The sequence below is a fragment of the Humulus lupulus genome, chromosome 8 (assembly GCF_963169125.1).
Source record: "Humulus lupulus chromosome 8, drHumLupu1.1, whole genome shotgun sequence".
NCBI lineage: Eukaryota > Viridiplantae > Streptophyta > Magnoliopsida > Rosales > Cannabaceae > Humulus > Humulus lupulus.
In genome coordinates this window covers 139,859,074-139,931,162 of record NC_084800.1, presented here as the reverse complement: position 1 = coordinate 139,931,162, position 72,089 = coordinate 139,859,074, and the positions used below count along the sequence as shown (strand labels likewise).

The following is a 72,089-nucleotide window of genomic DNA, read 5'->3' as shown; positions in this document are numbered from 1 at the left end:
CCGGGCCCTTAGAGTTAAGTTCCCATGACTAAAAACCCATTTTGGCCATTTTTCCCCTTTTGAGTCGTGGCCCCAAACATTAGAGCTACAGCCCTACTCAATTTGGGCCCAAAAATCTTCTCTAACAGCATTAGAGTCGCAGCTCTCCCCAATGGAGCCGCAGCTCAAATAGCCCAGCAGCCCCAAACCATCAGCTTCTTCAAGCTTAAGCCGCAACGCCCAAGAATAGAGTCGCGGCTCAACCTCGAACCCAGCCAGAAAACCTCCATTTGTTCATTTAAAAACCTTCCAAAAACCTACCCAAACATATCCGAATCCCAAAATCAAAGTTCCTAAACATCCCCATGATCCAAAACCAACAAAACCCAAGCCTCAATCAAATCAAAAACTCATCAAAACACAAAATCCAATTCAAGCTTAAAAACTTAGAACTTAAAACTTGGATTAGCTCCGATTAAGTTGTTTCCCAACTAAATCCTCCGGCTAATAAGCTTCTAATCTTCCCTAGAATCGCTATGCCTCGATCCTTGCCTGAATCTGAGTCCTAAAACTCAATTTTCCTTCGAAAATGTGATCGAGTGTCGAAAATGGAACTTTGAGGGAGAGAGAACGTATTGAACGTTCTTTTTTTTTTTTTTGTTTCTGAAGGTTACTTCAGACTTAAGTAGCCTCAAGCAAATCCTAATGCTCAGGGTCCCGAAAACGTCACCGAGGGCAAAATAGTCAAAACCTCCAGAATTTCCCCTCTGATTTTACTAACTCACAATTTATCATCAAATACTTATTCCCATTACCCAATAACCCGGTAATGCTAAATACCCCTTGACTCACTCCGAGTCAAGAATAAATCCCATTGTGACTATTCCACTAGCTTACCTCCTAGGATCGTCTCGTGCTGAGTAACCCTAGCATAATCAAATAATAATAAAGCACCACACACATATCACATATAGGCCGAATATGCCCAAAATGGCCAAAATATGAAAATCACCCAATTAATCAGAAATGGGTTCACATGCATATTTAATACACCTAAACATGCATATAATCATTTAATAACATAATAAATCGATTATGGCCCTCCCAGCCTCCTAATCAAGGTCCTAAACCTTATTAGGGATTTTGGGGCATTACAACTATCCCCTCCTTATAGAAATTTCGTCCTCGAAATTTATCTGAACTGCCCGGAATAAGAATTCCGCACAACTGATTCCAGTTCCCAGGTCATTCCATTGACCTCACTGTTTTTGTAACATTACCTTAACTCAAGGTACACTTTGTTCCTCAGAACCTTATTCTTTTTGCCTCATATTTGGATTGGCTATTCCTTACAAGATAACTTAGCCTCAATCCCCAGATTCTTATAACTCAACTCATGAGATTCTTTTAACCCATGTCCTCAACATGGAAATACAAACTACACTGTCTACAACTGACAGTGCCAAAAATATGGCCAATCCATAGACAACCTGACCGATCCTATCCAGGATTCAAACGGTCAAAATATCTAGGGCTCAACTTGCCCTTAATTCCTCACCCCTTTCCACAGTGATACTTGAAGGAAGATACAATCTTCTACTTGGAATTCCATGTTCCTGCTTCTTAATTCAATATAACTTTTCCGTTTACTCTGAGAAGTGAGCATCCAAGCTCTAACCTCTAATAATCTCAATGGTCCTTTGAACTACCTCAGGATCCAAAATCAACACCTCACCCATCTCATTCCAATGAACGGGTGATAAACATTCTCAAACATACATCATCTCATAAGGTACCTTTCCAATACTGGATAATTCTCTCCCTCTCACCTCTCTTATTTACCATCAGTCTGAGGATAATGAACTGTACTGAATTCCATCTATATACTCATCGCCTTCTTTAATCCTTCCAAGACCTGGAAGTAATAATAGAGTCTTCATCTGATAAGATAGGCCTCAGATTCCATGAAGGCGCACTACCTCTTTCACAAAGAAGTCTGAAAATTGATCAGCTGCATTACTTGTCCTTACTGATAGAAATGAACTCACTTGGAATACTGGTCCATAATAACTCAATGCCAACTCATACTGACCCACTATCTTGGGTAGCCCCACCACGAAACCCATCGCGATGTTTCCTTATTTCCACTATAAAATACTCAAAGGCTGCAATAGCCTTACTGATTTCTGATACTCTGTCTTGGTCTGTTTATCAGGTTAGTAACTTTATCACGTATTCTATTACGTCCCTCTCCATCCCAGGCCATCATTATAAAGCTTCCATATCCTGTTACATTTCCATGATGCCTGGATGAAAAGAATAAGAGGATAATATGAGATTCATCTAGAATCTCCCATTTTAATCTATGCCCATCGGATTCCAAATCCGATCCTTATACCACAATAACTTACTACCTGACACTGCATAATCCTTAGCTAATCTAGCTAAGACATTGCCCTCAATTCAGGTATCTACGGTTCACTTAAACGTCTTCCCTTGATCACTTCTGAAATAACAATCTCAAGTATAAAGCTGGCCATCTGGCCCACCAGAAACTCTCCTCTAGTTCTGGTCAGATCCTTTAACTAACATGTTGCATAAGCAATCCTTTTCCCCATCACTGAGGTGTCATAACCACCCACTAACTGATTATGATCTGCAAGAAGACTCAGAACTCTTCCACAAAGTACATATAATATCCTGCCTACCGAGGTGTTCCTTGACCTTGGCAAATCTCCACAAGAAATACATCATAATACCATCATCCAAGACAATCACAAATCCCATTCAAATAATCCTTTGAATGCTCTGTCCATCTAATTCATCAAGACAACTCAACATTAATTACTCTCTCGAACATAACTCAGCAGTCCCAATGCTCTTATCTGATATAATAGTCTTCTGTTTAACCTTCTCCCTAATCTCCAGCTGATACTAACCAGATCAAAGATCCACCTTGGAGAATGCCATCTTACTCAATAACTGAGTCCTTTAATTCTTACAACTCTGCTGAGCCATTTAATACAGTGCCCTATATCTGGTTCCATTTCTGGCACCAATCCAATCACCATTTATCTTTTTATAAAAGTAATCCTGGAAATACATCCAGAAACTCACAGACTAATCCAGCCTGTCCTGATCCCACTGGCGCAATCTAAGTGGTATCCACCACACTAGCTAAGAGTTCTATGCATCCCCCTGCAATAAAACTCTAGCTCTCAATATAGATGTCATAAGCATACAAAATCCATGCACAGTTCCAACTGCCACAAGGCTTCCCACTTTTAAACCCAAGAGTTACTATCCTTTCCTTGCAACCTAGCATTGCCCCGCACTTACTTAACCAATCCCTATCCTGAATCATACCAAAGTAAGTCAGTCGTAACCAACTTATCAAAACCATTGATGAGTCATTTCCACAATAATTCACCTCATCTCTTACATCACCAATACAACATCGCATTCCCATCACAACATAACCATGTGAACTGCATAGCATCTCTATGCTTCTCTATATGCAACAAACAAAGAAACAACATGGCACCAAAACCAGTCAGCATAATACAGAATCAGAATTAGAAAGTTGACCTGCCATCCTTGAGGAACTGGTCTCAGTCTCTGACTGCATCGGAACGAACACTCGAGCTAGAGTCGAGTTGTCCATCCCCTTTTTCTCATCCTTTCTTAGCCTTGGGCAATCCTTCTTACGATGCCTAAACATTTTACATAAGAAACATGCCCTTGCTCGGCATTCTCCCAGATGACGCCTCTTGCACCGATTGCATATTGGATAAGTCTTCCAACTTCCATTCTTACTTGCTCCAAATAATGGTGGTGTCACTGCCTGAGCTCCGTGCTCTCTGGCACTCTTCTTCTCATTTCTTATGCTCTCAACATCAAGAGCCTTCCCTACCACCTGAGCGTAGGTGGAGGTTTCATGCACTGGGGCAACTATAATGCCCTGAGCTATTTTGGAATTCAACCCCTGAATAAATCTTTCCTTCCAAGCTACATCTGTGGGTACCATGTCAAAAGCGAACTTGGCCAACCCATCAAATCTGTTAACATACTCGGTTACGGTTGCATTTCCCTAAACGAGATTCAAAAACTCATTCATCTTAGCAGTCTTGGTTGCATCACAGTAATATTTTTCATTGAACGGCTGTCTAAACTCCTTCCAGTCCATCAGAGCTGTGTCTCGTGTCTGGGATACTACTTCCCACCATGTCTGGGCATCATCCCGCAATACATATGTAGCACAGATCACCCTATCGTGATCCACCAGCCCCATACTATCAAGAATGGAGCTGATCATGCCCATCCATTGCTTAGCTCTGAATGGATCTAAGCCTCCCTCGAAGACTGTAGGGTAAAACTCCTAGAATCTTCCACAGATAAATTCCCACATGCTCTCAACCCTAGGCTGAGCTAAAACTGGTGCCACTCCTGGAAAAACAAAGGAAGAGGTATTTCCCGACAGGTTCCGCTATTGCTTCAATCACCTAATCTCTTCCTCATGCCCCTGCAATCTTGATTGCAAATTTGTAAACATTTGCTGAAAATTCATAGGAGCAGATGAAGAACTAAAAACCTGAATGTAACTTCGAGCCTCAGCATAACCACCACCAAGCCTCATTATCTACCTTGGATACAAACCTGCTGATTGAATCTGCAGTCAATAACTTGACCCACTAATCATGATGAGAATATCAAGAGCTTTCCCCGCGGGAACAATCTTACCACACCACATTCACAAATCACTGCAGTGCTAAAATCATGCCCATGACATTCATACATCAATAATAATCCCTGCTCTTCCAACATTCACCTCATGCTTCCAACTCCAGCATGAAAACATCACATTTATATAATCACGAAGAAGGTAATCATATGAGCACACTCATATATATTCACGTAGCATGTAAACATATAATCAAGAGCCAAGCTCCATCAGAATCTCATGCACCCTAATACAATGTGCAGGTAAAGCATTACACTCTATTTAAGCAGTTAAGCACATAACTACAGAAATAGTTACCATTCCCTGAGTGAAACTATCTTCAGGGATGAGTGTACATGCCTAGCTTGTCTTCAGGAACCCGTAACCTTGGCTCGCTTTGATACCAAGTTGTAACGCCCTAAACTCCAGGGACCGTTACGGTGTGCATTTTAAACAGTGCTAAACTCGCTAATAGAGTCATTTGGCCATAATCGTGTAACTAAGTATGATTAGCGGTATAAGGTTAAAAATTTTGGTTAAGATATAGTGTCTAATGTATACATTGAGATCCCAAAAATATAATTTTAAAGGTTTATTACAAGAAAATATTTACAACCAGCCGATCTAAGCAGAAAAACAGGGTTTAACCCTAGTTCCTCTTTCAACCCTCGGTCGTGGCGGTCGAGCAGTCGCATATGTACACTTCGTCACCTAAGCTCTGACCCTCAAGGATGGTACAGCTTTCTTTTACCTTTACCTGCAACACATAGCACCCGTGAGCCAAAGCCCAGCAAGAAAACTCAATATGCTCATGATCAATAATATCATGTCATCAAATCATAAAGTGCATGCCTAGCAATAATAGCCTTAATCACGCATGCAAATAAGTTCAAATAATGATGGGGTATCCAGGATAAGAAATCCTGCCCTCCTGAGTGGATGACTATCAAGTCAATCCTAATCAGATAAGTGATTTAACACTGGTGGTTTCGATAACAATGTTGGGCTTATAGCCCTAAGTAGAAGATTGACAGTTGTAAAAGTCACTAAGGTGGGTTCCGTTCCCTTTACAAATAAGTGATCATGTCACTATCTTAAACAGAATAAGTGACTGATAAACAAGTCACTAACATGGGATCTGCCCCTTAGTCCTGTGAATTATAAGCAAGTCATTACCATGGGGTCTACACCCTCAGCCATGTGACTACACAGTCACATGGGCCTTCTGCCCTGGCTCTGAGTAACTAGTTATAGACTAAACAAGCACTTTTAGTTTTCATCAAACTTAGGGTCGGTCCGGCATTAATGCTCATAATGAGTCATTCAATGCAGATGTCGATTAGATCTAATCTTTTATCGGCTCTACGTTCATGACGTTTATGCCGCTCCTGACTCTTAGGCCAATAACACGACTAGTGCTCAGTACCGTTGTTGAACTTGACTGGTAAGTCACAACTTCACAGACGGATCTGACACCATTGCCGATTCTGACTAGTTAGTCAGTGCCACGTACAAGTAAGCAATGCTACCAGGCATTTATCATATGTCAAATATTCGAATATAGGGCATTCAGCATGATTACTTAACAATTGCTAGCATAATTAAGATCATGCACAAACACAGAGAGTCAAGCATTGATCAATCTCATATTTAACATTCATGGCATGCCCTAACCACATGTTTCTCGTGCATCACATGCATCACATTTAGACACTCAACATGCCTCAATAATAACCATGCATGTCATATATATATAGGGTGTAGTTTTCTTACCTTTGGTCCAAGCACAGGTTACCAATAAACGAGCCACAAGCACGATCCTGATTCCAAGCCCCTAGTGATAACCTAGTCACAACCATAATATAAAACCTCATCAAAATGCATAAATAAATACTTCCAAACCTAAACCTAGCCTCTGGGATGTCGAATCCTACTCAAATGGGTAGTAGAATCGATCCCGGGCCCTTAGAGTTAAGTTCCCATGACTAAAAACCCATTTTGGCCATTTTTCCCCTTTTGAGTCGTGGCCCCAAACATTAGAGCTACAGCCCTACTCAATTTGGGCCCAAAAATCTTCTCTAACAGCATTAGAGTCGCAGCTCTCCCCAATGGAGCCGCAGCTCAAATAGCCCAGCAGCCCCAAACCATCAGCTTCTTCAAGCTTAAGCCGCAACGCCCAAGAATAGAGTCGCGGCTCAACCTCGAACCCAGCCAGAAAACCTCCATTTGTTCATTTAAAAACCTTCCAAAAACCTACCCAAACATATCTGAATCCCAAAATCAAAGTTCCTAAACATCCCCATGATCCAAAACCAACAAAACCCAAGCCTCAATCAAATCAAAAACTCATCAAAACACAAAATCCAATTCAAGGATTCTGGACTTGATTATGAATTTGGCTAATGATTGGGGTGTGAATTTGGGCTTAGGCTCAAGGAAAAACGCAGAGATGGGGTTGATTTTCTGGGCTTAGGGGCTCGGGCCGTGACCCTGTTCTTCAAGCATCGCGGCCCATGTGCTCGAAGAAGCTGGAAAGCCTCTGTTTTAAATAGGTGTGCTACGGCGCAAGGTATAGCGTGCCACGACCTGTGTCCTTCAGCAGAGAGGCATTTTGCCTTTGACTTGAGCGCGTCGCGACCCTTAAGGGGTTTGGTCGCGGCTCAAATGCAAGTAATGGTTGTTGTTGCGAAATTTATAGCTATGCAAGTGCACACAGTCGCAAACTCGTAATAAAATGGTAAAACCAAGTATCGTCCTCAAGGACTGATTTATCAATTACCAGTCAATTAATTTCTTGTTCTATTTGATGAATTGAAATTCTTCATTATAAATACAGCAAAAGAAACTATAAATTGTAGAAACAATAATTGAAAATTGAATAGAATAACAACTAATGGAAAAAACTTTTAATTTAATCACTGAGAAACAATTAGGATATTCAATCTCATCAACTATCCTCCCTATTATTCCCTAATGCAAAGTGTGAATTCTTCTTCTTTTAACCTAATTCAATTAACAAGTTGAAAAAGCAGCCTATAATCATACTATGAATTATAAACTCAACCTAGATGACAATCTCCTATATTTCTATGGTAAATTGAACCACGCAGGTAGCATTAATCTCAATCAACTTAATAACAGTTACACGATTAATTCGGATACTTTCGTTCTAAATTAGAATTATGTCCAATATAACCACAGCATAATTAAATCTCACTTCTCAGATTTTGACTTAAAAACATATGTAAATGACTAAAGATGGCCAATCAATAATCAATTTAAAAGAACAGATTATATGGAATTGAACAAGAGTGAAGAAGAAGAATATTAAAATTGCATTAGTTCATAACAGGGGTTCAAGTGATTCAATTAAACATCCTAAACAGAAAATTAGTTCATAATCATAATGCTAATCACAACAAAAATTAAAGATAACATCAGGAAGAAGAAGAAAAACATGTAAAAATACTCTAGGTCTTCAGCCTTCAAAACCAGCATTATCCACAATCCGTACGTCCCTTCTTTCTTCTTTTTCGCCAAGTTAAAACCTAAGGTTTCAAATTTTAAAGAAGCGGGCCGTGGCTCTTCATACACTATGCTGCGGCCCGTGTCCAAATTCCTGGGCAAAAAGCCCTTTCCATGCCGCGGCCCTCTGAAGCCATGCCGCGGCCCGCATCAACGAGTTCTGGGCAAAATGCCCATCTATGCCGCGGCTCTCTATAGCTATGCTGCGGCCCGAAGATGTCCTCAAAAACAATGCTTCTGTTTCTCCCCCTAGCCGCGGCTCCACTTTGCTCATGCCGTGGCTCTTAAGGAATTTCTCAATTCTTCAAGTTTTCATCCCAAAATTTCACCAACACTTCCAAATTGTGTTGAGAACCATTCTTTATCAAAATATGATGAAAAACTTGATTATTTCTTCCATTTCTTTGGCATTTTCTTCCACATGCTCAATTCTTCCTGATATTCACGAAAACAAACAAACAAAGCATAAACCCGCACTAAATGAAAGAAAAACGAAATAAAAGACTACTAAAAACATCACCAAAACATAACAAAAACTAGACTCAACAGTTTTTTGTAGGTTTTTAGCTCGAGAACTCAAATGTTAAGGCTCGAGAAGGATTTTACTAACCGGTTTAGTGGAATTCGAGGTCCTGGAGACTAGTATTTGATTCCAAAGCTTTTAAATGGTTTGGGATCTTATTGGTTATCCACTATCGCATTGTGACTAGGTTATACCACAAGGGCTCCGAAGTAGGGATAATGCTTGGGGCTATCATACGCTTGCTGCTCGGGACCTGAGGTAAGAAAACTGCACCCAAGTTGTGAATGGGACTTAAACCCCTTATATAGATGTATTATGAATATGAACATATTTGGAACTGAGAATATTTGGATGGGCATGCTTGTATATGCTGCCATTGATTATGTGCCATGCAATATATATGTACTTGTGATTATATATGTTTACAGGCTGGCCTAAGGGTGCCAGGGGCCGATAGCAAGCATGCGGAACACAGCCCGCCCTAAAGGTGCCGGGGTCGGCTATAAGACCAGTGGACTCGGCCTAAGGGAGCCAGGGCTGATGATAAGCATATTGAACGCAACTCGGCCTAAGCAAACCGGGATCAGCTAAATATCTAGAGGGCTCGACCTAAGGGCGCCGACACCTAAATATTTGTATTAAAGATTGAGTTATGTGTTTGAAAGTATATGTTTACTGTTGCCAAGCTTAATGCTTATATCCTGTTGTCAGTTAAATCTGATGATTTATGTTTACCGCCTTATATTGTTGCCTAGTTGTGCATGTTGGTTTACGTTTCTTGCTGAGCCTTGGCTCACAGGTGCTACGTGGTGCGAGTAAGGGAAATGGATAGCTGGACCAGCCATGAGTTGGAGAGCTTCAGGGTTAGTGTGTACATATGCAGCCTGCTCGATTGCCACGGTCGGGATAGCTTGGGAGGAACTAGGACTAAACCTTATTTTGCCGCTTAGGACGGCCAAGCTGTATTTTTTTTTCTTTTATAAGTCTGTAAATTGATTTTGGGATCCCATGTAAAACTTAAGGTTTTAATGAAAAATAACCTTTTTGTTGACTAAATCTGTTAATACTTGACCATGACTTAGTTTTTAATTACACGTTTAAGTTCAAATGACTTGCTTAGCAAGTTAATCACTATTTTAAACACACAGTGTAACAGTCTTGGTTATCCAGGGCGTTACAGAGCGAGTTAGCAGGAAAGTCACAACGGGACCAATACTTGACTCGGGGTGAGTCAAGGGGTATTTTGGGTATTTAGTGCATTACCGGGATATTGGGTAATGGGAATAAATATTTGAGGATATATTTGGAGTTAGCGAGACCAGGAGGGAATTCTGGGGATTTTGACTATTTTACCCTTGGGGGCGTTTTTGGGACCCCAAGCTTGGGTTTTACTTAAGGTTACTTGAGTTTGAAGTAACCTAACATAAACATATATATGTTTAAACACTTCTCTCTCTCTCTCTCTCTCTCTCTCTCTCTCTCTCTCTCTCTCTCTCTCTCTCTCTCTCTCTCTCTCTTCTCTCTCTCTCTCTCTCTCGTTCTCCTTTTTACTGCTCATTGTATTTTTGACAGAAACTCGAGTTTTAGGGCTCGGATTCAAGCAAGGTTAGAGTCATAACAATTATAGGAAATATTGGAAGCTTGATAGCCAGAGGATTTAGTGGAAAAATGACATAATCAAAGGTAATTTCAGCTTTGAATTTCTGAGTTTTCATTTCCTTACGTTTCTTAAGTTTTGAATTGGATTTTACGTTTTGATGGTTTTGGGCTGCTGAGTTGATCAATAACATTTTTTTTTTAGATTTGGATAGATTTATGGAGGGATTTAATATGGGAAAATGGAGGAAAAAGGCTAAGTAGCAGGTCGAGCTGCAGCCCTGCTCTTAGGCGCCGCGGCTCAAGCTAGACAAAGAAGATGAAGGGGGTGTAACTAGGGCTGGGCATTTTTGATATTGGGCCAACCAACCCGGCCAACCCAACCCGAAAATGGGCCGACCTAACCCATCAATTGATGGCCGAATCTCACTCGGTTAATTATGCAATATCCCGATTTTAATTGGGTCGGCCACGACCCAATCCAATCGTAACCCATTCTACCCAACCCAGCCCGACCACCTACTGTAAACCCTACATATAATACATATAAAAGATAAAGACATTAGACATCCCTGCCTCCCTTGCCTTCTCTTCTCTTCGGCTGCACCACCACCAGCACAGCACTCCAGTTCAGACCAGAGTTCTCCGCCGCAGTCCATTTGGTGCCTTTGCCACCAGCAGGCGAAGCTCACGTCGCCGGTCCACTGGTTCTCCAGTCCAGCAGGAGAGCTCACATCGTCATCGATCGGCCCCAGCTCTCTCCAGGTATATATATATAATGTAATATATTATCTGAATATATATATGTATATTTTGTATATGTATATGTATATGTAATATAAGTATATATATAAACTAATGTATTATAAGTATATATATATAAACTAACTGTTAAATGTCATTATGTTACATTGCCGGTCCACTGGTTCTCCAGTCCAGCAGGAGAGCTCACGTCGTCGCCGTCGTCGGTGAAGGTGACTTGGTGAAGCTCCTCGGCGAAGCTCCAGCTCCAGGCGAAGCTCCTCGGCATCGGCGGCACAAAGCTCTAGCTCCAGCTCTCTCCAGGTATATATATATATATTATATATATATAATGTAATATATTATCTGAATATATATATGTATATTCTGTATATGTATATGTATTATATGTAATATAAGCATATATATAAACTAACTGTTATCTGTGTAATATATGTATATTATCTCTGTAATATATTTCATTCAAAGTCTGAGAGAGATCACCAGCCACTGCCGAGCTAAAGATATAAAACCCATATAGAAGATGAACCAAAGAGCTCACAAACACTTGCTGATCATTCATTTTTCTTATTTTTCTTTTTTCTCATTCAAAACAGAGAGGAGAAAGCCATATTAAGGCAAAAATGTTGGTTTGAGTTGGTGCCACGTGTCCTACTGAAAAATCCTCCCTAGAAATTGTATATTTGTGTTAGGGACCCTCATCCAATATATATATAAACTAACTCTTAAATGTGTGTGTGACTATCGTGTATAGTAATAGTATTGGTTTCTTTTTGCTTTGAATTATTGAGAAGGACATATATATTGACACATTTTTGCTTTTATCAAAAATGTATATTTTATTTTATATAAAGAATATTGGTTTCTGTTGGATGTGACCTTTATTAGTGACTAAAAATGTATATTTTATTTTATATAAAGACTAATATATATACATATATTATGACACATTAATCTCATGAGATCTCTTTAATTAAATTCTAAAGTTCCAATCATAATAAGTTAATTAAATTTCAAACTCATATAATTAAATAGAGATCATATATAGAGATTGGTTAAGTGCTGAAATAAGTGTTAAATATTATGATATTTGCTCAAAATCATACAATACAACTTATACAAGTGCTGAAATTTTTTATACTTGCTTAAATAAATTAGTGATGAAATAAGTAATTGTTTTTACTATGTGTAATGTAGGAGTGATGGACAAGTTTCTTAGCCCAACTTCCACCCAACTAGGTGAAGTGCATGATGCCGTAGACACTACCCCAAAACCCACTCCAAACACAACTCCAAACACTACTCCTATTGATCTTAAGTCACCCAAAAAAGAAGTCGATGGTGAACCACCCACAACTAGGAAAAAGCCTACTAGGAACTCTACAGTTTGGGATCACTTTACAAAAGTGAAGGATGGGAATCCAAACGATCCTAGATGCACTTGTAACTATTGTGGGAAAGACTATGCTTGTGATAGTAGGAGAGTTGGAACAAATAGTTTGTGGGTACATTTGAACAATCAATGTAAGAAGTATCCTTATAGGGTGGCTGATAAAAAACAAAAATTGCTTAGCTTTCAAAGTGGTAATGATGGTGGGGGAAATTTGTTGGCTGTGACATTTAATAAGGAGAGATGTCGGAAAGCCTTAGCTAAGTTTGTGATCAAGGATGAGCAAGCCTTTAGTGTTGTAGAGGGTGAAGGCTTTAAAGAGTTTGTTCAGGATTTGCAACCAAAATTTGTTATCCCTAGTAGAAGGACTGTGACTAGGGATATATATCAATTATTTTGTGATGAGAGGGTTAAATTAAAGGAAGAGTTAACTAGAGCTGGGCAAAGGGTATGCTTAACCACTGATTGTTGGACCTCTTCCACCCAAATGGCTTATATGTATCTCACTGCACATTATGTTGACAGTGATTGGAATTTGCAAAAAAGAATTATAAATTTTTGTCAAATTTCCAATCACAAAGGAGAGACAATCGGAAAGGTGATTGAGGCTTGTTTGCTGGGATGGGGAATAGAAAAGGTTTTTGTTGTAACTATTGATAATGCATCAACTAATGATGTGGCTGTTGGTTTCGTCAAGAGAAGGGTGAATTCATGGAATGGATCTGTTCTTGATGGTGAGTTCATGCATTTAAGGTGTGGTGCACACATAGTCAATCTAATTGTGAATGAGGGATTGAAAGACATGCATAATTCAATCGCTGCCATTCGCAATTGTGTAAGATACATTCGGTCATCTCCTGCAAGGTTGCTAAAATTCAAGGCTTGTGTGGATAGGGAAAGAATTGATTACAAGGGGGGATTGGTTTTAGATGTGCCTACAAGGTAGAACTCCACTTTCATGATGTTAGATGTGACACTTAAATTTGAAAAATCTTTTGCAAGATATGAGGAGGAAGATGACAAATTTGTGAGTTTCTTCATGGAAAGTGAACATGGGAAGAAGAGGGTTGGGCCGCCAACTTCTAGTGATTGGGAGAGTGCTACTATATTTGTCAAATTTCTCTCAACTTTTTATGAAGTTACTTTAAAGTTTAGTGGCACATTGCATGTAACATCCAACAATTTCTATCATGAGATTTGTGAGATTCATACACAATTGAGTGACTTGGCTAGTAGTAGTGATCCTTTGTTATCCACCATGGCTGCTAGTATGAAAAGGAAATATGACAAATATTGGGGCAGTGCAGAGAACATCAATCCCATGTTGTTTTTGGCTGTTGTGCTTGATCCAAGATACAAGTTGAAGTATTTGAAGTATTGTTTTGAGACTGTTTATGATGCTGAAACTGTTGCCAAGATTGTTGTCAAGGTGGAACAAATCCTTCAACGACTGTACAATTCTTATAATGTTGAGGGTGAGAGCGATGGTGACAAGGTTAGTTGCTGGTTTTTTATTTATTATGATTTGTTTATATATGTTATTGTATTCTAACCCTAACTTTGTGTTTCTTTTTGTTTATATATTTAGGTAAGTAAAAGTGACTCACCACCAAAGGGTGGTGTCAAAGAAACTATTAGGAGGAGATTATTGGAAAATTATTTGCAACAACAACAGATGTTTGTGACTGAGAAAATGAATGATGTTGAAAAGTACTTGGCTGAAGAAACTATCAATCCAATGACTTCCTCATTTGATATCCTACTTTGGTGGAAGGATAATTCTCAAAGGTTTAAGATTCTGTCTATGATTGTTAAAGATGTTCTTGCTATACCTGTGTCTACTGTGGCTTCTGAATCTGCCTTTAGTACTAGTGGACGTATTTTAGACTCATTTAGGAGTTCTTTGAGCCCAAAAATGGTAGAGGCACTAGTTTGCACTCTAAATTGGTTGAAGGGGAGTCATGAAGGGATTCAAACAAGGGAGTATTTGGATGATATACAAGCTTATGAGTTTCTTGAAGAAGGTACACAAAATGACTTCTTAGATAATAATGTTCTTACTTTATTGTTTTTTATTTTCAATAAGTGTTTAAATTTGATTTTTAAATTGTAGACAACAAACTTAAGGACAAAGCGACAACAAAGGAGAAGACCAATGCACCCATCGCCATTGATCATTGATGGATTCAAGCTTTTTTTTACTCTATTTAAATTTCTATGAACTATCTACTTACTTTTATGGATGATTGTAATGATTTTAAGACTAGTATTTCGAATTTGGATGACTGTAATATTTAAGTTGTTAAGTACTAACTAGTAGTAGAAACTACTAAGACATATTTTCTTCATTTAGATTTTAATTTGATCATCTTTTCTACATTATTGTTTGAATTTTGAATAGATTTTTTTAAATGGGTTATAACCCAACCCAACCCAACCCAACCCAACCCAACCCAAACCTTAATGTAATTAGTAGGGTTGGGTTACATATTAAAAATGTTTTAAATGGGTTAGAATTTTCTAGGCCGATGTAATTGGGTTGGCTCATTCAAACACCCCCAACCCGCCCAACCCAACCCATGCCCAGCCCTAGGTGTAACGACCCAAATTTGCTAATAAGGCTTGGAGCCTTGATTAGTGTGCCTGGAGGGCAATAATTGTTATACTGTATTAATTTATGTGAATTTAATGAATATGTGGTTAGAATGCATGTTTAGGTGAAATAAATATGCATGTGGGCCCCATTTGGTTGTAAGGGGCAAATTGGTAATTTTAGCCCATTGAGGGCATAAATGAAATACATGTGATGTTGTTGATATAATTGTGATTTATTTGTGAGGCACATTCCGAGACGATCCTAGAGAGCCATTTCGCTTAAAGTCACAACGGGATTTAATACCCGGCTCGGGAGGAGCCTAGGGGTATTTCGGGAATATTATAAATTTAGTTGGGGACTTTTAATTAATGGTTAATGGTATTCTAGTAGCTTGGGTAACCATAGGTAACCATTGAGGATAGTTACTCTAAGTGAGGAAATGGTATATTTGTAAGAAGTTAGGTGTTGATGCTCATAATCTCATCAAGAGAAAATGTAAGGCCGAGGCAAGGCCCTAAGGCCACCGTCGTCTCGGCAAGCCATCGCACCACCCCGTCTCGCGAGGCCATCACATGGGCGAGGCCAACCATGGGCGAAGCCACCCCATCTCGCGAGGCCACCATCTCGCGAGGCCATCACATGGGCGAGGCCATCCAGGGGCGAAGCCACCCCATCTCGCGAGGCCACCATCTCGCGAGGCCATCACATGGGCGAGGCCATCCAGGGGCGAAACCACCCCATCTCACGAGGCCACCATCTCACGAGGCCATCACATGGGCGAGGCCAACCACGGGCGAAGTCACCCCATCTCGCGAGGCCACCGTCTCGCGAGGCCGTCGCATGGGCGAAGCCACCCCGTCTCGCGAGGCCCTTGAGCCACTCCCACCATGCGAGGCCGAGGGAGGTTGCGAGGCCCTTGGGCCACTCCCACCATGCGAGGCCGAGGGAGGCTGCGAGGCCCTTGGGCCACTCCCACCATGCGAGGTCGAGGGAGGCTGCGAGGCCGTCAACGACGCCTCATGCGCGAGGCCGCGCAAGGTCCCACGCGCGCGCGCCCCGGGAGGTCCATCAGCCCGCCATCTTCTCAGGAGGCCGACACCTCCTCACTTGACACGTATGGGCCCAAACCACACCATTAGGGGCCATGTAGGGGAAGTCACACGAAGGGGAAGGCTTGCAGAGGAGGCATCTTGCCTTGCACACTAAGACGAAGAGCGAGGCCACGCGCTTATCACCCGCACCCGTGGGTGACCCTAGGGTGCTTCGGGCATCTCGTGCTAAGGGCCCAAGATTCTTACTCAACGCCACGGCCGGTGCGGGCACCAAGGGTCCCATTCCTTACACTTCGAGATCCCTATGCTTAGGAGATTCAGTACGAGTCGAATGAGACATATTTGTACGACCAAGTACTAAGTACGAATACCACTACCTCGTGCGCCACTACGCCTGCCACCACGCATCAGACATGGGTACAGACAAGTAGTGGAGACATCCACCTGACACCTGCTCCTGTACGAGATGTACAACCACAACCTCTGAAGCCACTCCCCTAATACAGTACGTATGTACCACCTGGTCCCCTGGACCACTATGTACCTAAGGCCATTAGAGCCTACTATAAAATAAACTCTAAGGCCACCTGAAAGGGGGTTGGAAATTTTACTGTAGCAGAGCCTAAAGTGTGAATGAAAGATTGATTTCTCCATTATTGTTACATCATTGTTCTTGAGTTATTGTTCAAGTTTTTACAGCTTTCCAATTAGCGATCTTGATTTGATAATTTTTCCAACTTAACTTCGTTGACGAGTTCTCACCGTCAACATTAGGAAAGGTCTAAGTTGTCCTTGAGGATTAGTTACAGCATGGGTTAGATGGAAGGGTAATTGGGTCATTTGGCAGCTGGTTGTGTTGGGATAAGGCTGAGGGAATTTTAGAACGGTTTAGAAAACAAAGGAAAGAAAGAAAAATAGAACTTCTCAGCTCTCTCTTCCTTCCATGCGATTTCTTCTTCATCTCTTTGGTGATTGGAGACTTGCTGAGTTTTGAGGATTTTGGGCTAGTGAATTGGAGGAATTTGGCTGTTGTGGCTAGGAAAGTTGGCTCAAAGGTGTGCTAAGGTCAAAGGTAAGGTGTTCATCTCTGTTTTGTTTGAGTTTCTAAGCTTTATTTTGAGAGATTGAGGATGGAAGCTGAAAGGTTTGTGTGGGAATTCAGTTTGGGAACAAGAGGAATTATCTTGGAGTTGGATTTGGAGGAGGCTTAAGGACAAATTCCTACTTGAGGTAAGGGTTTCATGCATCTCTGTTTGGTTAATTGCTGGTGTGGTTTAAGAATTCTTAGGGATGGTTTAAGTTTTACAAGTTCTGGTTCAAGTTTTGAAAGGCTTGGTTTAAGTTTCTGAAGTTTTAAACCAAATTGTGAATTATAGGTTGATTGTGTGTTTGAGCTTATTATTGATGCATTTGAGTTGTTAGATGGTCTATGTGGGGTTTTGAGTTGAATTTGGGACCTAGGTAGGTTTTGGTAGTGGTTTGGGAGTGTTTTGGCTCCGGGAAAATGCAGAAGAAAATCCATAATTCTGGGTTCGCGAAGGGGCGTCGCAGCCCTGTTCTTCTGCGCCGTGGCGCTAGGCTGCTTCAGGGGAAGGGAGCCCTTCTGGGCACCACGGCCCTCTTTGGGTGGCGCCGCGGCGCTAGGCCATTTCTGGGCAGGGGAAAATAGTGGTTTTAGGCTTTTGCCCAAGGGGCTCGGGGGATGCTTCCGCCACTTTGTGTGGGGTTCCGAGAGGTCCTGAGAGCTCGGGTTTTGTTCCGGGAGACGCTTTTGAATTGGTTAGTAATGGGGATGCTATTTGTGTGTTGTGACTAGGTTCTCGGAGAGGCTCGGATTAGAGGACCGTGCTCGAGGGTTCAGTGCTTAAGAAGCTCGGGACACAGGTAAGAAAACCACTGTCTTCCATAGAGCTTGTATGCAGGGTTGAGCCCTATATGACTGTGTTGCAGGGCATAGCCCCTTTGATTGATTTGTTCATGATTAGTATTTGCTTTATTATGCTATGTATGCATATGTGTAAATGTTCGGCAAGAGCCGGGAACGGCGCAGGCCGAGGTCGGCAAGGCCGGGAACGGTAAGGGGCCGGAAACGGCATTAAGCACGTGGAGTGCAAGGCCGAGAGCGGCAAGGGGCCGGGAGCAGCATTGAGCACGTGGAGTGCGAGTTGCCAGGGTGAGACCCTAAAGGATACCTGGGATATCCTCACGGTGTGGACCGCGAACCCAGGGCCTGGTAAAGCGCCTGGGATGGCATGGTCGTATGTGTTTAGCCTATTGGTGGCCTGATTATATGCTAAGTGTTTGTTATGCATATGTTATCTGCTTGTGAGGGTTTTCTTGCTGAGCTTCGACTCACGGGTGCTCTGTGGTGCAGGTAAGGGCAAGGGGAAAGTTAACCAACCATGAGTATGGAGAGCGTGAAGCAACGTGTACATGTTTGGCCTGCCTGGCTGCCACAGCCAGTGGTTTGTGGGAGATGGTTGTATTAAAACCTAGATTTTGTTGTCTAGTCGACTTGATTTGTAATTATATGTTGTAAATATTTCTAAACAGTATCTTGGGATCCCAAGTGTCAAACACTTAATGATTTATAGTAAATGGAATTATTTTCAAAGTTTATTTGACTGCTTATGATTTAATTACACTTTTGACCTAAAACCTCAATTAGGGAGTTAAATGCACGTTTAAAACTCACTTAGTAATGGCTCTAAGGAAGTAGGGCGTTACAGGGGGCTACTAGGCTATTTGGGTTGTGGCGCCTATTAGGGTGCATCGTGGCACAGGTGTAGGTAGAAATGGCTTTAGGCCCTTAACTTGAGTGGTTTATGGCTCAAAGGCTTGGGGTCGCGGCTAAAAATAGGAAATTTGGCCAAAACAGGTTTTTAGTGATGGGAACTTAAACCTAAGGGCTCGGGATCGATTTTACTACCCGGTTTAGTAGGATTCGACGTCTCGGAGGTGAGGACTCAATCAAGAAGCCTTTATTTACTCATTTTTTTTATGAGATTCTATACTTGGTTGTTACTAGGTTATCGCTAAGGGCTCGAGATCAGGATCGTGCTCAAGGGTCATTCTTATTTATTTTACACTCGAACCTGAGGTAAGAAAACTGCACCCATTATGTGATGTACTTGAATAGGGCTTGGCCCGAATGTTGAATGCAAATTTGATTAGGGCTTGGACCCTTGTAAATGCGCATGATTATGATTATGCATGTGAATTATTGATTAAGCATGTTGAGTGCTCTGTACATGGATATTTTTTATGCGATGAATGCTTGTTAGCATTGTATAATTTGGAAAGGCTTGGCTTATGAGTCAAGAACGGCAATAGCGTTGAGCGCTGGTCGAAAAGCATTGACTTTTCAGTCAAGGACGACAATAGCGCTGAGCGCTGGTCGAAAAGCATTGACTTATGAGTCAAGGGAGGCAATATCGTGTTGAATGTTGATCGATATGGTTAGACCTAATCAAGAGTGCATTATATGCTTGTCTCACCCAATGCTCGTAGAAAACTAAAGCGCTAGGTACGCTAGGCCAGCTCTAAGGCTGGTTATTCAAAGGATAGGGCAATGGGCCCTTGGGTGACTTATTAGTCCTATATCCTAGATGTGATAGTCAGAATCTCATGATCCGTAAGGGGAAAGACTGGGTAAAAGCTTTGCAATCCCACATCGCCTGGGAAAGGTCAAGTGTGATGATTCTAAGACTATGTAGGTATGGGACTACACAGTTGAAGAGGGCTTAAATGGATTGATGGGTACTACCTATGCCAACAAGATGGATCTTCTTTTCGGTAGCTCATCACTTGAGAACTCCAAAGTTAAGCGGGCTTGACTTGGAGTAGTCTCATGATGGGTGACCTCTTGGGAAGTTTTCCCAAGAAGCGTGTGAGTGAAGACAAAGCACGCTGGAAAAACTTGTGTTGGTTTGCAGGGTCAGTCGTCATTCCAAGAAGCAGCCATAATGACGTGGGGCATTACAAATGGTATTAGAGCCTTGACCCAGTCGAAAGTGTGGCCGATGGGGACGTCAGACCCCTAAGGAGGGGTGATTGTGACAGTTAAAATCCCGTGATCCACAGGGGGAAAGATCGGGTAAAAGTTGTGCAATCCCACATCGCCTGGGGAAGGTCAAGTGTGATGATTCTAAGACTATGTAGGTATGGGAATACACAGTTGGAGAGGGCTTAAATGGATTGATGGGTATTACTTATGCCAACAAGATGCATCTTCTTTTCAATAGCCCATCACTTGGGAACTCCAAAGTTAAGCATGCTTGACCTGGAGTAGTCTCAAGATGGGTGACCTCTTAGGAAGTTTTCCTAGGAAGCGTGCGAGTAAGGACAAAGCACATTGGAAAGACTCATGTTGGTTTGCAGGGCCAGTCGTCTTTCCAGGAAGCAGCCATAGCGACATGGGGCGTTACACTAGGGTTGGGCCCCAATGTGGTTTATTAATCATGTAACTTGGGCAATGGGCCCTTATATGATTCAGTCAATCATTTAATTAGGGCATCTGGTCCCATATGACATTGTAGTCATTAATATGAATGGTATGCATGCATGAGTAAGGTTATTACAATTGGGCATGTTTATTCTGATTTGGAAATGTGTTATTAACTGCTTATGAGCATGTTTAAGTTTTCTTGTTGGGCCTTGGCTCACGAGTGCTATGTGGTGCAGGTAAAGGGAAAGGAAAGTTGGACCAGCCATGTGTTGGAGAACTTAGGTGGAAACGTGTACATATGTGGCCACTTGACCACCACGGGCAAGGTTTCTCAAAGGAACTAAGGTTAAACCCTATTTTTGCCGCTTAGGAACTTTTGAGCTGTAATGACCTTTAGGAACTTTAAACAACTTTGTAAATGTTTATTGTGGGATACCATGAACAACTTAACGTTTTAATGAAATATCCGTTCCTTTGGACCAATTTTTTTAACCCTTGACCATTAATCACATTTAGATGCACGTTTATTGTCTAATGACTCATTTAGCGAGTTAAGCACTATTTAAAATACACAGTGTAACGATCTTGGCTAACCAGGGCATTACAATCTTCCTCTTCAAACCCTTTCAACTTATGCTCCTCTATCCTAACTCTCCTTGGTTGAATTCTCTCCCCCTTATACACACGGGTGGTTCAACACATGTGTTTTCTACTCGTTCTATCCTGTCATGAATGAGTTCCATCTCTGCCCTAATCAACCTCCCCATCTCTCTTGTCAATGCCTCCATCGTTAACTTCTTGTCAACCTTGCTAGATGCATGTTCTGAAGAAGTTTCTTTATACATATTTGCTACAAAGAAAAAAAGTTAGTAATGATAACAATATAAGAGACTCGTCACTTCATTCCCTCATGTGTTTCACTCAAAGTTTATGTATCTCTCAATTGCACTCATGTTTACACTCATAATTTAATTTGTTTTTTACCCTCTTATATGCTCACCAGTCTTGCCTTTTTTCGCTCTTAATTTCTCAAAAGTTCTTATCAAACTAATCAAATAAGAATAATATTTTTAAGTAGTAATCCACACCCAAACAACATCAACCAAGTTTAGATTCCAAAAGCAAGAATATAATTGTAACGCCCTAGATAACCAAGACCGTTACACTATGTGTTTATAAATGTGCAAAACTTGCTAATCAAGTCGTTTAGTTGAAAATGTTACCTTAAAACATAATCGAGTTAGGGTTAAAAGATTTTGGTCATAAATAGATAAATTTTCATTTAGTTAAACGTTTCGTACATGGGATCCCAAAAATAGGATTTAAAGGACAATTACAAAATTTCAAAAGTCATATACATTCACAAGCCACTCTAATGGAACAATACGCATTTTAGGTTTTCCTGTCCCTGTACTATCCCTCGGTCGTGGCGGGCGAGCAGCTGACTATGTACATTCCGCCCCCAGAGCTCTCCAACTCAGGATTGGTCTACCTTACCCTTGCCTTTACCTGCACCACGTTGCACCCGTGAGCCGAGGCCCAGCAAGAAAACCATATAGCATAGCATAAATAATACATACAATCAATGATTAATAAGGCAGTTAACCAGGTATTCAACACATTATGACAGACACATAACCAGCACTGGACATCAACGAATCACAAGCCATTTAACCCAATATTCAACAAGCTATAAGCAACAAGTTAATAATAGTAAACATTACATAATCATCATACAATACTCAGGTTCAACGTCCTTAGGCCGCACCCTCTATTTAACCCACTGACTCCGGCTCGCTTAGGCCAAGCTCAATGATTATTTAGCTAACCTCAGCTCTCAGTGGCCGAGCTGCATCCTATGCGCAAATATTAGTCCCGACACTCTTAGGTCATTTATTTCATGCTCCCATGGCATATCATAATCATACAACATTTGTATTCAAATATAGACAACCTTAGTCCCAACATAGCCACACAAACGGGTGCAGTTTTCTTACCTTTGATTCCGAGCGGAGAAGGTGAACTGGTTCCGAGCACGGTCCTTAGCCTCGAGCATTGGCGATAAACCTAGTCACATGGCCCAATGTTATTTATCAAATTCCAATCAAAATAAATACCTAGATGACATAAACTAGCCTCCGAGACCTCCATTTCTACTAAATTGGGTAGTAGAAAATTGTCTCGAGTGCCTAGGTTCAAACCCTCGAGCCCTAACAATCCCTAAAACGATTCTAAGGCTAAAAACCATAGGTGGGTCACGACTTGGCTAAATGAGTCGTGACTTGCCCCAAGTCAGAGAGCAAGCACCACAGCCAAAAGGGGAGACGGGCCGCGACTTGGCCTAGTGAGTCGCGGCGCACCCCCAAGTCAGAGAGCAAGCCAGGCTAGAAGGGCCACATGCGCCGCGGTGCCCCCAGGCTGGGTCGCGGCATGCCCCCTTCAAACCCAGAAAAACTGGGCTTTTCCTCCTCCTTCTCCCAAGCCAAGAACACCAACACAACCCAGGATTTTCCCAACACAAACCCTCAATTCAACACCAATCCAACCACGAATTCAAGAACAAATCACCTATTTTAATCCTCAAAACCTTAGCCACAAAACTAAAATCATTAACCAAATTCATCAGCTATTATCACCTCACAAGCTCAGCCAAATTCATCACTCAATCCATACTCAATAACTCAAAATTCAACCTAAACTACTCAGCAAAACACAGAGATTAAAGCAATATTCTTACCTCAAATTGTGACCCAGCTTCCAGCAGAAACCTTCACACCAACTTAGCTCAATACCCTGAATTTTTCCTCTGTTTTCTAGCTCCAATTCCAGCTTGATTCTCCTCCAAATCTTCAAAGATCACCAGCCCCAAAGACAAACCTAGGCCCCTTCTTGCTTCTTGGCTTCAACTTCCCTCTATGGAGAGTGAGAGAGAAAGAATCGTGATAGATGTGAGAGAGAGAGAGTGCTAAGAGCCTTTTTTCCTTCTTTCTTTCCTTGGATTATTCCCTATCCTTCTGTTTTGTTCTACAAAATGTTGAGTAAATCCTTAAACATAGGAAATGACTATTTTGCCCTCCCAAATAAAACTAATCATTTACTCAATCTAAGGATATAATAGTCATTTGTTCTCAATTCCCTCTAATTCCTCGAGTGCTCCTAATATTTACCACTTAAATCCCGTCATCCAATTAATCACTAATTATTTACTTAATGTCTAATAATCCCTGATATATTTTCTAAATTCTCGAAAATACTCCCAGGCTCCCCCGAGCCGGGTATAAATCCCCATCGTGACTATCTCGCCAATCCGTTCACTAGGACCGTCTCGAGCCATATACTGCAAATATATCCACATAATAATGTGGTCTCAACAATTTATCACATATAATCACATTTATGCCATCAACGGACCAAAATTACAAATATGCCCTTATAAACTAAACAAGGCCCACATGCATATTTAATACTCATAAACATGCATTTCACATAACCATACATTCACATAATCATATAGTCATGCATCTAATCATTAAAATCACACATAAACCCATTATGCTCTCCCGACACGCTAATCAAGGCCCTTAAGCCTTATTAATGATTTTGGGTCGTTACAATAATGATCACACATGGAGTAGGATTCAAAAAATACATAATAAAAATTTTGAGGAAATTTTCACATAATGGGGTAATATCAAATTTAGGCTGCCTTTAACATGAATCACATAAAAAGAATAAAAGATTTCTAAGAAGTGTTCCCAAACTTTTTTTCTTGCTCCAAATACTTTTGTTTTTAGTTTTTTGTTGATTTTTTTTTGTTGTAGTATGATAAAACAATCAAGAACATAAGACAACCAAAAAGAATGACCCAACTTTGTAACTTGTAGGGATGAATAAGAATAGTTGAAAGAGAACAAGATTATACAATCAGACTTGAATAGAAACAGAATAAAAGAAAGAAAATAGAAAGATGTGATTTATATATATATAATGAACTATGAATGAAGAAGAAAGTTAGGATTAAGATATGAGATAAACACAATAAAGAACAAAAATGCAATAAAGGATAGGCAAATCTGAGACTAGAACCTGACTTTGATACCAAATGATACTAATCACGCTAACTCGTGACAAAATTCGTAACGAAAATAAATTCCTAGGACCATTCTACTACAGATTTAGATGACCGCAACCCAAAACCTATAAAGATATGTGAACCTTGGTATAGGAAAGACACCACAATCAAGGAATGGAAAATTGATTGATAAGTTAGAGCATGAACGCCACATACAAAAATTTGATAAGTTCGAAAGTTTTTCAAAGAACCAAAGAGAAATTTACTCTCACATTATTTTATCAAAAGTATTCTATATTTTTTATTGAATGAAATAGTCTATTTATAGGTTTTACAAGCTTTTAATTTCTCTCATAACATGAATGGGAAAGTACCAAAAACAAAATCAAAACAAAAAAGGAAACTACCCTAAATAGAACAAAAAAAAAAATAAGGATGTTGCCTAAAACAAAAAAAGGAAACTTCCAAATTTCTTTCCCTCCAAGATACACGCCCATATAAAAGACACTAAAAAGGAAAATAAAATAAATGGTACATGTCTTATTTGTGTTATAAAAATAGAAACTAATCCCAACACAATATTTGAATTTAATCCCACTAAATATTTGAATTTCCTCGGTTGGATTATTCTGGAACTTGAAGGGTGTTGACGCATCTTTGTTGAACATGTGGGCCTTGTTCCATTAGCCTGCACGAATTGGCTTGAGCCCAATTCTCTTACTTCATCTCGTTCAATGCATCCTTGAATCTCTTTGCTCTTGCTCTTGTTATTGGACCAAGTGATGCTTCAAGTGGTCCACACTCCATTTGGTGGCCATATTTCCATCAATGATGACATGGAATTTATTAAGGACATGTGTCAATAGTACAACATTGATGACATAAACACTTCCCGGTATATAATGACTAAGAAAAACAGATTAAAAGATAGAATAGTTAGCAATGTAGGACTCTCATTTTTATTTGGTCGACATATGGTTGATTGATATATAGATGGTCGAGCATAAGGTCAAACATGCAGTACAAAAGTAGCTTATTGCGAATATAAGAATTTTACATGTATTTTTCTTTTGGTATTAAAAGTGTAAATTAGAGTTATGCAACGGAAATAGGGTTTTGAAAATTTTATTTATACCAGCCAGGATCATACATATATAGATATATTAAATCACATAAAATATATTAGAGATTACATCTTGAAGCCTATCAAGTATCCACAAATCTTTTTGTTTAAATCAATGATCTTCCAATCCAGATTCTGAAAGCTCACACCTTGATCTTTCAGACCAATCATCAAACACACAAGAATATGTGTGGGCACGTAGGATTCAAAATGTTGATTTAGGACTTTCTAGATGTACTCAACACATGAAATCTAGAAATGTTTGATTGAGAGAAGATGTATTGAATATTTTTTCAAGTTTAAAAAAACTCTCGCTTTCTTTTTCAGAAAGAGTGTCCCACAATCTATGAAAATCACTTCTTGAAAAGAATTGCTTATTTTCAGGTTTATAAAGATAATTAACTAATTTAATTAATCTTTATTTTATTTAAAATAACATTGATCAGTTATAACATTTTTTAATTATTTAATTTAAATCATATTTAAAAAAGAATAATTAAATAAACAAATTATTTGAAATTCAAAATTCAAATCCCAGGGATAGGAAATCCCTTTGTATGTGTCACTCACTATGCAATACAGTGAGTAGCGTGAGCCACATTAGGGTATTCCCTAATTTTCTCATGTTTCATTTAATAAATATTTAAGACAATATATTTATCCCAAAATAAATATCAGTTAATTCAAAATTAACTTTATCTTGAAATATCAGTTTTAAATAAATAAATATATTATTATAAATAAGATAATTATTAATCTCTCTTTATATTAATCCAAACATGATTCATATTTATTTTAACGTATAGTTTTTCAAAATAAAAACTATATATTTAAGTAATTAATTAATTGCCTGTAATTATCACATAATTATTTCCTTGCCCTAGAAAATTAATTCATTTGCAATCAAGTCCTCTCTACAAATCTTTCTTTTGACATCCTTACCCTTGATAGTGTAGGACTGAGGTGATTTAGGGATTATGAACCTATAATACGAAGCTCCAATAAACCAGATTATTAATTAAACTATTTAATCTAATAATCTTATTTATTAATTCCATGATCATTCCACTATAAATATTGAATTGCACTAAGTATTTATAGAATTATATTTACATAGTTTTCTCTTGTAGTCCATTGATATAATCAATAAATGTAGTTATGTCCTCCATTTGTTGGTTCGTTAATTAGAGGTAGTCAATATTACAATTTTACCCTACTAATTACCTCTTGATCCTTAAGTACCATTAATTCACTAGCGAATAATTAATCTATAATCATATTAGAGATTTGAGCTCAATAACTATTAAGTTCCAGAATTAACCCTTAAGGGAACCAATATTCGATCTGTTAGGAAAGTATGTATTCAATTATTGTAAATCATATTCCCAGCCATTCATGATATTGAATCTCCAAAACAAAAGTTATTAGCCTCATTATACTAAGAAACCTTAACGAGTGAATTAAAAGATCCAATAAACACAAACAGGAGTTCATGAATACTCAGGATTTATACTGATCTACAAATGATCATCTATTATGATAAGAATTAAATATTTATGTCAAACGACAAGTTTATAAAGATAATTAATTCTCATTGGTCCTCTCGTATATAATTTGTATTATATACAACACATTTACTAAGATGTCTATCCACATCAGTAATCCGAATCTAGATCACTCGCATATCGTATGCTCAGTAAACCGTAGTAGTAACCATTCATTAAAAATTTATTACTTTGATATGTTACTATCTATTTTATTCATTATATATGATTTTAATTCTCTCGTGCAAATACAAAATCATATTATCATGAATAAGGAATTTTCTTGATTAAATATAATTAATTCAAACATTAAAAAATAATAAAACTGTACTTTTATTTAAATCAATAAAATATCTTTACATGCTTTTATGACAATAATTCTAACATTTTTCACCATTTTCTATGTAATTTTTTTTATTATTAATAAGCCTGAGACTCTATTAGGGTCCATTATTAACATTGTAATGCTAGTGAGCCTATAAATAAAGGATTTGTTGTGTTATTTAGAGGGGAATGCAAACATTTACTTACAGAAACTCTGTAAAATTGTAAATACATCTTAGACTTGAGAAACTCAGTTGTAACTAGGTTCCCAACTTCAAATTTTTGCATTTAAATCCCCAACCTTTAAAAAAGTTAGCATCATTAGTCCTTTTCACTTTTCCATCTAATTGTCTTGTTAAAAAATTAAGTTTTTGTGGCAAAAATCCTTATTCCATACATCATTTTGCATATAAGTCTCTAACTATAAATTTTGATATTTTCTAATAAACTCTAAATAATAAAAATAATAATGTCGACATAACTTTGTGATTTAATTATTGTGAATTAAAAAAAAAAATATATTTATAATTTTATCTTGTAAATTTTTGAATAATTTATAATATAATTAGTGTTTATACATTTTTGGACCATGTGTTTTTCCTGTTTTGACTTTGTGATTTGATAAATTACTTTTTAGACCTTGTGTTTTGTAAAATGGTTCAAATAGACCCATAAACTCAATTTTAATGAAAAAAAATTAATATAACAACACAATTGTTAGGCTGAATGGTTGTGCTTTTGTTCGTAGTTATTATTTTGGTAAATTATTTGTAATTATAGTTCAATTTTTTTTTTATCAAAATCAGGTTTATGAGTCTATTTGAACCATTTTACAAAGTACAGGATCAAAAAGGTAATTTTTCAAAACATAGGCTCAAAACTGGTAAGACAAAACACAACGTCCAAACAAGTAATGAGACAAAACACAAATCCAAAAATGTATAAACTTATAAAATTATTGAAATTGTCATTAGATATATTAACAAATATTTATTGAAACTATGCTAAAAACACATTTAAAAAATAATTTGATTATTGTTGAAATATTTTAATAAATCTCATGTATTTATGAACTCAAAATAATTATGAAATGTATTTTTTTCAATAAATTTGAAGTTATATTTGTTTGGGAAAAAATGCCAAAATTAAAAGTTAGAGACCTAAGTGTAAAATGATGTATAGATTAGGGATTTTTGCCACAAAACCTTAATTTTTTAACAGAAAAATTAGATGGAAAAGTGAAAAAGGACTAACGATGTTAACTTTTAAGAGGTTGGGGATTTAAACGTACAAAATTTGAAATTGAGATCATAATAACAAAAGGTGGATTAGATTGGAGAATTTTTCGATTAATAAGCCATTTATTTTAAATTTGTTTTTGAGAAATTTTAATATTTTATTTGAGTATAATGTGTATTTTAATAAGGAAAATACTAGTTTGACCCTGTGTTTTGTCTGAACACTTATTGGTCCTTCTGTTTTGTTAAATAACAAATCAGATCTCGTGTTTTGCAAAATGAATCAAAATAGTACTGGACTAGATTTTAGCTAAATATATTTTAATATGACCAAAATACCATCAGTTTTATAAAATGAGTTAATTTAATAATATAGAAACAAATAAAAATGAAATATTTAATTTATTATTGAATATTAAATTATATTATATTAATTTTAAATATTAAAAATTAAATTTGAATTTAAAAAAATATAATATTTAATTTAAAAAATTAAATAAAAACTCAAAACAAAATTAAAGCTTAATCTGTATCTTAAACTTAATTAATTAAATTGAAATCTTAAATAAAACTATCAAAAGTAAAACGAAATAGAATTAAAACAAAAATCTAATTTTTTTTCCCTTCAATTTATCGACTCTTCTTCTTCTTTTTCCACCCATCAACATCGCAAATCTTGATCAAAATCTCATAAAAGATTCATTTCTTTTTTTCACACCTAATTTCATACATAAATCTACACATGAACAAAGACTAGGAAAAACATGAATAAAAAAAGGTGAAAAAGTAAACAAAAACCTAGCAAAACTAAGAAGAAAAATCCAAATAGATCCAACCCTCGATACCCCCCACTGTCCTTCGCCCTTCGCCCTTCTCCGATGCCAGCCCCACATTTGTTGTCCTTCTTCTCAAGCGTCGTCTTTCACCACTTGCCCCATGAATAAGGATGATATCCATATCTGCAACAATGAGTATCGCATTCTGCAACATTCGATTCTTTGCAACCAAGTCACGGGAGTGGATGATTTCCCGATCTTTAACCAAACTTTGCCATGGCAGTAGCTCGCCAACTTTCTAGATCTGTAATTTTCCTACAAGAAGGAGGCAACAAGGTCAAAGATTTTGTGTAGGAAGAATAAGGCTGCAAGAAGAAGAAGAGGCAAGGTCATCTAGAAGGCAAAATCATTGATTTTTAGATCATCGATTTGAGAAATTTTTTTGTTAACATGTTTTTTTTAGAAAATTAGGTTTGAGTGGTTTTAGAAAATTTGATTTTAAAAAGTATCGTTTTTGTTTCATTCTTATTTTAGAAAGATTGATTTTAGTTTTTTTTTAAATATATATCTTGATCTTTTTTTGGAATTAAAATATTTATTTTAATGATGTAGTTTGTTTATTTTATTTTATTATTTTAAAATAAATTTAATTCATTTTTATTTTAAAATATGTTTTTTATTGTTAAATATATTCATTAATGGATTAAATTGAGGTTATTTTAGTTATATTAAAAAAATGTTTGAAAAAAAATTTGAGTTAATGATACTATTGATTCGTTTTGTAAAACACAATATCTGATTTATCATTTAACAAAATACATAATATCACCGAATAATCGGGCAAAATAATTGTGAAACTGATATTTTTCAATTTTATTAAATTTTTTATGTAAATATATAATTAAGTAACAATGAAGTTAAAATAATAATAATAATAATAATAATAGTTTGGGTAAGGATGAACTCTTTCGAAAGACAAGACACAAGGACACTCGTGCAAAAAGTTCACAACGACAACGATTTAAAAATAGCCCTCTCTTTTAAATAACCCTTTCTCTCTTCTCCAGTGGACACTTGCCGAGTTAAGAGAGAGAAACAAAGATTAGCATCAACAAACAAATGGGTTGGTTCTTATGTTCTGGAAAATCAAACAAAAATGCCAAGAAGCACAGTGATAAGCCAGAAGATCAGATCTCATCAACGTCAGGTATCTCATCTACGACTGTTACTCAACAACATTATTGTTTCACTCTTACATTTTGCTTTTAGGTTATTTCGTTGTTGTTTTTTTGGTGATATAGATTTCCTTTAGATTTGGTTGTTGAAATCAATCTTTTTCTCGGCTTCCATCATACTTGCGATCTGAGAGTAAATTACATAACTTGATAGGAGAAACAACTTCAAACCCCATCATCACCCTTGTTATGATAACAATTTAGTTTAAGCTGATGTGGGTCTGTCCTTGATTATTCGATTGCATTCTTTGTTGTTTCATTTAGAAATTTTAATTTTAAGTTGGGCTTTTATGATTTCAAGTGCAACTGTTCTCAGTCTCAGCTCAAGTTTTTTTTTTTTTTTGGCTGCTTTACGTTTTTACTTCTTAGGCATCTGTACTAATTCGTGATTAAAACAAGAAAAGGCTTGTAAAGGAAAGAGTTTCGAGAGGAATTAGAAAGAATAAAAAATTGAATTACCTATCTCAATTTAACCAATTATGCCTGACCAAATTTTTTTTATCCAATTATGCCTGACAAATTTTTTTTAACCAATTATGTGAGATGAATTCCCCAAAATTTATGTTAAAATGTGCAAGTAAACTCATTGAATGGATGAAAAGGGGAAACACTTACCTAATCTATATTATGGTCCCATTACCGATAAGTAAACACGGTCTTTATTATTTGAGATCCATTTGGTTGCCAAAAAAAAAAAATCAATGTGCTAAATTAAATGTTTGATTATTTAGGGAAAAAGTGACTTTATTTATTTAATGTATTTAGCAAAGGAATTGAGACAAGGAGATCATAGTTATTGGTTAGCTTGTAATTTGATCCCCAGCAAAAAAAAAAAAAAAAAAAAAGTACCAGCCGGTTGATCCAATTTAATTTTTGAGAATTGAGACCTATTAGTTTATGAAACTTGTTCATAAAACTCTATTTGCTCACAAAGTAGTTTAATTTTTTTTAGAAGAATGTTAGTTACCTTATTATTTTAGGCCATCTTGCTTTGAAAGATTACAGGGTTCAAAACTTATTTAGATCTCGATTGTTATGAATTGTTTGATGTTTATGGGAATAGTATGGTTATTTTGCTGATATCTTTTTGTTGAGAAGAATTGAAAAAAATTAATTTTATAATGTTTTTGCTCATTATTTTTTATTCTTCCTGAAGAAAAATCAAAGGTGAACCCAGCAGTTGATGCAAGAAAGGAGAGCTCTAAGGATGGGGGTTCTGATCATATTGCAGCACATACATTTACATTCCGTGAATTGGCAGCTGCAACAAAGAATTTTAGAGCTGATTGTCTTTTGGGTGAAGGAGGTTTTGGTAGAGTGTATAAAGGTCGCTTGGAGAGTACTAGTCAGGTTTGCCAAGTTATTTTCTCCTTTCAATATGGGCTTTACTTTTGTAAGTGATCAAATAGTGGTGAAAGTATTTGCTATTTTGCTATCCTGTTATTCTCATATTCAATTCTATTGTTTAATCATTTCACCTTATATTTTATTGACCCAGAATTGACAAGTGGGCTGTTTACTCTTGCATCCATTTTCTTGGCCTATATTCCAAGCCATCAAAACAGTATCATTTACAACACTTTGCTATTGCAGCCATTGATTCATGTCATGCGACCCTCTGCCACTACCACTACTAGATTACTAGCATTGCCACTGTATTCTTGGACATACTTTCTACTATAAACATAACCTCTATGAGTCTTCACTTCGCTGCCTAGATATTAACTCCACCATATGATATCAGAATCAGTACTACTTACAATATATTTGCTCTCCTAACTATTGCTGCGTTTGATATTTCTCTTGTCTAAAACGTTGTGTATTATTCTTGGAGTGTCCAAGATATAGTTGTCTGAAGCCTCATTTTTATAATTCATGGAATGATAGATACTAGAAAGTGGTCATGAAAATTAGACAATGTCCAAGCAAATTGGGTACATATGACCGAATTCTCTTTTAAATTGACAATACTCAAATCAAATGTATCTAGTAATTATGTCATCTTCACAAGGTAATAAAGTAAAATCCAGATTGTTTGCAAAGAACTGTCGCAGTAATATGCGTTCTTTCTTTGTGAAATATATATATATATCTTTTCTTATTGAGGAAAGACATGATGTGACTTGGTTTCTTTTTTCACTATGGTTATATGATTCACACAAACATTTTCTGCATGTATGATGGGTTTGGCCAACACATAAGACTTTGTTAAGGATTCTAGTTGTCCTCTTGCTTGGTGTAGGTTGTAGCTATCAAGCAGCTTGACCGTAATGGGCTTCAAGGAAACAGGGAATTCCTTGTTGAAGTATTAATGCTAAGCTTACTTCACCATCCTAATCTTGTAAATTTAATTGGCTATTGTGCTGATGGAGATCAGAGACTTTTGGTGTATGAGTACATGCCACTAGGATGTTTGGAAGACCATCTACATGGTATGTGTAGCATTAGCATTATTTCTACTTTCATAATTATTGGTTTCTTTAGCTCTTAAAGACTCGCTGTTCTTGCACCTGCCAATGATCTATGAGACTTGGTATAAGTGGATCAGACCTTAAAAACATAGAAGGTTGTTATAATCTCCAAGGTGAGGTGATTCTGAAATAATTTAGTCTTATGTATTGTGAAGTATGTTGATTTTTTTTTTGGTTCTTTAATTTCTTGTTAGATTTGAAGAAAACGTTTAAAACAAATGATCCAAATCATCCCATCATGCTCTTTATGAGGTATAGGGAATTTTTCACGGCAAACCATTTGTCATTAATATACTATCATTGGAACATGTTAGCTCATAAGTATTAGGAAACCATGATATTATTTATCTTCCTTTTTGCACTGGTAACTGCTCATCTGACATGTACCAATACATGCCAGATCTACCACCTGAACAAAAGAGACTTGACTGGAATGCAAGAATGAGAATAGCTGCGGGTGCTGCTAAGGGCTTGGAGTACTTGCATGATAAAGCAAGCCCCCCTGTTATATATCGTGATTTAAAATGCTCTAACATTTTGCTTGGAGAAGGCTTTTACCCCAAGCTATCTGATTTTGGCCTGGCAAAATTGGGTCCTGTAGGAGATAAGACGCATGTGTCCACTAGGGTGATGGGAACCTATGGATATTGTGCTCCTGAATATGCAATGACAGGTCAGCTCACGTTGAAATCAGATGTATATAGCTTTGGTGTTGTTCTACTTGAAATTATTACTGGTAGAAAGGCAATTGACAATTCAAGGTCTGGTGGAGAACACAATTTGGTTGCATGGGTAAGAAGTTCATGACTTTTTGTCGCTTTTGATATTTTTGCTGCTTAAATCAACTTTTGTCTTTCCTTGACATGTATGGTTTATCTGAAATACTAAAGCATCAGAGAAAAAAAAAATGTTGCAGGCCCGACCCTTGTTTAAAGATCGTAGGAAATTTTCACAGATGGCTGATCCGACACTCCAAGGCCAATATCCAGTGAGGGGCTTATACCAAGCTCTTGCTGTCGCTGCAATGTGTGTTCAAGAACAGCCAACCATGAGACCTCTAATAGCTGACGTAGTCACAGCGCTTTCCTACCTTGCTTCACAAAAGTATGATCCTGAAACTGTGCCAGTACAATGCTCTCGCACCAGCTCATCCACCCCTAGAACTAGAAGGGAATTCTGAATATGGTCTGGTATGACATGAAAAGCCAGAAACATAATTTCCTCACAGTTCTATGTGATTTTATATTGTTGCCAACCAGCATACTGCTTTGGGATATTCCTCAAGGAGTCGAGAAGTGCTTGCATTTAGAGGCCATTCAAATGGAATATTTAACTGGGTCTGTGACAGCGCCAGTTGATCAAATTTCTTCACTCCATTACATGGCAACAGGTTTGATGTTCTCTTCTAGTGTGTTATAAAAAGAAAAGAGAAAAGTTGAGTTTTCTTCTATTTTCCATTTTTTGTTTCCTCATGATGTGCTCTTTTTATGCTTCTCTACAAAATTCTTTTATTTACAATTGTGCTAGCAATGGGGATTTTGTATTTATATAGAAACTGATTCCCCACCAAAGAGAGAGATAGAGAGAGAGAGGGTATTCATCTTGTTGTAGGAATATTTACTGTTTTGGTGAATAGATGGGCCCATCCATCCCTGGTGTTGTTCTTCTACTTTAAATGACTATTCTAGTGTTTTTGAATGTATATTTCTTCACTTGCAAATTTTAGAATGCTACATGCTGGCTGGTTTTTGATTTTGCTAAATGTCAGCCGTGAAAGTTGAGTGGTTTCCTAGAACACGAGAGATTTTACTATTGTCCTATATAAAGTGGAGTGATATTCTTGTAATTATAAATTGGAAATATCTTTTTTGGAAAGACAAAAAGAAAAATGTAGAATTTGGAACACTTTCTCATTTGTTGGTTCAGTTGGGTAATGGTCCTTTCATCGGGACAATGACTATCACATAATCACATTCCTTGTTTTCATGATATTTTCTTGGACGAAACTCAGTACATTCTCACTGTTCTTGATACTAGGCACCCATCCTTTTTAATGGTTTTGCACTTTTTTCTTTTAGGTCGAATTTTTGTAATTGAATATGGGATAGATATTATTTTGGAGTAATGATATGCCCACCCAATATGTGCACCAACTTGAGGTTGATTTTAACTTGAGGTTGATTTTTAAAGGAGTGTGACTCATCTTATATAAATGTGATTAGTTATATAAATGTGATTAGTTAGAAGAAATTATTAGGTTATTATTACGTGTAATGTTTGGGTGCATATTTTGAGTGCATATATAATTTGTAGTTATTTGATGAGTTTTAACCAAATATTATGTGATTGTCAAAACAGAATGAGACTACTTTTCATCCAAATCTAATTGTTTAAGGTTCTAGTGAAATTTTTGGAATATTTTTATTTAAATTATGTTACTATTTTAAAATAAGAATAAATAAATTTAAAATAAAAATTAAATTCAAATATATAATATCAATGAAGAGTTTATACGAAAGCAAGTAGAAAAAAAAAAAAGAGTTCATACAAATTGGAATTTTTGCTTTGATTTTATAGCAATTTGGAAATGATTTCTGGATTTTAATATTGTTAATAAATTTTTATTTACAAATATATCCAATTTTTATAGATGAATGATTTCTAATTATATTTGTGTTTTAAAAAAAATAAAACAAGGCAGAGACGTTTTCCTCCCTACTTTCTCTCTTTCTTCACATCGCCCTCTTCTGCATACGACGACTTTCAAAACATCGTATAAAATGTGAAATAATTGAATTTAGAAAAATAACTAAGTCTTGTATATCATGGTGGTTTTATAACAACTACACTCATCGGGTGTTTGAGTTTGAGGATTGCTAACAGCATGTTTCCTAGGATAAGCAACAGAGTTGTATGAATTGAATAGTGTCCAATCTCTATCACCAAGCGAACACTAACTAGACCACCAAGGGCAGCTAGTACACCGAAGGCTATACTAAACAAAAGAGCTAAACTAGAGAGCTTTTAAGAGAGAAAAATAGATCTCTAAATTGTGTGTGGCATAACGAGAACACATCCTTATATAGTACTTGGAAAAATAAGTTACAACTTCCTATTTAAATTTGTACTGAACAGAAAAAATGTTACAACTTACAAGCCACTAATGTTATGTAACCTACAAATTTAATACAAAATTTACTATAGAAATGAAACCACTGAAAAATTAGTTGTTACAATTTTTTACATTAAAATTGAAAGAAAATAAAGATTAAAGATTAAGGACATGACAAGCATTATGATAGAATTCAATAGTTGCAATGTAGATTTTACCCTTTTAACTTTCCATTGTGAAATATATTTTCTTTACTCTCTAATAGTAGACATGATGTCCTTCAAATGATCTGTCAATTATGTAAATGATGACATATCTCACACAAGAATCTTTTGACATATTTCAATTTTGGCTTATTTGTACGATTAATCCCAAACTATGTGTATTGGCAGTTTGATCCTCGTACTTTTTTTTTGTTGGCAAAACGATCTTTGAACTTCATATTTTGATGCAAATATGTCCCTAGAATTAACATTGTTGAAAAAAAAAACCTTGGTCCCTATATTGTGTTGGAAAATTGGTCTTCAACCTTGTAATTTTTTAAAACATTTTAAACTTTTGATAATTAAAAATTAAAACTAAGCATAAAATATAAAATAAACAAAATATAGAATATAAGCTAAAAGACATTGACAAATAAAATTAAAAATTAAATTATAAGAAAATACAATTAAATATTATTTAAATGAATATAAAAATAAAGAAAAATATTGAATAAGTATTATGAAAACTATAAAGTTTAAATAAATAAATAAATATATTAATTTAAAGTTTTGTGGGAGCCAAATTAATTTATGTTATTTTAATATCACAATTTATACCCAACAAAATATATATCACAAAATTAAGCCTTTTTTTTAGTAATTTCTCCTTAAACTAATAGTTTTAACTTATGGAAATTACAATCTCTACTACAAGATTCATAATTATACTCTAACCCTAATTTCCAATATCTTTGGCACTTAAACCCCTGAAACTTGAAGGAACTGTGTTTTGCCACTGTCATACATATATACATATCATAATCATGAATAAATAAAATATTATCACGAAAGTTTAAAAAAATCACATATGCATCAACATAAATTACCAAATGACCCTCACATGCCAAATTACCAAAATATCCATAAAATGCAAAGGCAGATATTACAATGATTACTTATCGAGGAGCTTGATAAGCTTCCGAGCTACTTTTTTGTCATGCGGTAGTTCTCCGGAGACAAGGTATTTCGTGATTGGCTTCATCCAATTTCCCTAAGGTTGGATTGTTTCTACTTCCTTGGGTTTTGTGATGCTTGGAGAAGCCAAGCAGTCAATTGGGACCACGTTGAGCATCTCCACATCTTTAGTTGTAGCTAGCTTTGCTAGAGCATCATCATTGGAGTTATTTTCCCGTGGAACTTGTCAGATAGTATATTTCTTGAAGATGTACAACATTTCTTGGGCCTTAGCCAAATAGGTTGCCATCTTGGTACCTTGGGCTTGATACTCTCCGAGGACTTGATTCACCACCAATTGGGAATCGTTGTAGATTTCGAGTCCCACCGCATCAAGCTCTCGGGAAACTCGCAATTCGATTAGGAGGGCTTCATACTCAGCCTCGTTGTTCGAAGTGTCAAACCCGAATCTTAGAGAATTGTGAATCCTGTGCCCTTCAGGTGATATAAAAATCTACCTTACTCTGACATCATTTTCGTTTGACAATCCGTCTACATACAGTTTCCATATTGACCCAAGAGAAAGAGCTTCCTCGAGCTCTTCGGTTATCCCCGTGTATTCCGCGATAAATTCCACCAACTCTTTTCCTTTGATGGCGGTCCTCGAGTGGTATGATATGTCAAACTAACTAATTTTAACTGCCCATTTGAGGAGTCTCACGGTGGACTCTGGCTTTTGGAGGACCTGTCTCAAGGGATGGTTTGTGAGCACTTTGATGGGATGCACTTGGAAATAGGGTCAGAGCTTTCTTGAGGCTATCATCAGGAAAAATGTTAGCTTCTCCATAAGCAGATATCTAGACTACGCTCCGAGGAGTCACTTGTTGACAAAATAGACATGGTGCTAGGAGTGGCCATCTTCGCGTATCAGGGTTGCGCTAATGGCATTCTTCGTGACGCCCATGTAAAGATGCAAGGGATCTCCATCCACTGGCTTTGACAATATTGGATGGTTGTCCATGTGTGCCTTGAGCTATTGGAAATCCCGCTCACACTTGTCCGAACACTCAAGCTGTTGACTTCCTCGGTGGATGTTGAAGAAAGGAATGCATTTATCAGTGACCTTTGATACAAAGTGACTGAGAGCCGATATCCGACTAGTCAAACTTTGCACGTTTTTGTGCATCCTGGGGGACAACATGTCGATTAGCGCCTTGATATTTTTGGGGCTTGCTTAAATTCCTCGGGAACTCACGATAAATCCCAAGAACTTCCCCGAGTGGTCGAGGCTACACCAAACGTGCATTTATGTAGATTAAGTTTCATCCTGAACTTAATCTGCAGAAGATTGAGAAAATCTCCGCCAAGTCTGTTACATGCTTCGAGGAGGTCTTGGATTTGACCAACATGTCGTCAACGTAAGCCTCCATATTCCGACCAAGTTGGTTTTTTAAAATTTTGTTCTTTAGCCTTTGATAAGTGGCCCCCACATTTATTAGGCCAAACAACATTACTTTGTAACAATAAATGCTCTTATATGTTTGGAAGCTAGTGTGTTCTTGGTCTATGACATGCATGGAAATTTTATTGTATCCCGAATACGCGTCCATAAATGTCAGGAGCTCGTATCCGGAAGTGGCATCCACCATCTGATCGATCCTCGACAAGGGGAAGCAGTCTTTGGGGAATGTCTTGTTGAGGTCAGTAAAATCGATGCAGGTCCTTGATTTCCCGTTAGGTTTAGGGACCAGCACTGGGTTTGCTAATCACTTGGGGTATTGAGCTTCCTGCATAAGCCCATTCCCGAGAAGCTTGTCAACTTCTGCTTTTAGCGCCTCTACCCTTGTCCTATCGATGAGTCTCCTCTTTTGCTTCAGCAGGGCAATATTTGGATGCACGTTTAGGGTGTGGTAAATAATATTCAGATCAATTCCTGTCATGTCTGTGTGAGACCATGCAAACACGTCTTGGTTCTTGCAAAGGAAAGTTACTATGGCTTCTCAAACTTCTGCCTTGAGATTCCTCCCAACCTTTGTCTTCTTCTCTGGGTTGGTTTCGTCGAGGATAACTCCTTCCAACTCCTCCACGGGCTCGATTGCCCTGTCATCACTGATCCTGGGGTCCAACTCATTAGGCTCCTCTCGCTCTTCGAGGACTTCCTGCACTTCCATCTCCTCTAGAGATGTTGCTTGGGGGTTGCTGCCTCAATCACCATTATTGGGTGTTTGAGGGACATAATGTAGCACTGGCGGGCATCTTTCTGGTCCCTGCAAATTGTACCAATTCCCGCCTCGGTGGGGAACTGCATGCACAAGTGTCTGATGGATGCGGCGACTCTGAATTCCACCAAGGTTGGGCTGTCCATGATGGAGTTATAAGCAAAGGAGCAATCAATTACTACAAATATGTAGTATTTGAATGTCTGCCTTGGTATTTTCCCAAGCGTTACTGGTAGCTTTATTTGTCCCATCGAAATCAATCATTTGCTCGAGAAGTTGTACAAGGTCGAAGTGCAAAAGAGGAGGTCACTTGTTTTCAAGGTCGAAGTGGTACAAGGTCACTTGTTTTCAAAGGCTTGCTTGAATAAGATGTCTACGAAACTCCCGTTATCCACCAGGATTCGATCAACCATTTTTTTGGCAATCCGAGTCTTGATTACCAAAGGATCATGGTAGGGGAAATGCACTCTCTGAGCATCTTCCTCAGTGAACGTGATTACTTGATCCGTCATTTGAGGAAATTGTGCTGGGACTTGGACCAACACACAGACTTCATCATCATGATTAAGGGATCGTGAGTATCTTTTCTGTGAGCTCCTTGATGTCCCCTCAAGATGGGATCCTCCCGAGATGGTCCCCACTCTCCTATTTACTAGAAGAGGACCTTGAGCCATGGGCTACAGAATAGGAAGCCCAGTAGTAGCTACTTGGCCTTGATTCTGGGGTGGTGCCCCCACTTGAAGCTGGAGAGGATTCAAAGGAACATGTGCTGGGAGAGCAGCGACTCAGGTATACTGGTGGAGGTGTCCCAATTTAATGAGATTTTCTATCTAATCTTGCAACTGTCTGCATTCATTGGTATTGTGCCCAATGTCATTATGGTACTTGTGTGCCTTTGTCACTTGTCACATCTTTTTGTGAAGCCGTTGGCGTCCTTTTCCATAGCGGGCCAGTAGTACCCCTGCCTCATGGCTTTCTTGGCTGTGGATTGCCAATGCATGAATTCTGCATTCACCTTCCTGTTTCTCATGTAGAACTTTTATGGCTTCCTCTTTACCAATACATCGCAGGAGCGGGACAGAGAAGCCACTCTTACACAAGACTCCATCTATTAGAGCGTACCAAGTGACTTTGTAGACTAGCCTTCGAGCATCTTTTTTGCCCGTCAACAGGGTTCCATCGCTTAGGTGTAATGACTCACTAATTTAGACTCTTGGACCATTATCGAACTATACATACAAATTCTTACTAAAACATACATTTGCGAAAATACCATAATTTATTATAAACTTGTAGAAACAAAGGTTACTTTCATAAAAATAAGTAGGATATGGGTACCCATTGTCTTTAAAACAAAAATAACTTAAAGTGAAAAGAGTTACATAGAAAATGCGGAAAATACATGTAAAACCATAAAAAGTAAAACAAGACTACATCCTCGAATCGAAATAACGCTCGGCTCCTTGACTCCATTCACCATCGATACACATCCTCTAAGCGTCCACGAATCTTACCGCCTCTTAAAGCTATTTTCCTGCACATAAAACAAAAAGGAATGAGCCTAATGCCCAGCAAGGAAAATCTAACACATAGTCATAAACATAAATTTCATAATAAACGTAAAGACATATCATAACACTTAATACATACACTTATTATAATGACCATTATTACTTGGGGTCCCATAGACTAAACAAGCTTATGCCCATGAGATTAGTGGGGTCCTACTAGCTAAGTAGGCATATGTCCATAATCTTTTTGGGGTCTTGTTAGTCAAATAGGGCATAAGCCCAAGCCTACAAACATACACATTCATAACATATTCATAACATATCATATTTCATAACATAACACATAAGCAATATACATATAGATTCTATCCTATTTTCCTTACCAAAGTTACCGGGATATGATGGACTGAGTTGGGACTTTTGGAATACTCCTAAAACCATATGAGAAAGAGTGAGTCTTATGAAGAAGAAGAAATGAAAATGAATAGGAAGACTAAACCATTGAGAAATATGCTTACCACAACTTATGTGCTTAAGAACTTGGATTCCCTAACCAAAATAAGAATGAGGTTAGGGGACTGAGTAGAAGGCTTTGAGAAAGAAAATAACATGAAACAAATGAAATAGAGTTTCGGGTTTACCTCAAAGACTTGCAAGACCAATCTAACCACAACCGAGATACTAAAGAACCTTACTTCCCAAAGTGTTTGATAACCTAAAGATGATTAAGCTTATGACTTTCCCACCCAAGTGTTTAACTCTCACACTCTCCTAGCACTTGCAGCTTCTGAACTTAGAGCAAAAGGTGAATAATGGTTGGGTACTAGGTCCTATTTATAGAGTTTGGGAATGAAAGTATCTTGATTTTACTTGAATAAAAATAATGGCTTTTTAGGTGAAAATAATTTGAATAATCGTTCAGCAGAGGCTGAAGACTCGTTCAAAAGATGCTGGACTTATGAAGGAGTTTGAATGGCTGAAAGTAAAAGAATTCAAAAACGTTTGAACATATGCTGAAGGAGGCGATATATCGCCTGGGCCAGTATGCCCGAGGCGACCGTGCATCGTTTCGTGTTTTCCGTATCTACGTGCTGCGACATATCGCCCCCTATAGCTGCGATATATCGGCACACGCTGAATATTTAAACACGAAATTACACAATTTTAGCTAAGTTTGAATGGATTAAACAGCCTTGACTAAGCCCTCAACGTATTCAAAGCTGCTGACTGACCCTATAACATTCAAACTTTACACCTTATTAAATTTAATCCTAAAAAATACTTAATCCTTAATCACCATTCATAACATGTGCTTAAAATCCTATTGGTTGATATCTAAACCTTATAGTACAATAAATATAATTCTTAATATCAGTCATATTAATCAACCTTAGGTTAAAATTAATATTCTTAAACTATAGGTTAAACTTAGAAAATCTACAAGTACTACTATGAGTGTCCAAATAATTCCCGGTCTGAACCAAAAATCCACAGTTACAAAGATAATACTAAACATACTATAATACTACTAAACAATTAGCTAAGTAAAGTTCTTGGACTCTACATTAGGTTTCCCACAATGGGATCGATCCATGACTCTCCAGGGGCATGGACTATGGGAACTTCTTCAGCGATACTTGGTTTGGATAAGTATTCCACGGGAGTGTATCTCCATCTCTTTTGGAGGCAAGTTTTGCGAGGGCATCAGCATTGGTGTTCATTTCCCTTGAGATTTTCTATATGGTATATTCCTCCAACTGGTCCAAATAGCCTATTACCCTCATTAAGTACGCAGCCATCTTGGGACCTCTCACTTGATACTCGCCTTTCACCTGAAACACCACCAGCCATGAATGGCTAAAAATGTGCAAATGTGTTACCTTTAGCTCTTTGGCCAACCGCAAGCCAAACCTTATTGCACAGTACATCTTGTGCCCCCCGGGCCCAGTCATCACTATGCTAGTTCCGACCCCTCCTTCGTTGGACGCTCCGTCCACATGGAGGCTCTACTCCTCTAGCTTTCTTATTGCGAACCAATTTATTTTCTTCTATCTCTTTTCCTTTTTTGGGACGACACGTAAACTCAACTATGACATCCGTGAGTACCTGCCTGTTGATGGAAACTCTAAGTGTATAGATGATATCGAATTGACTTAACTCAATTGGCCACTTCACCAATCTTCTCGAGGTCTCAGGTTTGTGCAGGACCTGCCTCAAGGGGTTGTTGGTAAGTACCTAAATGGCATGAGCGTGGAAGTAGAGTCTCAACTTCCTTGATGCCACCACTAAGGCATATGCTAATTTGTCTATCTCTGGGCATCAGGTTTCCACATCTACTAATTGTTTGCTAATGTAGTATACCGGCTGTTGGTGCTTCTTTTTTCCCCTGACCAAAGCATCACTTATGGCGTGCTTGGATACTGCTGGGTACAGGTATAGCTTCTCACCCTTCTTGGATCTGGCCAGTAGGGGTGATTTCCTAAGGTGTTCTTTAAGCTTAGCAAAGGCCTTCTCATAGTCTTCATCCCAAGCAAAATTTTTATTCCTTTTTAGGATGTTGAAGAATGGGAGGCACTTGTCCGTTGACCTCGAAATGAACCTGTTGAGTGCTACTACTCTCCATGTTAGACATTGCACCTCCTTTTTGCTTTAAGGTGGAATCATCTCTACTAGGGCTCTGATTTTATCAGGGTTAGCCTCAATGCCTCTGGAGTTAACCATGAAGGCCAAAAAATTTCCTGGTGAGACCCTAAATGTAAAGACCCAAATTCGCTATTAAGGCTTAAGGGCCTTGAGTAGCGTGCCTGGAGGGCATAATGGGATTCTGTGTGTGACTTTGATGAGTTTAATGCATGATTATGGTTTAATGCACTTTATTTGACTATTTGATTATTTGTGATGCATGACTATGTGAATTAGTATGCATGTAGACCTGATTGAGCATAATTGTAATCTGGCCATTTTGGGCATGTTTTGTGTTGATATCAATGATCCATGACTTGAGACGATCCTAGAATGAGTGGGTTAGCGGAAAAGTCAAAGCGGGAATCTATACCCGGCTTGGGTTAAGCCTGGGGAGTTTAAATGAGAATTTGGAAATATATTGAGGTTAATCTTGATGATGAGGAATGTATATTTGATGATTGATCAGGTATTGGGTAACGAGCGGGAATTATTAGGAACACTTGAGGAATTAGTGGGAATTTGGGTAATATGACTAAAATGCCCCTTTATGGGCATAAAGGTTTAGAATTATTAAGGGAGGGCATTTTGGTCTTTAGGCTTGGAAGAGATGAGTTAAGGAGGGCTTTTTACTTAGTGGATCTAGTAGAGAAAAAGTTATAGGCTGAAAAGAAGAAGGAAGTGAAAAGGGAAAAAGAAAGAGAAAAGCTGAAGGGGTTTGTCCAAGATCGGTTTTTGGCTCTCCCAACCAAATTCCTTCATTTTTCTTGGTGTCAAGCTCAGTGGAGAGCTAGGGTAGGCTGAGCATCAAGGATCCTAAGCTAGGCTTGAGGATTGGCAAGGGGTTAGCAAGATCACATCAGAAATTGAGGTAAGTTCTTGGGGATTTTCTGTTTTAGGGCTTGACTGGTTTGAACTGTGTTTTTGAGCTAAATGGATGGGGTTTTTGGGGAAAACAGGTCAAGGTTGTGAGGGTGCAAGCCAAGGAGGTCTAGGGTTCAATTCAAGGTCGAAATTCCACCCACGGTATGATTTCTAAGACTTTATCCTTGATTGTTTGAGTGAATTTCTGGTTTTTGGGTTCATTGTGTTAGATTTTGAGTTTTGGGTTGCTTGAGCTTGGGATTGAGTTCTTGGGATGCTTGGGATGAGTGTGTGGTGTGGATATATGTGTTTTTGGGTTTGGAAAAGGTTTGGGCAAGTTTGGAGTTGAAATGGGAGAAGAAAATCGCAAGAGGCGATTTTTGGTTTTGGTCTGGCTGCAACTAGCGCTAGTCAGGGGGCGCTGTAGCGCTAGCCCCTGTTCTGGTGGGGTGGTTCTGCTTGTAGCGCTACAGCGCCCTCTTTAGAGCGCTGTAGCACTGCACTGTTCACAGAGGGGATTTTTGGGCTTTTGTGAAGGGATTTTGACCTAGGGTTCGGGGCTCGATTCCGCCACTTTGTTTTGGGGATCTTGGACTCCCCGGGGGCTCGGGATTGGTCCCGAGGCTAGGTTGTGAACTCGAGGTTTGGTAATGACTTTGACTTATGGATTTTGCTTAGGTAAGCGCTAGGGATCGGGTAGGATCGTGCTCAAGGAGTCAGGTGATCAAGGCTACCGAATCTAAAGGTAAGAAAACCGTAACACCCGAGAATAGGGCATGGGCCCACTGTGTGATTGCAGGGCATGGCCCTAGATTGTATTATGTGAAAATGTGTAATCTTAGATGAATTATTATATGTTTGAACGGTTATTTCTGAATGTATTATATGTGTGAATATAATGAAATGAACGGCTAAGGCCGAGAGCGGCGAAGGCCGGGTACGGCCTTGGGGCCGGAAGTAACGCTCAGCACATGGGATGCTATAGCCAGGGTGGGACCCAAGGGATACATGAGTTATCCTACGGTGAGGACCGAGACCCCAAGCTTTGGTAAGGCCTCTGGGGCGGCATGGCCGTGCTTGTTTAATCTGATGGTTTTCCTATTTATCAGTGAGTTATGCCAGCTATATTATTTGCATATGTTATATTCTATTTGGGTTTTCTTGCTGGGCTTCGGCTCACGGGTGCTCCGTGTGGCAGGTAAAAGCAAGGAATCAGTCAACCGGCCATGAGTATGGAGAGCGTGGGGGCGGCGCGTACATGTTCGGCCTGCCCGACTGCTTTGGTTGGGGGCATTTTGTATATGGCTGTATTAAACCATTCTTTTGATAATTGATCAAGTGTAAATCTATTTTTGAGTTGTAAATATTTTTTAAACCTTATTTTGGGATCCCAGATGTTTTATACTTAACGTTTCAATGAAACTAAACATTTTCATAGAGTACAGCCTTAAATTCTAGTTTATTCACACTTTTGGTTTTAGAAACCACTTAGAGTCAGTCAAAAGCACGATTTATATTTTAAACTCACTAAGTAACGACTCTAAGGTAGTAGGGCGTTACAACTTGGTATCAGAGCGAGCCAAGGTTTATTGGTTCTGGTGATTGACCGAACATGTACGCACGCTACCATTGAAAAGCTCGACTCAGGGTTGATTGGTATGGTCGATTGATATATTCATGAATATGTGTTTAATGCTTTGTGTGCCTGCTTAGATTGTTATGAGCATGATGATTGAAATAACATATGCATGATGCCAGGGCAAGGCCCGTTGTATGCTGCATGATATTTGTATGTCATTTTGGTCGATTGATCATGGTCGTTGTTGAGATTGAGAGGTGGAAATTGGACCTTGTTGTCATGCCTGATGTACGGTGTCACTGATTGCAGGCATTTAGTTGTAATGCCTCGCCAATCATCGAGACTCCGCGACATTCAGGCCGAGGATGACAACCAGGGGTAGGACCCTCCACCTGCTCCTCAGAACTGGCAGCAGATTTTAGCCGAGATGGAGGCTAGGTTGAAGAAAACAGAGGAAGAGCTTAGTCAGTTGAGGCAACTAGCTCCTCCACCAGCCACTGGGTTACCACCACAGCCGAGTGTGGTACCAGCTTCGGTTCAACCTGTGACTGAGAACAGGTTGGAACCTCTGTATGAAAGATTTAGAAAACAGCAACCTTCTACCTTCGAGGGCGGAGCAGACCCACTGCAGGCTGAGCAGTGGATGAGTACAATGTCTGTGATCCTGGACTTCATGAGGGTTGAAGGAAAGGATAGGGTTGATTGTGCCAGTTATATGCTTAGAAATGATGCACGAATATGGTGGGATGTAGTAAGGCAACGAAGGGATACTACAACTATGACTTGGGAGGAATTCAAGAGCATTTTTAACGAGAAATACTACAGCGTAACCGTTCGATCTGCGAAGGCGGATGAGTTCAACAACCTGACTCAGTGCAGGTTATCCGTCACCGAGTACGCCCTGGTATTCGACAGATTGGCGAAGTTTGCGCCAGAGCTAGTGCCGACTGATGCGGCCAGAAGGGACAGGTTTATACGGGGATTGAATGTAATGATCGCCCGTGACGTGAGTATTACAATGACTCCAGAGACTACCTATGCGCAAGTGGTAGACAAAGCCCTCACTGCTGAGAGGGCTGAGGATCAGATCTGGAAGGATAGCGCTGCTAGGCGTGATACCAGGAGAGTAGTGCCTTCTTCTTCTGGGCCTAGTCGGGGCAGCGGCCCCAGTGAGCAGAAGAGAAGAGTACCAGACTCATTTGCTCCTTATGGTTCTGACATGAGGGTTCGCGGTTCCGTGGGTGGCCGCCAGGGCGGAAATGACAGCTGGAGAAGCCTTCCGATGTGTCCTCGATGCAGGCGACGGCATCAGGGCGAGTGTCGGACTAGGGCATGCTTTGTTTGTGGGAGCACCAGTCACTTGAAGAAAGATTGCCCGCAGGCTAAGAAGGAGGAGCCAAGGCTGGGAGACAGCCTCGCACCTGCTAGGGTTTTCACTTTGACTCAGACTGAGGCAGAGGCCAGTCCCTCAGTGGTCACAGGTCAGATTCTTAGCGCTGGATCCTTGTTTACTGCATTGATTGATTCTGGTGCTACGCACTCATTTGTTTCTGCTAAGGTGATTGATCAGCTTTGTAGACCTAGTATTTTGTATGCTAGGGGTTTTCAAACTTTATTGCCTACAGGGGAACTGGTAGTCTCTAGGAGATGGGTTAGAGCATTACCAGTAGTAGTAGACGGTAGAGAATTGTTTGTTGACCTGATTGAACTAGATATGGGCGATTTTGATATAATACTAGGGATGGATTGGTTGACGCGGTATGGAGCAACCATTGATTGTAGGCGACGAATGGTGACCTTCGAACCGGAGGGCGAGGCACCCTTTGTGTTCGTGGGAACGGTGAATGGATCGCGGGTGCCTATGATCTCAGCACTAAAGGCTAGAGACCTGATGCAGGAGGGTTGCATAGGATTCCTAGCAAGTATAGTAGATTCCTCCAAGGTGGCGGCAGTGGGACCGACTGAAACCAGAGTGGTCTGTGAGTTTCCAGACTTGTTTCCAGCAGATCTGCCGGGATTGCCGCCACAGCGGGAGATTGAGTTCGTCATAGAGTTGGCTCCGGGAGCAGAGCCAGTATCCAAGGCACCTTACAGAATGGCTCCGGCAGAATTAAAGGAATTGAAGATTCAGCTGCAGGAACTACTGGATTTGGGGTTTGTCAGACCGAGTTTCTCGCCATGGGGTGCTCCAGTTTTATTTGTTAAGAAAAAGGATGGATCGCTCAGGATGTGCATTGACTACAGGGAGTTGAATAAGTTGACCATCAAGAACAAGTATCCATTGCCTAGGATCGACGATTTATTTGATCAGCTTCAAGGGAGTACAGTGTTTTCGAAGATTGATCTCCGATCAGGCTACTATCAGTTGAGGATCAAAGAAGAGGACGTACCAAAGACTGCTTTTCGGACACGGTATGGGCATTATGAATTTCTGGTTATGTCCTTTTGATTAACCAATGCCCCAGCAGCGTTTATGGATTTGATGAACAGAATTTTCAAAGATTATCTGGATAAGTTCGTGATTGTATTTATTGATGATATCCTAGTATACTCCCAATCAGAGACAGATCATGAGCATCATCTGCACCTGGTGTTGCAGCGGTTAAGAGAGCATAAGTTATATGCTAAGTTCAGCAAATGCGAGTTCTGGTTATCGCAAGTTTCATTTCTAGGCCATATTATCAGTAAGGATGGGTTACTGGTCGACCCAAGCATGACGGAAGCAATAAGAGATTGGCCTAGACCCAGCAACGTTCCTGAAGTTAGAAGTTTCCTTGGTCTAGCAGGTTACTACCGGCGGTCTGTAGAGGGGTTCTCCAGAATTGCTAGTCCATTGACAGAATTGACAAGGAAGAAGACCAAGTATGTGTGGATAGATCGATGTGAGAATAGCTTTAAAGAGTTGAAGTGACGGTTGATTACTGCACCAGTGCTGAGCCTGGCAACAGATGATGAGAAGTTTGTGGTCTACTGTGACGCTTCTAGACAGGGTCTAGGATGCGTGTTGATGCAGGCTGGGAAAGTGATAGCGTATGCATCAAGGCAATTAAAGGAGTACGAGCAGAGATATCCCACGCACGACCTGGAGTTAGCTGCAGTGGTATTCGCACTTAAGGTTTGGAGACACTATCTGTATGGAGAGAGATGCGAGATATACACTGATCACAAAAGTCTAAAGTATTTCTTTACCCAGAAGGACTTGAATATGCGCCAGAGACGGTGGCTAGAGTTGGTAAAGGATTACGATTGTGATATCCTATACCATCCTGGGAAGGCTAATGTAGTGGCTGATGCATTGAGCCAGAGGGGCCCAGGACAGCTGTATAGTTCGAGACAGATATCTGACAGGCTAGCCGGAGAGATGGACAGAGAGGTATAGAGTTAGTGGTTGGTAGGTTAGCCAACATTACTCTCCAGTCAACACTCCTTGAGAGGATTAAGGAAGCACAGGGAAGGGACCCCCAGTTAGTTGAACGTCGAGAGAGTGTCCTAACTGAGGCAGCTAAGGACTTCTCTATTTCTGAGATGGGTTTGTTGAGGTACAAGGGACGAATTTGTGTTCCGATTGATCCAGACATTCGGCGAGAGATTCTGGACGAGTCTCATACCACTCCCTACTCTTTGCACCCAGGTTCTACGAAGATGTACCATGACCTAAAGGATTTGTATTGGTGGTCAGGCATGAAGAGGGACGTGGTGGACTATGTGGCTAAATGCTTAACCTGTCAGCAGATTAAGGCTGAACATCAGAGGCCAGCAGGATTATTACAGCCTCTAGGGATTCCCGAGTGGAAATGGGAAGATATTTCCATGGACTTTGTGGTTGGATTGCCGAAGACCGTGGGTCAACATGACTCAGTGTGGGTGATTGTGGACAGGTATACTAAGTCCGCCCACTTCTTACCTGTGAAGACGACTTATACTGTGGAGCAGTATGCAGAGCTTTATGTAAAGGAGATTGTTCGACTTCATGGGGCTCCGAGGTCGATAGTATCCGATAGAGACCCCACTTTCACTTCCAAGTTTTGGAAGAGCCTACAGAAGGCAATGGGCACACAGCTTCGGTCTAGTACCGCTTATCATCCTCAGACGGATGGACAGTCTGAGAGGACAATTCAGATATTGGAGGACATGTTACAAGCTTGTGTGTTGGATTTTGAGGGATCTTGGTGTAGGTATCTCCCTCTGATTGAGTTCTTGTACAATAATAGTTATCAGGCGACTATCGGAGTGGCTCCGTATGAGATGTTGTATGGAAGAAAGTGCAGATCACCGATTCATTGGGAGGAGGCAGGGGAGAGAAGATATTTAGGTCCTGAGATGGTTCAGAGGACCAATGAGGCACTTGAGAAAATTAGATCTCGTATGCTCGCCTCCCAGAGTCGCCAGAAGAGTTATTCAGATCAGAAACGCAGGAGCGTGGAATTTCAGGTTGGTGATCATGTATTCCTCAGGGTTTCACCCCTGAGAGGAGTAAAATGATTTGGTGTTCGGGGCAAGTTGAGTCCCAGGTTTGTTGGTCCATTTGAGGTTCTGGAACGAGTTGGGGAGGTGGCTTACAGGTTAGCAATGCCTCCAGCTCTATCAGGGGTTCATGACGTGTTTCATGTATCCATGCTCCGGAAGTATGTATCGGACACTACTCATGTGTTGAGCTTTGAGAACTTGGAGTTGGATCGGGATTTATCATACGAAGAAAAGCCTGTTCAGATCCTTGATAGAAAGGACAAAGTCTTGAGGAACAATACCATCGCCTTGGTTAAGATATTGTGGAGGAATAGCAAGGTTGAAGAGGCGACATGGGAACTGGAGTCGGATATGCGGGAGCGGTATCCCGAGTTGTTCAGGTAAATTTCGAGGACGAAGTTTTCATGAGGAGGGGATAGTTGTAACAACCCAAATTCGCTATTAAGGCTTAAGGGCCTTGAGTAGCATGCCTGGAGGGCATAATGGGATTCTGTGTGTGACTTTGATGAGTTTAATGCATGATTATGGTTTAATGCACGTTATTTGACTATTTGATTATTTGTGATGCATGACTATGTGAATTAGTATGCATGTAGACCTGATTGAGCATAATTGTAATCTGGCCATTTTGGGCATGTTTTGTGTTGATATCAGTGATCCATGACTCGAGACGATCCTAGAATGAGCGGGTTAGCGGAAAAGTCAAAGCGGGAATCTATACCCGGCTTGGGTTAAGCCTGGGGAGTTTAAATGAGAATTTGGAAATATATTGAGGTTAATCTTGATGATGAGGAATGTATATTTGATGATTGATCAGGTATTGGGTAGCGAGCGGGAATTATTAGGAACACTTGAGGAATTAGTGGGAATTTGGGTAATATGACTAAAATGCCCCTTTATGGGCATAAAGGTTTAGAATTATTAAGGGAGGGCATTTTGGTCTTTAGGCTTGGAAGAGATGAGTTAAGGAGGGCTTTTTACTTAGTGGATCTAGTAGAGAAAAAGTTATAGGCTGAAAAGAAGAAGGAAGTGAAAAGGGAAAAAGAAAGAGAAAAGCTGAAGGGGTTTGTCCAAGATCGGTTTTTGGCTCTCCCAATCAAATTCCTTCATTTTTCTTGGTGTCAAGCTCAGTGGAGAGCTAGGGTAGGCTGAGCATCAAGGATCCTAAGCTAGGCTTGAGGATTGGCAAGGGGTTAGCAAGATCACATCAGAAATTGAGGTAAGTTCTTGGGGATTTTCTGTTTTAGGGCTTGACTGGTTTGAACTGTGTTTTTGAGCTAAATGGATGGGGTTTTTGGGGAAAACAGGTCAAGGTTGTGAGGGTGCAAGCCAAGGAGGTCTAGGGTTCAATTCAAGGTCGAAATTCCACCCACGGTATGATTTCTAAGACTTTATCCTTGATTGTTTGAGTGAATTTCTAGTTTTTGGGTTCATTGTGTTAGATTTTGAGTTTTGGGTTGCTTGAGCTTGGGATTGAGTTCTTGGGATGCTTGGGATGAGTGTGTGGTGTGGATATATGTGTTTTTGGGTTTGGAAAAGTTTTGGGCAAGTTTGGAGTTGAAATGGGAGAAGAAAATCGCAAGAGGCGATTTTTGGTTTTGGTCTGGCTGCAACTAGCGCTAGTCAGGGGGCGCTGTAGCGCTAGCCCCTGTTCTGGTGGGGTGGTTCTGCTTGTAGTGCTACAGCGCCCTCTTTAGAGCGCTGTAGCGCTGCACTGTTCACAGAGGGGATTTTTGGGCTTTTGTGAAGGGATTTTGACCTAGGGTTCGGGGCTCGATTCCGCCACTTTGTTTTGGGGATCTTGGACTCCCCGGGGGCTCGGGATTGGTCCCGAGGCTAGGTTGTGAACTCGAGGTTTGGTAATGACTTTGACTTATGGATTTTGCTTAGGTAAGCGCTAGGGCTCGGGTAGGATCGTGCTCAAGGAGTCAGGTGATCAAGGCTACCGAATCTAAAGGTAAGAAAACCGTAACACCCGAGAATAGGGAATGGGCCCACTGTGTGATTGCAGGGCATGGCCCTAGATTGTATTATGTGAAAATGTGTAATCTTAGATGAACTATTATATGTTTGAACGGTTATTTCTGAATGTATTATATGTGTGAATATAATGAAATGAACGGCTAAGGCCGAGAGCGGCGAAGGCCGGGTACGGCCTTGGGGCCGGAAGTAACGCTCAGCACATGGGATGCTATAGCCAGGGTGGGACCCAAGGGATACATGAGTTATCCTACGGTGAGGACCGAGACCCCAAGCTTTGGTAAGGCCTCTGGGGCGGCATGGCCGTGCTTGTTTAATCTGATGGTTTTCCTATTTATCAGTGAGTTATGCCAGCTATATTATTTGCATATGTTATGTTCTATTTGGGTTTTCTTGCTGGGCTTCGGCTCACGGGTGCTCCGTGTGGCAGGTAAAAGCAAGGAATCAGTCAACCGGCCATGAGTATGGAGAGCGTGGGGGCGGCGCGTACATGTTCGGCCTGCCCGACTGCTTTGGTTGGGGGCATTTTGTATATGGCTGTATTAAACCATTCTTTTGATAATTGATCAAGTGCAAACCTATTTTTGAGTTGTAAATATTTTTTAAACCTTATTTTGGGATCCCAGATGTTTTATACTTAACGTTTCAATGAAACTAAACATTTTCATAGAGTACAACCTTAAATTCTGGTTTATTCACACTTTTGGTTTTAGAAACCACTTAGAGTCAGTCAAAAGCACGATTTCTATTTTAAACTCACTAAGTAACGACTCTAAGGTAGTAGGGCGTTACACTAAATGTGTATTTGAGCGGGTTTAACTTCATCCTGTACGTCCAAAGTGTATTGAACATCTCACCAAGGAATCCGGTGAGCCCTTCAGCCTTCTTTGTTTTCACCAACATATCATCTACATATACTTCCATATTTCTTCATGTCTGATCTATGAACATCCTATTCACCAACCTCTGGTAGGTAGCACCTGCATTTTTTAGCCCAAAGGGCATTACCTTGTAACAATAGAGCCTTTTATCTATTATGAATGAGGTATGCTCCTCATCGGGTGGGTTCATAGGTATCTGGTTGTATCCAAAATATGCATCCATGAAACTAAGTAGCTCGTGCCTGGCGATTGCATCCACCAACTGATCTATTCTTGGAAGCGGGAAGCTATCCTTAGGACAAGCCTTGTTGAGATTGGTGAAATCCACGCAAGTTCTCCAATTCTCATTCAGCTTCGCAATTAGCACAGGATTTGATACACATACTAGGTAGAATACGTCGCAAATGAATTCATTGGTTTTAAATTTATCTACTTCCTCCTTTAGGGGCGCATACCTCTCCGGATCAAGTGCTCGCCTCTTTTTCCTCACAGGTCTCGTTGTAGGGTCAATGTTCAAGTGATGACACATGATGAAAGGATCTATCCCTACCATGTCTTTGTGAATCCAAGCGAACACATCGAGGTTGTCTTTCAAAAACTTCACTAACTTCTCTTTTATATCTTCCCACCCTGAACTTTCTTAATGGTTCTTCCAGCACAGTGATCTCTTCTAATTCCTCTACAGGTTCAGCCCTTGGCTCATTTGAAACTCGGGGGTCTAGTTCTTGTGAGTTCATACCTCCATGTACCACCATCGCCATGGGTTCTCGTGGCTTTGCTGATGTGTAGAGGGAGGTATTGTAGTACTCTCTCGCCTCCTTCTGTTCTCCTCTCATGCTAACTATTCCCCCCGGAATCGAGAATTTAACAGATAGGTGATATATCGAGTTTACCTCCTTCAATTCTCTTAGGGAGGGTCTCCCTAATACCGCATTGAATGTCGATGCGCAATCAACTACAACAAATTTTTCCATGATTGTGGTCTATCAGGGTTGCTCTCCCATAGTGAGGGCTAGCTCAATTGTTCCTAAAGGTTGTTTCGAGATTCCAGTAAATCCATATAGGGAGATGTGACAGAGTTTTAAGTTCTTGATGCCCAAGCCCATCTTCTCCAAGGCAGGGAGATACAAGATATCTACAAAGCTTCCATTGTCCATAAGAACTCGATGCACTTTCATATTGGCTAGTTGGATGGTTAGTACTATGGGGTTGTTATGGGAAAAACGCACCCATCATGTGTCTTCCTCTATGAACGTTATCGAATAATTTCCCCCTTAAAGCTTTTTGGGGGTCTCTGTTCCAGGCTCGTGGTGCACGAAGGCGGACTCTACCTAGCTTCCCTGGCATACTTGTCTCCCCCCTTCCTTGACTCTCCTTCAAACCCTGGACCTTCGAAGACCGTCCTTACTTCTTGCACTTTTGAGGCACGCTCTCGTGCTTGCAGCGAAGCTGACCTATCCTCAGGGTTTTGGTTCTCTCTTCTGACATACCTTCCAAGGTACCCCCTGTGTATGAGTTCCTCAATTTCCACCTTTAAATGAGTATACTCCATCGTGGTGTGGCCGATATCCTTATGGTATTGGCAATACTTGTGGGGTTCCATTTTGGACATGTCTCTTTTCATTGGAGGGGGACTTTTGAAGGGATCTTGACTCTCATTCGTGATGAGTATACGCTCCCTGGTATCTGTCAGGTCTATATTGAAGGTATATGGCATTTTCCCATTTTTGCCTCTGCGTGTGTGTTTTCTTTGTCGGCTATCCCTCGACCCTTCATAAGCTCTCCTTTCTTTTGCGCCATTCGAGCCTTCATGAGCCGATGGTTTAGATGGGGGTTCAATTTTTCCTATCTTGAGGTTGTTGAGTATGGGGTATTGTGTGCTTCTTCCAGAATCGTCTTCTTAATACTTTGATCATTTGGCACGCATACCCGATCCTTATATCTCAATACACCTTGGCTAGATATTGAGAAATCTGTAGCCTTGCCTTCTCTGACTGCATCCATATGTGCTGCCAGTGTGTCATCATGTCTCTGACCAATCCGTATGTCCTCTAGCAGAGTCAATTGGATAGACAAGTTAGCTAGCTTGCCTACAACTACTTCTATTCCGGCACTGATCAGCTCCTACTGTAGCGACTTTTCTATTTCGGCTAAAGCGGCTAAATTTCCATAACTTTTCCTACTAAGTGCATCGGCAACTACGTTCGCCTTCCCCGGGTGATATAGGATTTCGCAGTCGTAATCCTTTACTAACTCCAACCACCTGCGCTGCCTCATGTTGAGCTCCTTTTGAGTAAAGAAGTACTTTAAACTCTTGTGGTCCGTATAAATCTCGCACCGTTCTCCGTAAAGATAATGGCGCCAGATTTTTAATGCAAAGACCACCACTGCCAACTCCATATCGTGAGTTGGATAGCGCTGCTCGTACTCCTTCAATTGTCGTGAGGCGTAGGCTATCACCTTGTCATTTTGCATCAGCACGCAACCTAATCCTTGCTTTGATGCATCGCAGTAGACTACGAACTTATCGTTGGGTGTCGGTACACAGAGTACTGGTGCTGAGGAAAGCTTATCCTTAAGCAACTGGAAGCTTTCTTCACACTTATCATTCTAGTTAAATCTTTGTTGTTTCCGGGTTAGGTTGGTGAGCGGAGTGGCTATCTTTGAAAAGCCCTCTACAAACTTCCTATAATAACCTGCTAACCCTAGAAAGCTTCTTACTTCAGATGCATTCTTTGGTCTGGGCCAATCCTTCACGGCCTCTACCTTTGATGTGTATACTGCAACTCTGTCTTTCGATATAATGTGCCCGAGGAACGCCACTTGCGAAAGCCAAAATTCACATTTCTTGAACTTGGCATAGAGTTGATGCTCCTTCAATCACATCAAGATCAACCTCAAATGTCCCTCGTGCTCTACTTCATCCTTGGAGTGTATTAAAATGTCGTCGATGAACACAACGATGAATTTATCCAAGTAATCCTTGAAGACCCTATTCATTAAGTCCATAAACGTGGCTGGTGCGTTAGTAAGACCAAAGGACATAACCAAGAACTCGTAATGTCCATAACGAGTCCTAAAGGTTGTCTTAGGAATATCTTCTCCCTTTACTTTGAGCTGATGATGCCCGGACCGTAAATCGATCTTTGAAAATACAGTCGCGCCTCGGAGTTGATCAAACAAGTCGTCGATCCGGGGTAGCGGGTACTTGTTCTTAATCATTACCTTATTCAGCTCACGATAGTCTATGCACATCCGCATACTTCCGTCCTTCTTCTTCTTCACGAATAGCACCGGAGCTCCCCATGGCGAATGGCTTGGCCTAATAAAACCCAAGTCTAGGAGTTCTTGTAGCTGCGTCTTTAACTCCTTGAGTTCCGTAGGTGCCATCTGGTATGGTGCCTTAGAGATAGGCTCGGTGCCTCGTACTAATTCTATCATGAAGTCTATTTCCCGAGTTGCGGCAATCCTGGCAAGTCATCAAGAAATACCTTTGGAAATTCTCGTATAACACGGACATCTCCAACCTTAAGTGGTGTCTCCCTTTCCACATTTGTGATGCTGGCTAAGAACGCTTGACATCCTTTCTCCATCATTCTCTGAGCGTTGAGATATGATACTAACGGGGTGCGTAATCCTAAAGCTTGTCTCATGAAGCATAGTCTTTGGCCGTCAGGAGTCTCAAACATTACCTTCTTGCGTTTGTAGTCGATGGTTGCGCCATGCCGTGCTAGCCAATCCATGCCTAGTATTACGTTGAAGTCCTTGATCACTAGTTCTATCAGGTCTCCTTCTAGTTCTATGTCCTCAATCTTGATCGGTACACCTCATACTATCCGTGATGATAGAACTACTTTTCCCGAAGGCAACTCGGTTACAAACCTAGTTCTAAATCTTTCACAAGGTTTGTCTAGTTTTTCTATCATTCCTAACGAGATATACGAATGAGTGGCTCCCGAATCAAATAATACAGAACATAAGTTATTGCGGATAGAAACCTGACCTGTGACCACCTTATTGCTAGCATCAGCCTCTCCTTGGGTTAAGGCGAAAACCCTAGTAGGAACCATCTTGTCATCCTTCTTTCCTTCTGACTTGCGCTGAGGACAATCTCTCTTCCGGTATCCTTCCTGACCACAGTTAAAACATTCCTTGGTGTTTGCTCGGCATTCTCCAGGATGTTTCTTCTGACACTTAGCACATGGCGAATATTCCACATAACCCGGCCTATTTCCCCCATTATTTGTCCGTGCCCTCTTATCGCTGTCAAATTGCTTGTTATCCGGATGCCGTCTTTTCTGGCTGTTACCGTTGTTGCTAGATTGATTGTTGCCATTATAATTGTTGTTTCGATTGGTCTGAGGTTGACTCTGCTGTCTAGGTTCAGGCTTACTGGCTTCCTCTTTACTTACATTAGCCTGCAACCTCTCTACTTCTATTGCCGTCTCAAGAACGTCGGCATATGTAGTATTCCCCGGGTTTGCTAACCTAACCCCCATCTCAATTTTTGGTCGAAGTCCTCTAACAAATTTGTTCACCCTCAGAAAATCGGTTGGAACCATCTCAGATGCGAATTTAGCTAAGCGGTCGAATTGACGAGCATACTCTGCCACTGATAAAGTACCCTACTTCAAGTTGGCGAACTCCTCAACTCTTGTAGCGAGTACAGCCGAATTGTAGTACTTCTTGTGGAAGAACTCCACAAATCGATTCCATGTCATGGTGGCAACATCATGCGATTGCTGGACCAAGTCCCACCATATCCTGGCATCCTTCTTGAGCAATGATGAGACGCAGGATATGCGGTCCGCATTGCTGAGATTCATGTGCGTCAGAATCGGCTCCACATTCCTTAGCCACTCTTCTGCCTCAAAGGGGTCTGTAGTCCCTTCGAAGTTTGGAGCGTGCTGTTTGCGGAACCTTTCATACACTGGCTCCATATTCTGTACTAGATATGGCGCGTAGTTCGCCACTGGCCATCCCCCATATGGACCAACTTGTTGGGGTGCTGGGGCCATTTGCTGTTGCTGCGGCTGCGGCGGAGGCTGAGGCTGAGTTTGAGCCTGTTGACGTTGTTGCTGCAAAAGTTCCTCGACTTGTTGTCACAGTCTGGCGATCTCCGCAGTGTTGTCAGCTGGCGGTGCCGGCGCGTTGCGGCTGGCAGTAGCACGCACTCCCCTTCTGCGAACTGGAGGGGCTTCATTGGTCGCTGGAACAACATTGCAGGCATTTCCGTTGGTGCGTACAGATCTTCGGAACGACATCGTAATAGAGTTCTAACAGTTGAAAGAAACATGTTAGAACTTTACCTAATAGGCTCTAAGGGAAAAACTTATTCTAAAACAAACATATCTCGGACCTATTTATTATGACTTCTTATGAAAAATTATATAAGTCTTTATTTATTATTTAGAGTGGGTTTCTATACTTAGAAAAACAAGCCATCTTTATTTCCTAAGTCTGTTTCTAATTATCCTATATGACTTAATTCTCAGGCTCGAAACTTATCTTTGTTCCAAAGTTAACCATATTGAGCGAGGGCTGGGATCAGTAAACTCGTTCCCACTACTATGGCCCCCTAACTCTCAATAAGGAAACTTGGTTCATTGATTTGTATCCACCCTCACCGAACTTAGTCATTATTCATTTTATTTATTATTTATTATGATTGCGAAAATAAAATCAAACTCATACATGATAATAAAATAACATGATATTCATTTGGAAAAAATAGTTTTTCACTTATTACAACCATAAAACAAACATTAAATAAAACAAACAATGAAAAACTACTATTCTAAAAATCCGGATCTTCTACATCCGATCCTTCATCTAGCATATCATCATCCAATTCTTCATAATCCTCATTGTCATGTGCATCAAAATGTCCTCTAGGAAAGTTTGTGAAAATCCTATGTTTTTGCTCATTACTAAACTGAAATTTGGATTTTGAAGTGAACCTAATTAGAAGAAAGTAATATCGCATTGCTGCTGGCAGTTCATCCTCATCATCCATTGTTTCCCATATTTCTTCTAAGGCTGCTATTACAGGATGAAAATCTTTAAACAGTCTAATTACTAATACATATTGTTCCGTTGCTCTCATCATGATTTGCTTAGCTTCTTGAAGGTGACCTATCTCTCGGTGGAACAAAAGCAATCTTCGAGTGATTCTCTCTAATGTTCCTATGGTGTTTCTTGGTTCTCTTATTCTCTTTAAAGCCTTAATGGCTCGGATATCCTCATAAGTTAATCCTCCATTCATACTTAACTGAAAACATAAATACTAAAAATCGTTAGCTATACACATAAGTAAAATAACTATAACTTAAATACTTACTTGGTGGTTAGATTCGGAGCTTTTGAGTGTGTGTATCGAGGAGAACTTCATGCGAAGGAACCGTTTGCTCTGATACCAACTGTAATGACCCAACTACTCTAGACTTTGGACCATTAATGAAAACTACACATAGACCCTATTCCTTAACAAAACTTACAAGTGAAAAGATCATAACTTTATTAAAACTTGTAAAAACAAATGTTAAACTTACATAACATCTCAAGTAGGATATGAGATCCCATTGTTTTAAAAACAAAACATAACATAATGGTAATTAAAAAGAGATTACATAAATAAGTGCGAAAAAATACACATAAAACCATAAGTAAATACTTCATCCTCGAATCGAAACTCTCGGCTCTTTGAATCCATTCTGCCTCAATACACATTCCCCAAGTTTCCAAGAACCTTTCTCGCCACTAAAGCTATTTTCCTGCACATATAAACATAAAAGGAGTGAGCCTAATGCCCAGCAAGGAAAATCTAACACAGAAACCATATACATAAATTTCATAAAGAAACATAAAATATATCATAACACTTATGTCACATACATACTATAATGGCCATTATTACTTGGGGTCCTATAAACTAAACAAGTCATATGCCCATTAGATTAATGGAGCTTGCTAGCTAAGCAAGTCATATGCCCATAATCTATTTGGGGCTTGTTAGTTTTATAGGTCATATGCCCAAGTCTACAAACATACTTAACATAGCATATTACATAACATAAAATCATAAGATAACCTATAAAGTCATATAACACATAAATCCTATCCTATTTTCCTTACCAAAATTACCGGGATATGAGAACAGGTTTGGGACCTTGGAACACTCCTAAAAACCATTTATAACAGGGTGAGTATATTGAAGAAAAGGGATGGAAGTGATGAAGGAACTATACCATCAAAATACACTTACCAAGAATCTTATGCTCAAGAAATTAGATTTCCTAACCAAGAATAAAGAATAAGGTTAGAATGCTGAGTAGAAGACTATGAGAACTTAAAGAAAATAATACCAATTGAACTAGAGTTTGGAAATACCTTGAAGACTTATATGACCAATCTAAACCTTGAACCGAAATGTGAATAAACCTTACTTCCCAAGTGTTTGGTAAGCTTATAGTGATTAAGCTTATGATCCCCAACCCAAGTGTTTACACTCTCACAATAACCTAGCAACTTGCAGCCTCTGAACTTAGCTTGAAGAATGAATAAATGGCTGGGCACTAGGTCCTATTTATAGAGTTTAGGAATGAAAAGATCTTCATTTAACTTGAATAAAATAATGGCTTTTTAAGTGAAAAACATTTGAATTATCGTTCAGCAGAGGCTGAAGACTCGTTCAGAAAGATGCTGGACTTATCAAGAGGTTAAGGATTTGAATGAGAATGTTTTTGAAAACTTTCAAAAACACACTGAAGGAGGTGATATATCGCCCCCTGTAGGCGATATATCGCCTGGGCCATTATGCCCGAGGAAATCGTGCAACGTTTCGTGTTTTTTGTATCTTCGTACTGCGATATATTGCCCCCTATAGCTGCGATATATCGGCATACGCTGAATATTTAAACACGAAATTACACATTTTTAGCTTAATTTGAATTGAGTAAACAACCTTGACTAAGCCCTCTAACGTTTTCAAAGCTGCTGACTGACTCTAGGGTATTCAAATTTTAACCTTAATAAATTTAATCCTCAAAATACTTAATCATTATTAAACATACACATGACATGTGTTATTATCTTATTGGGTCTTATCTAAACCTTATAATATAATAAATATTACCCTCAATATCAGTCATATTAATCAAACCTTAGGTTAAAATTAATATTCCTAAACTATAGGTTAAACTTAGAAAATCTACAAGTACTACTATGAGTGTCCAAATAAATCCCGGTCTGAACAAAAAATCCACAGTCATAAAGATAATACTATTATTACTATTATACTACTATCTAACTTAGCTAAGTAAAGTTCTTGGACTCTAAAAAAATGTCTCATGCGGTCTACATAGTATGTCTCCATAAAAGATCTTGGTAAGAATCAGGTAGAGTTGAATAACTTATCATAAAACACACATTTCATTAACGCGCGATTCACGTCTCTCAGCAACATCGTTTTGTTGCGGAGTCCCTGGGGTAGTTTCTTTAGACAATTCTCCAAGTTCATTTAAATGATCTTGGTTCTAATTATCCAAATATCCTCCACCCCTATCAGATCGCAAGATCTTTAACGTTTTACCTAATTTGGTTTTAAATTCATAGCAATGAATTCATTGAACTTCTTAACAAATTCTCATAATTCTCATGCTTTAGGTACTTACATAAGTCTCTAGAGAAATCATCAATAAAGGTGACAAAATACTCATAACCACCCCTCGCTTGAACATTCATTTGTCCCCAGGCATCTAAATATACTATCCCTAGTGGTTCTTTGGCCCTTTCTGCTATCACGGAGAATGGACGCTTTGCCATTTTTCCCTCGAGACTAGATTCACAAACTAGTAGGTCACCCTAGGAGAGTTCCCTCAAAGGCTCAGCCTTTGTTAGTCTTGGAATCCTATCATAACAAATATGACCAAGTGAAGATGCCAAAGGTACATCATTTCTAACATTATTGACCTTTTGTCGTTTAACGATCCTAGGTTTAGCTATCTTAAACAACTCATTATTTAGTATATAGGGTTCGTTTGGTTTCAAGAGGTATAGGCCATTTTCCATACATCCACCCCACAATTTACATCCATTTAATGAAATAGAATTTTATTACTTGTGAAAGTAACTAAAAATTGTTGTTGATTGTAATAAGGAAAACTAAAATTAAAATTTCCACTGAAAATCAGAATAATATAAACATTGTCTTAAAACAATAGATTTATTTCCAACATTCATTCAAGCTTATCCTTTTTCCTTGTCTGATACAAACAACCATTGTCAGATTCCAAGCTTTAGTTTTTCATCCTTCATGGCTTTCCTAATGCTAAAAGGTTGTAAAAAGGTATATGCATGTTTAGTAGATCCTGGTCCAACGTTCTAAAACTGAAGAATCATCATATAAAATCACATGCATCCTAGACAAATATTTCATTATCTTGTGTTCCATATGCCTTGAGTATCGGGCAATCTTGTCCCAATTCTCAGTCTCCTTGTAGTTGGAAACACTCCCCTTTAGTGTACTTATAATCGGGTCATACTCCAAGATGCTTTGCAGCATTTGGTGCCTTGCCAGTGGACTTCTTGTTCTTTGTTTTTTTTTTTTAACTTCTTCCTCATTTTCTCTTCGAAGAAGAAGCTTAAGGCAGCTTCTCCTTGAACATGTTTGGTAGTACTAGCCTTCTTTCCTTTGCTCGGTCCAGCATCAACAATCCTCCTTGAAGGATTTGGTGATCATTGCATAGGAAAAATAGGAATATCTTTGATCATCACGAACTCGATGTTGTCCATAATCAACAACATGTTGATGTTGGACAAACATTTCGTGAGGTTCTCGTCATAGAGTAACCTTTTAGAGATTAGAGAGAGTATGTGGTGTGAAGCCTAGAGATATGATTATCAACTAAGTAGAAAGTAGCGCATTACTTGACAAACCCTCGAACATCAACTTTTTAGAAATAGCATAACATACAAAATGTTTTGAGATAAGCAAAATACTAAAACACTTATCTTCTATTTCTTAGGTACTTTAACTAGCCATGAACCCATATGTCCCAGTAGGCGAAAGTCACAAATATTCACTTGATTAAATAGAGAAACATCTCAATTAATAAAACGTCCTAGAATTTTATTAACTACCTATCCATTCGATCAAAGTAACGAAAAACCATGTGTTCTGGTAGGCGAGAGTCACAAAATTTTCTTACTTTATGAGTTTGACCCACGGTTTCAATTATTATAGACTTAATTCATATAGTCACCGTATGGATGAGTCTATAGAAGGTCCATCTCTAACCATTTATCCTAAGAAATATAACCATGTTAAGAAGTCCAGTGAACACCTTCCGTAGGGAGATGAAATCAAAGCGCCATGAGCCCTGCTAAACTCTGACCTTGTTAAATCAACGGTAGAGATCAAATTCAGATTTTAAAAACTCATTATTAAATCTTTTAGTATTTTATTCTTTTCAAAATTACCAACTTAGGTTTTCTAAATTATTAAAATAATCAATAAACCATAGTTTATAATTTTCCTATTAATTCTAAAATTACCATTGAAAATTAATCCAAAAATTAGAATTAATTTGTTCCTAATCAATTATTAGGTCCAACTAAAATTAACCTAATATAATCAAGTCAAACTTAGGTATATGGGCCTTAACAATTTGAGCTTGGATAGAGGAGGGTTGTGTCCAGTATGTCGTTCCTACTACAAGGCCCCCTAACTTCCATACAATGGCCAGAAAGACAGGAATTTGAACCTCGTTTTATTAATTATTATTCAATTTATTAGGCATAATCTAATAATGCAAAGCAAACTAGTCTTCACAAGTGGAACCACCCACAAGAGAGAAATTTAAATTTTACATGTTCAACTAAGCCAAAATAAAACCTATCATGATTATGAATTGTTTAATTTAATATTTTCCCATTATCTAAAATAATGGGTCATCACTATAAGTCCATCATCTAAGCACAAATTTGTAAAATGACAATTATAATGATACATGACATATTAATTAGTTGGATGAGTCTAGCATACAATCTATATGGCATGTTACTAATTTATACATGTACATATTTATTACCAAAATGAATTAATAACTAAAAAAATTAATCAATCAATTTCATGAAATTAATCAACTAATTAATCACAATTAATTTTAATTCAACAAATCTTAAAATATTAATCAAACAAAAAATAAATTCAATTATTCCCATTTTGGAAAAAAATTCTTTTTTTCTTTTTAATTTTTAGAAGAAAAAAATTACAAAAAAAAATATTTACTTGCACAAAAATATACCATTTATTAAAGAATTAAAGATACAAATCCAAAATTAATAATTTTTTTTAATTTCCCTCCATATATATATATTAATTAACCATATAAAATATATGTTAAATATATATATACTTTAAAAAAAAAATCTACAGTACCTACTCTTCCTTTTATATATATATATATTAATATATATAACTTCCTAAAAAAAATGAAAAAACATGTAGCCACCTCTTCGTCTTTTTTTTTTTTTACGTTTATAATATATATATACTATGATATTTATGTATATATATATGTATATCTTAAAAAAAAAAATATACTTAAATGCATATATATATATATACATATTTCATTTTCATAGGCTAAACAAAAAATTCCAAACAAAAATATATTTTTGTGCAATATTCAAATTTTGATTTTATGTGCAGAGTTTGAGTTTTATACAACAAAATAAAACACACATAAACAATCACGAACATACAAAAACCATGAACAATATTCTATTAGCATCACACATACATAAAACTTAAACATACAAACAATTATGCTATCATTCAATTAACCTATCTAACATGTCAAAAAATCACATACATGTATATAAACATATAAACTAGCAACCATTGGCTCAGAAGCTAGTTGTAGGATCTCATTTATATAAGTCTATATGCATGCTCCCTATTGCACAAAATAACATACAATAGAAAACATAAATGCATGCATAGAAGTGATTTTCATACAGAGATTCGTAAATACAATAATAAAACCATTAGAGTACTTACGAGAAGCATGGCGAAACGACCACCACACCCTTTAGATTCCCTAACCTTTTGTCCTTGTTGAATGCTAGGTATTGCAAGGAATCCAAACCGCTTTGAATTAAGACCACAGTCTTCCAAGTTTTTCTCTAAAATAACCTAGTGTTTGTGTGGGCAAGTCTCAACACATTATAAGAGAATTCCTAGAGAGAAAACTAAGAGAGAGTGGGCGGCTAGGTATAGAATATTATAAGTGAAGTTTACCTTGTCAAATTCATCTTTTTTAATGCATTCTATAACAATAGTATATATAGGCAATTACCTAGAACATAAAATAAGCTTTAGTTTCCCATTTTAATTTAATTATTTAATAATTGTCAAAGTTAACTAATTATAATTTTGACATTTATTTAATTCATTTTATTAATATTAATACCAATTAATCAATATTAACAAAATTGTCCCAATTGACTATAATTCTCTCTTTTTGAGACTTTGCAATAAAAACTTCAAAGTTTATTCAATTTATTTTCTCACAAAATATCAATAAATAATTTAACATTTTTTATTTCTATTGATCTAATCAATATGAAAATTACCGTTTTACTCCTCATTGGTATTTTATCCTTAACTCCCACTAAGTTCCTTATAAATGATATTTCCGTAAACTTAATTACAGAAATAAGTACTCTATCATTTAACACTTAAACCAAGCTATAAGGAAATCATCATTTCACTTCTTGAACAAAAGCTATAGCTTTCATGTCTATGATAAATACTCCCACTCAATTATACTATCAAATCTCCAATATGTAAGTATGAGCTAGTCCGTAGGGTAAGCTGATAACGAACAAATCAAAATACTTGTATAATACAATTAGTAGAATACTAATCACTCAGAATTAAGATTGAATTGACCTATGATCAATGTTGTGATATGATTAGATTAGATAATAACGATAATTACTTATCTTATCAATAATGAATATCGGTCCAGTCCAAGGTAACAAAATACATCTGATCTTATCGACTTGGTCAATGTCTTGGATAAGACATCACACCTCGAATGTAACGCCCTGGATAACCAAGATCGTTACACTATGCGTTTAAAATGGTGCTTAACTTGCTAAGCCAGTCGTTTGAACTTAAATGTGTAATTAAAGACTAATTCAATGTCAAAGTAATAAAAGATTTGGTCAAAAAAATGATAATTTTTCATTAAAATATTAAGTTCGTACACGGGATCCCAAAAATCAGTTTACAAATTGGTAAAAGATAAACAAATACAATTTAGCCATCCTAAGCGGCAAAAAAAAGGTCTAACCCTAGTTCCTCCCAAGCTACCCCGACCGTGGCAATCGAGCAGGCTGCATATGTACACACCACCTCTGAAGCTCTCGAACTCATGGCTGGTTCAGCTATCAACTCCCTTACCTACACCACGTAGCACCCGTGAGCCAAGGCCCAGCAAGAAAACTTAAAACAACATGCACAACTAAGCAACTGCATAAAGACATTAAATATAATTCACCAGATTCAACTATCAACAGATTATAGGCAACAATCCCAATAAAAAGAGCAAAAGTAGCATTTAATCAACTTTGACCCAACCGGTCCAATTATTCAACAAAGTACAAGCATTAAGCTAAACAACGATAAACATATATTCTCAAGCATACATCTCAATCAGTAATACAAATATTCAGGGTCGACGCCCTTAGGTCGAGCCCTCTATTTACTTAGCTGACCCCGACTCGCTTAGGCCGAGTCCTCTGATTACTTAGCTGACCCCGACTCACATTGGCCAAGCTGCATCCAATACGCATCATCAGCCCCGGCACCCTTAGGCCATACTTTCTTATCCCATATAACAGATATAGATCTTACAGAATGCATATATTCAAATACAGGGAATCTTAGTCCCAACGACAACCACATGGGTGCAGTTTTCTTACCTCGGATCCCGAGCAGCAAGCGTATAACGGCCCCGAGCACGATCCTTAATTCCTGAGTCCTTGCGGTAAAAACCTAGTCACACTGCGATAATGGATAACCATAAGATTATAAACCTTTTAAAAACTTTGGATTCAAATACTAGTCTCGATTTCTACTAAATTTGGTAGTAGAAATCGTCCCGAGCACTTAAGTTTGACTCCCCAAGCCTCCCCAAGCTTAAAAACAACCCTAGACTAAAACTTCCTAAGCGGGCCGCGACCTGGCCATAAGGGTCGCGGCGCGCCTTAAGTCAGAGGCACAACCTTTTGCATCAGAGGGAGGTGGGTTGTGACTTTCCCCTTAGATTCGCAGCGTGTCCTACAATCAACAGCCCTCCCAGGGCCATCTGGCGCACGGGGGCTGCGGTGTGCCCTCGTGAACCCAGAATTCCCTGGGTTTTCCAATGCTTTACCCTAGCTATATCCTCAAAATTCAAACTCAACCTTCCACCAAACTCTGAATTAAGTCTAGAATCTTTATTCTTATAGCCTAACCATCATAACTAATCTATAGACAATTTCCTTACATCGTCAAACACCCAAAACCAGTCAAAACCCAAATTTATCAAGACCCTCCCCTTTGAAACTTAAAACTCATAAACTCTCATAACAACAGCAGAATTCTTTCAACAACTGAATTTAAACCCTTACCTTGAAGATGCAGATAGTGTCCCTGAGCTGTACCTCTGAATCCTAGCTTTAGTTTCCTAATCCTTTCAAAAACTCATAAACCCTTCTAGGCATAAGAGATGGAGAGAAAAACGTGTATTGGAGAGAGAGAGAGAGTGTTCTGGGGGTATCAGATAGGTTCTGGCTGCTTCTTAACCTCACTGAACTTATCCTTTAACTAAAAAGACCAAATTTCCCTTGATATTAACTCAGCCTCATATTTTCCCTTAAGGGCAAAATGGTCATTTTGCCCCCCGTTTCCCACTAATTCCTCAAGTCATCCTACCAATTGCCAATTAATCTCGTCATGCCCAACTGATTACCAAATATTTACCTATTACTCAATAAACCCCAAATATACATTAAACTTCCCAAAATACCCCTAGGCTCGCCCCTAGTCAGGTATTAAACCCCGCTGCGACTATTCTGCTAAACCGCTCACTAGGATCGCCTCGAGCCGTATACTGCAAATATATCCACATAATAATGTGGTCTTAATCATTTACTCACATATATTAACATTTATGCCCACAATGGGCCAATATTGCAAATATGCCCCAATTATCAAGAATGGGCCCACATGCATATTTAATACTCATAAACATGCATATAATCATACTCACATTATCATATATATCATGCATGCCACATAGTCATGCATTTAATCAGTTAATCACACATATATCTAGTTATGCCCTCCCGGCACACTAATCAAGGCACTAAACCCTATTAGCATTTTTAGGACGTTACAACTATCCCCTCCTTATTGAAATTTCATCCTCAAAATATATTCAAACACTTTGGAACACAAATACCATAAATCTAACTATACCCTCAGAGTCCAATCATTTACCTTTTTATCCTTTAGTAACACTCTTACTAGAGTGACAGTCTTATTCCATAAGACCTTATCTCCTTATCATAATTCCATTAGCTTTTCCTTGCGCAATAACTCTGCTGAAATCCTAGGGTCTCCTCACCTCATCAGCGGTGATATCATACATTTCTTTCCTTGACATTGGCACCATTAACATCATAAGCCACCACCCATACTAGGGTATGGCTAACCTTTAAGCCCCCGGCCTAGTCCTTGGTATGATCTCAGAACCCTTATTAAATCGGCAGTCAAAACTCCTATTTCTTTCCCAAAATAGCATATTCTTTCTTGTCTGCAATATTCAGAGGCATTCAAGTCTCCTATCCTGGAACTTCGTGTTCCCATACTTGAAACTTGCAAACTCTTATGTCATTTCAGATAGGCAGACACGTCTGCCCTAATAATCCTAATAACTTCATTGGTTTCCTCGAACCAGTATTGAATCACAATATTATCTGTCTTTCATTTCATTACTCAGAACAAGTACTTCGTGCTCTCTACCTTACTATATATTATGCCGAGTCACCCTAGCCGTTGACCGGCATTCACCATTGTGACTATTCCATCAAGGAACCGTACTTGTCTTGATGCCCCAAACCCTTGCACATTCAATGCATAATTCTTCAAAATCTGAATCACTTCTTCAGATTGCCAGTCTATCTGAAGGTAACCAATAATTCTAGGTTTCAATCTTATACTCTTTGTCTTCTATATCCTGTTCCAAAACTTGGAATATAAAGGGTCTCAACCTGACATTATCAAATTCGGTGTTCCATGGGGACATTCAATCTCCTGTTGCCCAAATGCCTTATTGTGTCACTTATTCACACGAACTGAAGTGTGTTAACTCAATATGCTGAGTCGCAACCTTCCGTGTCCAACCTTCTTACTTGCCGTCTAATGTGGTCCACTCTAACGGTCCGCTACTATACCTTTATACCTTCTAATATACAGATTCTTAGATTTCAACATCCATTTAAATGTCCTGGTAACTGTATTCATCTAGAATCTCCACCTCAACACCAAGCTCCATCGAATCACTTATTCAATCTTCATATCTTAATTCTTTCATACTAAAATAGTAGGATTTTGAATCATTCCTACAAGATCTTCTCTCTGAATTCCATTGTCCATAGAGATATATATGTCCACTACCAACTATATATACTATATCAACCTTGATCGTTACTTTGTCTGACTTTATTGTAATATGTGGTGTCCTATCCAACTGGTACAAATCTTACCAACTTAGGAGGTCAACTTCCATATCAATTTTCCCTTATGCAATCAAGGGTTTCCAATATGAATCACCCATTAATTCCCACTAGGTCTTGGTCTCAAGGTTATTCCTCTACAAATGACCAAACACTCAAATCTTTTGCACTAATACATTCACTTATACTCCGTAAGTGCCAGCACTGCATCTTAATTGTGGCTATCTAGCATTACCGTCATCTTAATGCTCTATATATAACATTCGTGTTCTTATGCTTTCATCTACCGTGAAACAAAAACAACCATCCTTTCAGTCTATACCTGGGCATGTCTTAGTCTTTGATGCACCGCCTCACAGTTTCATGTCTTAAACAAAGACAATATCCTACCCGTTGCCCTTTCGTATCCATCCATTGTATACGGATTCTAATAACATAAGGTGCTACCAATCCTTATTCTAATAACATAAGTTTTTGTATCCATCACTGTACTTCTTACCCTTCAGGCGTTCTTCAATAATTTCTTTGTGGCTTTTGACTAAATTCCTTCATACTTGATCCCATCACTTCCTATAACGTGACCTTGATTACCTTTGGAGAAATCGAAGCTTACACTTTCTGGAGCCTTACCTGAAACTCTACTTTATCAGTCTTGGCATTATCAACGTAGTCATTTCCAACTGGGAGTAGACCAACACATTCCTAACCAATCTGGATATGACTCATCCATATCATTTATGTACTCTCTGCTTGTCGAACCTACCTATAACGTCCCAAAATTACCTAATAAGGCTTAGGGCCTTGATTAGGGGGCGGGATGGCAATATGTGAAAATATGTGTTTAATTGCTATGTTAATTTTAATTATGTGAATTACATGATAATATGACTAGATGTGCATATTTAGGGGTATTAAATATGCATATGGGCCCGCTTTTTATTAGAAGAGCGACTTTGGTAATTTGGCCCATTGAGGGCATAGTTGTGTATTTATGTGCATATATGTGATATATGTGAGAGACCACATTATTATGTGGGTTAATTTGGGTTACTCGGCACGAGGCAATCCTAGGGAGCAAGTTAGCAAAAAAGTCACAACGGGACTCGATACCCGACTCGGGGCGAGTCAAGGGGTATTTTGGGTAATGGACATTTATTTGGGTTATTGGGTTATGAAAATAAATAATTAAAGATATATTTGAAGTTAGAGAGTTTAGGAGGGAATATTGGGGAAATTTACTATTTTCCCCTCGGGGACTTTTTTGGTACCCCGAGCCTTGGGACTAACTTAAGTCACTTAAGTTAGATAAAACAAAACAAAGGAAACACTTAGAAACTTTGCCTAAACTTACTCCTTCTCTCCTTCCTTCTACTCTTCTTCTTTCAAGAAACTTTTCCAAGAAAACCTTTGAAGCTAAGGAGGAATTTTGGGCTAGGAATCACTTGAAGAAGCTAAGGACTTGGGAATTAG

General features: G+C 38.8%; 1 protein-coding gene across 3 annotated transcripts; it reads left to right on the top strand.

Annotated features, from left to right (window-relative positions):
* Positions 1–29,670: 29,670 nt before the first annotated feature.
* On the top strand, positions 29,671–35,093 carry LOC133798510 (probable serine/threonine-protein kinase PBL7). 3 transcript variants are annotated; one of them, XM_062236826.1, is made up of 6 exons: positions 29,671–30,050; positions 30,735–30,874; positions 32,059–32,252; positions 33,145–33,334; positions 33,774–34,165; positions 34,290–35,093. In XM_062236826.1, the coding sequence occupies exons 2-6, from the start codon at positions 30,787–30,789 to the stop codon at positions 34,551–34,553; spliced, it is 1,128 nt and encodes a 375-aa protein (XP_062092810.1). In that variant the 5' UTR covers positions 29,671–30,050; positions 30,735–30,786; the 3' UTR covers positions 34,554–35,093. The 3 variants fall into 3 exon arrangements, with proteins under 3 accessions (XP_062092810.1, XP_062092811.1, XP_062092809.1); XM_062236827.1 differs by having other exon boundaries at positions 29,671–30,055; XM_062236825.1 differs by lacking the exon at positions 29,671–30,050 and having other exon boundaries at positions 30,461–30,874.
* Positions 35,094–72,089: the final 36,996 nt, after the last annotated feature.

What these genes read in the sequence shown, in the direction of transcription:
- LOC133798510 (XM_062236826.1), top strand. Translation starts at nt 30,787, where the DNA reads ATGGGTTGGTTCTTATGTTCTGGAAAATCAAACAAAAATGCCAAGAAG. An exon ending in GCTTGGAGAGTACTAGTCAG is followed by an intron (nt 32,253 to 33,144) that starts GTTTGCCAAGTT and finishes TGCTTGGTGTAG; the next exon opens with GTTGTAGCTATCAAGCAGCT. An exon ending in AACACAATTTGGTTGCATGG is followed by an intron (nt 34,166 to 34,289) that starts GTAAGAAGTTCA and finishes AAAATGTTGCAG; the next exon opens with GCCCGACCCTTGTTTAAAGA.